Source organism: Amblyomma americanum, chromosome 3, assembly GCF_052857255.1.
Source record: "Amblyomma americanum isolate KBUSLIRL-KWMA chromosome 3, ASM5285725v1, whole genome shotgun sequence".
Taxonomy (NCBI): Eukaryota; Metazoa; Arthropoda; class Arachnida; order Ixodida; family Ixodidae; genus Amblyomma; species Amblyomma americanum.
This window is the reverse complement of record NC_135499.1, coordinates 110,572,865-110,644,953: the sequence shown is the minus strand read 5'-3', so window position 1 is coordinate 110,644,953 and position 72,089 is coordinate 110,572,865. Positions and strand designations below refer to the sequence as shown.

General features: G+C 46.2%; 1 protein-coding gene across 1 annotated transcript; it reads right to left on the bottom strand.

The window, feature by feature from the left end:
• Window positions 1-16,202: 16,202 nt before the first annotated feature.
• Window positions 16,203-43,711, bottom strand: LOC144124812 (carbohydrate sulfotransferase 5-like). The gene is made up of 4 exons (XM_077657710.1): window positions 43,624-43,711; window positions 24,508-24,608; window positions 19,343-19,884; window positions 16,203-17,019 (listed from the first exon to the last, which is right to left on the bottom strand). Exons 2-4 carry the CDS (start codon window positions 24,599-24,601, stop codon window positions 16,444-16,446), a joined length of 1,212 nt encoding a protein of 403 aa, XP_077513836.1. The 5' UTR covers window positions 24,602-24,608; window positions 43,624-43,711; the 3' UTR covers window positions 16,203-16,443.
• Window positions 43,712-72,089: the final 28,378 nt, after the last annotated feature.

The following is a 72,089-nucleotide window of genomic DNA, read 5'->3' as shown; positions in this document are numbered from 1 at the left end:
AGAGAGACTTTTTATTTCCTGTCAAGATGCTCTTTAGTTCCGTCTCATAATTTTTTTCTAATATTCCTGACAGTAAGTGAAAAAATTGGCGGTGGTTTAGCTCTGGTTAAACCTGGAGTGAAGCGATAGCTACAGCTGGCCGGGTGGAACTTGGTCACGTGACGAACCACGTGAAGAACCACGTGATCAGCCACGGCGCCACGCCGCCGGCAGCTGTTGCGCACCACGTGACCAACCACGTGACAGCGTGGCGGCACAGCCAGAGGGTTGCAAGAGTGGCAGATCGGGCTAGTTGGTAATTTTCCATAATGCGATACAGCGCGAATAAAGACGGGGACGAAGCGAGACGAAGCGAGCGCTGTGGTGTCTTGTCTCGCTTCGTCCCCGTCTTTATTCGCGCTGTATCGCATTATGAAAAGCCAGAGGGTTGCCGCGAGGCTACAGGGGGGGGTGGCGCCGCCACGCTGAAGGCTCAAAATGCTACCGTAATGTAGCTGTCGCTACAATATCTTCCCCAATGAAGTAACCAGAATTCTTTAGTTTGGAAAATTGTTTCAGAATGCTGAGCTTGTCTCAATAGTCAAGTAACGTCCTGATCACCGGCCTTGGTCTAGTTTTGATGTCTACACTCGGTCTACCTAAACAACGCAGTATTTCAATGTCTTCTGTGTTAATAGCAAATATATCCTCAAAGACTGTTTTTGTGAGCTAATAACGCAAAGTGTCTGCAGCCTCATCCTCCTTTCTCTTAACGCCATAAATGATTATAATAAAGTGACGGCTTCTGTTGCCAACTTCTGTTGAGGTGTTCAGTGAACCTAAAGCCAGTTATGCGCCTTTCTTTCCTCAAAACGAACTGTCACATATAATAGAGAGTTTGAAATAGAAGTATGAACGAAAGAGATTTGAAGAAGATGACGAGGATGGCGATAAGGATGACGTGTATAAACCGTAGAATAAAGAAGATGAAGAAGTATTCGGTGAGTGAGGAAGAGATGATTGGTGGAGAAGAGAAGAAGAAGAGGACGACGACAATGATGACGCGGACCAACGCCAAGGTAATAAAAGCGCGAGGGAGAGCGAGGCACGGGGGGATGAACCGAGAAGCGGAGGTTCCTGCAAGTCAGGAACACCTCGGATAGAAGAGAGCAACGCCGGCTACTGCTCCGGTGATCTCAAGTTCTCCGGCGTCGCACTGTGGACTTCCTGCCGTTCTTGAGCACGTTCAGGGGAGTACACGAATGACGAAACCACCTGCTACGGCCAGGGGTGCCTCCAGTGCTCTTGCCACCCATCAGCGTGGAGCCCCCAAACGCCAACTTCACCAGCATCACCTCCACGGGCGCTTGGACCGGGAGTTTGTACGACGCCGCCAACGACGCTGCCAGCGACGCCAGCCTGAGCCCTTCGAACGCCTCCTCGACGCCGGCTACTGGATACATGCTACGCTGTATCAGCACCGAACCGTGAGCACGAACGCCGAACGCTAGTAGTAGAATGCTAGTAGTAGACGATGGTAGCAGTGTTCCCGGGTCTTGTTTAATGGTAGTCTTTGTGTTTTGTGTTAGTTTTGCTAGTTACTTTTGTGTGGTAGTGTTTGTGGCATGTAGGGCGTATTAAATGTGCGTCTGTGTGGGTACATCTATCGCGTAGTCCATTCTTTCGACCCGAGTGTTCTTGGGCGTCCATGACCCCAACGGGCTCTAAGCCCTCTGTTGAATTTGAGAAAAAAAAAAGTCTCAGAACTGCCTCCGTTTGCAGCATGGTCACCAAAGCCATCTCACAGTGCGATCGAAGTGTCCACTGTCCCAGTGAGCCAGCTATGCGGCTTTTCTTTCCTCAAGAACAACGGAGGGTTTAGACTGCGAATAAGACAACACTGGAAACTAGACTATATGCTTCATGCAAGCGGGCCATGGATGTGTGCCGGGAACACGACCAAACCAAAGACCGCGAGCGGAAGAAAGCTGAGCATTGACGTCAGCGTGTAGACGCCAAATCGGGCCTGTGAGAGACCCAACCAGGCAGTGGCTTGTGAAACGGCAAAATGGGACTTTCATTCAGACCTGTCGGCCGCTTATGCCAATCAGCTTTCGTTGATCACTGCACAAAGACTTAAGCTTAAATCTAATAATATTTATGTCAAATGGCTCTGCATTTTCAGCACAAGAATTTGTTAGCTGTTCTTTCAGCATTTCAAAGAGAAACCTGAAACTACTTTATGAGAAACCCCTTCATAGCTTCACTTGCGTAACACGCTAGCCACCAACATGACCTCCTGAAATGAAGACGGAATTAATTGTCCACTGTATGTGTTAACACCGTCAGGGCGAAAAGATCTTAGTTGGCTCTTGTCTCCAGTAAAGGTGGATAAATGAACGAGTTAGCAGTATACATAAGCAAGTAGGAAATGTCACAACATGCACATTCTATGGCATGCTTGATTTGCGTCGTACGCCATCAATCACGTCGTTTTCTTACATGCCTAAAAGAACAAAACTCGAAAAAAATCAACCCATAACAATACGAAAGCTCTAGTGTAGCGAATTCTCTGTTGGCCACTAGAAGTTACATGAGTTTAAGGCATTAAAGAGAATATTGCTTGCTTCTCCTCATTTGAGGACACCGCTTTCTAAAGGACTATACGCAACATTTTTACAAAAATAGAGCACACAGGGTTTGCTTATGTGGCAACAAGCGTTGTTCCTTTTGCATGCCCAGCACTTCAAATCTCTGGAACCGGTGACTCTCGTCACCCATCCAAAGCTCAGGACTTCGAGGTATTCTAGAGAGTCCCGTCATGATCCTCAGAAGCCATATCGCATAGGACTGTACATTTTATGCAAAGAATGAACATATAACGCATAACAGAACCCTTGTGGTTTTCTTCATATTGCTATGTAATTCCTCTCTGGGTTAAACAGGAAACAAGTGTCGGATGTGGGCAAAATGGGCCACAAAAAAGAAAATTATAAAAAAGTCGCCCTTAATAAACGCTTCTCTTTGTTGATTTCTGCTGTGAAGAATGAAGGGCGGCCAAACATGGTACGCAGCTTTACGAGAAACGTGTCATCTGTTACGTAAGCCTGTACGTATGGCGTACTACTATTTGTCGATACTGAGACTCTCGCGCGAACAAAGCGAACTCTGCTACTACGGCATGATTTACTGGAATGATAATCAAACGCGATTAAGCTTCCGCATGATGTACTGCGGCATATTTTGGCCCACATTCTCTCTCCCGACCTTTGCTCTACAGGAACGACGCATAATCCGGTTCTATTCACGTTCGCGAATAATCCTGCACACTCCACTAACTCCAGAAAGAAATGTTATGACTGCCTACATGTTACAGAGCAACATTTTTTTTTCTAAACATGAAAAGTGTATTATCTACGTATGCATCATGGACTGCACAATGAAAATATCATTGCCAACCTGAGCGAAATGGAGCCTGGTGAACTTGAAAACTTGCGTTCGTGATCGAAGGCACAAGGAGGCCACTGACGAGGACAGAAGCAAGACTTTCCACCTTGGCAAACGTCGGCCAAAAATCGGTTACGCTTGTATTCGTGCCGTCTCTCCAGCCAGACCATATACAGAGGCACTTCCTGCATGCGGCACCTGACCAGCTTGTTTAGAAGTTGAAAGGCATCGGCTTGTCTGCCCCAGCGAAGGCGTCCGCTTTCCGAGAACAACTGCAGCGGCTCAAAGTGAAAAAATGTGGTAGGTCCTGAAGAAAGCAGCTCGCCGATGAACGTAGATCCAGACCTGTAGGAAGCTAAGACCAGCACTATTTTCACGTCTGCCGGGGGGACAATAGGGTTGACTTCGAGTGCTGACTTGAAGGCTTCCGGCAGATTCCCTTCGAGACATGCGTCAATTAGCTCGGTCTCAGACACATTAGGATTGTGAGAGAGCGGACCAACATTGCCCCCGTCCACCACATTGCTTATAGGTGATGTGTTATGAGCACCTGGAAAAAAAGGCGGAAACAAGATTACCACTGCTGTAAGAATGCACATCGAATGCGCGTATCATTATTCTGCGAGTAATCTTCACATATTTTTCACTACTGTACACGTGTCCACGCTTAACTCTTGACTCTCAGCTCTGGTTAGAAATTCCATTCGTCAAGGCTTCCAGGCAAGGATCGTTGAAATGAATTTGAGTATACCGTATTACTACTTTACCTTGTTGTGTTTGCCTTGAGTACGATCTCATGAGTTGGTCCTTCCGGGGTGCTTGCGTGAGCGATAATTTCCCTTTGTAGGTGATGTAGCAGAAGAAAAGGAGTGAAGAGGTTACCAGACAGAAGATGAGTTTCGGTGGTTTCATGAGAGCCCTGTAAGAACATCGTGATGAACGTGTTTCTGACAATCTTCAGTGCACTAAAAAGAACAATTCCACCTACTTGGGTCCTGAAAACAAAATCTTCCGGCTATATCTGGAATGTGTTATTTCTTTTTCTCGACCAGCATTGGGCACAGATGGCAGAGGTCGAGATATCGTCTCTCGTGCAGGCGTCAAAGAGCTCCTTTTGGCAAGTTGGTCTTCCGTCGTGTGAGACATCTTGAGTAGCGCGAAAACATACAGGCACAGGGGAGAACACAAAACACGTTCGTATGGGGGCTGTCGTTCCCCAGTGGCTGTGTCTTTTTACGATTTTCAAGATATTTGGAATGACGCGGGCAGGAGGCCCGCGCTCCGATTGCCGGCTTACCCGCGATTATCCAACGGTTGGCTTAAAACCTATTGTCGATGCAGTTGTACAACCAGACCTGGGCTGCGGCCTGACCTGACTGCGCCAGTGGCTGGAAAGCAACTAAAGAAAATGGCAGTTTTACAGGCGGCGGAGCTGGGAATGCAAGTGTCATTAGATTTGACCAGGCCGCCTTAGGGAGGTGAACCTAAAAACGGCATAGGCAAGAACGCTGTCAGCTGGTTTTTGTCTCACATTCTGTTGGATGAGCTATCATGCATTAAATATAGCTTAACAAACAGGAATTTGATTTGTTGGTATTGTCCATACATACTGTGGGCGCGAACGTGTAAAGACAGAGGGACAAATACGGTACAAGCGTTACTACTGAATACGAAGGAATAGTTCATTAAAAGAATTCATTCCAGTGTCATAAGGCTTAATAAGGTTAGGAAGACCTCTTAGGCATATACTGTGTTGAAGAGTGAACATGTATAGTGCTCTTTCAGTTTAATTGGCAGGCAAGGCTTAGACGTTGGATATTCGGTGAATAAAAGTATAGCGCCGAAGTGTGGGCGATATTTTAAAAGAAAAAGTAACATGAATAACCTGAAGGCTTTGACCCTTTTCTTAGAATTGTAACGAAAGGATAGCGATTTCAAGGAGGGGGGGGAAGTGTCATTTCCACGTGTAAATTTTTGTGCGGGCTCTGATTGAGGTATGTGTTTTTTCATATGAAAGTGTTCTGTGTAAGGCATATTACTTCATCGTAGCAAACACTTTCAGTTTGGTTATGTATCTTCGCGCTAGTAATTTTAGCAATTCATTTAACATGCTTTTCCAGGATTGTACAGAAACTTAATGCTGACTTTCTGCTCGATTTCGATTTAAATATGCTACAAGAATGTAGAATTTACAGTGGCCCTGGTACATTAGGCAGCTCTGCCCTATCTCTTAGTTTGCTAGCCTGGCAAGCACAAATGGTCTCCACAAGACAATACCGAGACACCGCTTTCTAACTTCACCTGCACACTTCTATTTTTTCATGCATAGTCCATTACCTATTCTTACCCTTGCATCAGCGATTTTGACAGGTTCAGTGCAACTGTTTTCGTTTTCTACCGTTATTAGTTTTCTCTCTTCAGAGTGCAGTGCTCTTCTTTGAGAAAGAAAATTACTTGCCCACCACGCAGAATCTGGATGCTTACTTTGTTGACTTTTTGCAGGCCAGTCGTTTACCTAGTGTTGGGCGCCTGTGGAAGTTCTCCACAAAGAATATACTTTCACTTATAAAGCGTCACATACTAATTAAAAAGTTTTCGAGATGTCCGAGGCGGTCAAAACCATTGTGCAGAAGAAAAATTAAGCAATTACTTAATATCAGGCCTTGTCTCAATCTCAAATATGGTAGATGGAAAGTCAGTTATTTGTTGGGCATGTTGCAGGCTCATAGGACGACAAATTGGGATCAAAATAAAATATGAGAGCCTTAGGTTTTACACGTCCCGAAGACAATAACTGAAGGTCAATCCAAATGAGATGCATGAATTTTTGAAGTACAACAGCAAAGATAAGTATCTCGTTTGACTCTTATATGATATGAATGTTTAATAAGCTGTATTACTAACTGCGTTGAAATGGCTAATAATATTATTATTAATAATTGGTTTTGGGGGAAAGGAAATGGCGCAGTATCTGTCTCATATATCGTTGGACACCTGAACCGCGCCGTAATGGAAGGGATAAAGGAGGGAGTGAAAGAAGAAACGAAGAGGTGCCGTAGTGGAGGGCTCCGGAATAATTTCGACCACCTGGGGTTCTTTAACGTGCACTGACGTCGCACAGCACACGGGCGCCTTAGCGTTTTTCCTCCATAAAGACGCAGCCGCCGCGGTCGGGTTCGAACCCGGGAACTCCGGATCAGTAGTCGAGCGCCCTAACCACTGAGCCACCGCGGCGGGGCAAATGGCTAACACGCTGAATAGCTTTTTCGAACTGCGTTTTCTATTTCAGCACCTTCAGCCAACCCAGACCAGGTGACCTACGATCCACAGCATTTTTGAAAATTTTAGACCCCAAAGTATTTTCTTCTGAGCCCCGTTGGGGGGCTGTCGTGAACGCCCTGAATATCTGAGTCGTTGGGAAGAGAGTTCCTCTCACATTCAAGAGATTTCAAATGATTCTGATGCGTAGCAAGCCAGACAGAATGGCGCAGAAACAAACTCTGTGAGCTCCAAAACATTTGACCAAATGCGGCACCTGCTTTTTCGCAGAGTTCTGCTAACTCCGACCGAGTGGCTAATTTTCTATCGCATTTGAAGCAAACTTCCGCCTTTGATCTGGATTTCATTCGATTTTCTGTTTTAAATGCCTGTGTGATTGGTATATCCCAGTTCCTTTTTATATTATTCAATAATTCTGTACAAACGGCTCATTTGCGCTTGTAATGAAAGAGGGCGATTGTTTTTCCGGTCCACAAACCTGGTCGTTGCCACTTTTTTTTTATAGACCTAGTTTACTTCAATTTCTCAGGAGCGAAACACTACACTGCATCGTTTCCTCCCAAAAATTCCTCGCTTTTAGGACAACAATTTTTTTCTTGATAGTTGAAACGGTTTCAAAGAAGGTTTTGCGTCACTAGGCTTCTAGAATTGTCACGAAATATTCTCCTGATATGACACTGGCATGGAAGATGAATCTGTTAGATTTTAAGCCAACTTTCAATATCAAACTGATTGTCCTGTTTTTTCCAGCTTTCAAAAATTGACCAACACTCCCCTCTCCGCGCTGTTTTAATAATAATTAACCGATTGCTCACAAAAATTTGAGTGAATTTCTCTGAATTTAGTGCATTTTCAGTAACAGCTGGTGTGCTTCGAGGTTCAAGTATGTGTCCACTGCTCATTTGGATGTAAATAAACGACATAGGTACCTGCATTACCAACAACTCAGAGACAAGAGTTTTGAGATGATGTTTGCGTACTATGCAGAAAAATGCATGCGGTTTAGCTTTTCTAAACGCGAAATATTGTGCGCAAGCACAATTTTTTTCAGGTGGACACCACCGCCACGTACCTAAAAGCGCGACTGAGGTGTCTACTGACCCAGCGTGTCATTTATGTACGTCTTCAAATTTTTCATCGTCAAAACCAATTTACGGAATGTGCGCCGTTGGCCTATGCTCCACTGCCGCATTTCTGCAGCAATTTTGTCAACGCCAACGCATTTTGCTCTAGTGTCGTGTTCCTCCGGCAACATTGGCGTCGCCGCGCACATCTCTCTGTCACTGCCGCCGCATACTTTAAAGCGCGAATATTAGTTTGACAGTAGTGTTAGTTGATGAAGAAAACGATGTGCAGCGCACAACACGAAAATGTGTTGCAGTTTAATTAAAGGCGTGTTCGGCTGCACAGAGAGCCAAGTGTTCTCGCACAGTGGCGCGCCGCCGCGGTTTCAAATCCCAGTCGTGGATATTTATTTCATTTTGTTTTATCTATTTATTTCACTTGGCACAAACCCACAAGCATCGCAAGATTTTGCTCGGGTTTTACCCACGTGAATAGTGCTATCGCGCTTATATACCCCCCCGCCCATGTCGTTGAGCTGCAAGCCGATATTCAGTGCGCGCGACTTCTCAGTACTCGATTGTGCTTGTGCCGGCTTATGTGCGACCCTGTTCTCGGCGGGCACCCCGTCTTCGTTTAGGGTGGCTCACCTGACTTTTTTCCGTCATCTGGCTGCCATTTTTTCATGGGCAGTGATTTTAATGCTCCTCGCCATGAGTGAATGCACTCTCTATCCTGTGCAGGTGGGCATCTCATCCTTGACGCCCTCACCTAGACCGAATTTTTCCCGCTTAGCAACGCATTCACGCCCACACGATGCAACGCCCACCCATACATGCCACCGTTTTCACTGCACCGGGCCTAATGGTGGCGCCACCAAATGGTCACCTGGCATCAAAAACCGGACTGTTGGGGAAGAGATCACCATCCCATTCAGAACGGCCCTGCCCCTCACACACTCCAAGGCCTTCTTAGCCTATGCAGGGTGATTACATGGGACACATTTCCTGCTTCGTTAGCAAGGCACGTGCTGAGTCGGGAAATCTCGTCCAGCGCCTAATCGTCGACTCCAACTTTGACCGCAGCATCACCAGGCAGAGATTTACACCAGTCGACATCCGGAATCTATACAGGCTCAGCCGCACCAGTCGTCAACTGAAGTCGGCAGAAAGACATGAAGAAATCTTTTTCTTGCGCTAACGCTGGTAGGTGTGGCGCTCTTCGATGGGTTCACTAAATAGTGCAGGCTCCATATGGAGAACTCTGCATGCAGCCGAAGGCAGTGAACGCTTCCATTACCGGGCTACGAGCGCGTGCCTCGTGTCAGGAATAGCCCCAGATGTCTTTGCGGTTGGCACGATGCAGGTACTATTTCCCAGCTGTGATACGCAACGACTAGTTGTCCCCACATCACACACGTTTACACGGAATGCAGGAGCACTGCCACCAGCTCATGTCATTTCTGGGATTCAGTCTCCGGTCACTTTGGTTGAACTTCTCGCTGCTATAGATGAAGCGAAACTGCGGACAGCCCCTTCTCCTGAAGGCGTCACCTACGAAGTGTTGAGAAACATAAGGGAAGCTACCCTTGAAGCTATTCACTGCTCATTAACTGCCTGACTGTCAGGAGGCGTACTTCAGCCTTTGCTGTGAGCAGCTATAATCGCCATTCCAAATCCCGGCACATTTCATGACAACATATCTGGTCTTCGTCCAATTTTTCTCACGTCTACTTTGTGGAAATTTTTGAAACGTATGGTAGCCACCCGTCTGCAATAGTGGCAAGACATACATCATTGGTGTCAGCTGCACAAGTTGGCTTTCGCACAAACCATAGTGTAGAGGATAGCTGAGATCACTTATCTTCCATAATTCTGGTTGGTGGCCGGCCGACCCTTGTCCCGATCGTTCGCGGCATCTATGTTCAAAAGGAATAATACTATATGTGATGCTGCCCACATTGAGGTGCTACACTGGATTCACATACCGGCCTACATCTGACCTTTATGCACACCTTTCTTACATTTCCTCGATTCGCCATCCACGTCAAAGAAAATGTGGATTTTTTTTTTCCGCCACATCGCGGGGTCAGTGCTAACCCCACTACTTTATAACATTAGCCTTGTACTCTTGTAATGGGTCCTGGGAGACACTGCTGACAGGCGCTAAATCTTTTATGCGAAAGATATTTCAGTCCATTCAGTCCATCCATCTCTCTATACTCAAGCCACAATTTTGCAGCTCGCTCTGACAATTACAGGTCAGCAGTGATCTGCAGGACTCCCGCTGTCGCCTCAAAATACGGCTGTACTTCCGATCGTGAACGCGCGTGGCTGCCATGCCTTTGAAAGCACATCTATTGGCCATTATTTACGCGAAACAGAATTGCAATTCCCGCCTTACTCCGACTCCTCGGCCTTGAACTGTCCGAGTCCGGCTCCGCAAGCCACTCGCTTCGCGCAGCACACCAGAAGGCGTCCGAAATGTTGCATCTCATCCACCGGATTTCTCACATCAGATGCCGCCAGTCACCACCGCCGGCCCCCTCATTCGTTCTGTGCTATAGCCAAGAATTATATTCCAAGCCCAATTCTATCGCCTGACACCAGCGAGGTGGAATCGCTTGGAATCCGTCCATAGAGCAGCAATGTGTGTTATTCCGTTAGCACTGACATCGCGGGGTCAGTGCTAACCCCACTACTTTATAACATTAGCCTTGTACTCTTGTAATGGGTCCTGGGAGACACTGCTGACAGGCGCTAAATCTTTTATGCGAAAGATATTTCAGTCCATTCAGTCCATCCATCTCTCTATACTCAAGCCACAATTTTGCAGCTCGCTCTGACAATTACAGGTCAGCAGTGATCTGCAGGACTCCCGCTGTCGCCTCAAAATACGGCTGTACTTCCGATCGTGAACGCGCGTGGCTGCCATGCCTTTGAAAGCACATCTATTGGCCATTATTTACGCGAAACAGAATTGCAATTCCCGCCTTACTCCGACTCCTCAGCCTTGAACTGTGCGAGTCCGGCTCCGCAAGCCACTCGCTTCGCGCAGCACACCAGAAGGCGTCCGAAATGTTGCATCTCATCCACCGGATTTCTCACATCAGATGCCGCCAGTCACCACCGCCGGCCCCCTCATTGGTTCTGTGCTATAGCCAAGAATTATATTCCAAGCCTAATTCTATCGCCTGACACCAGCAAGGTGGAATCGCTTGGAATCCGTCAATAGAGCAGCAATGTGTGTTATTCCGTGCCTCCCCTGACTTACTCCTGTCCGCGCCATTCAGGCCGAAGCCGAAATAAATACGCTTCATGAACTGATTCAGAAGCGTTGCCAAGATCAGTGCTTAAAATGTCGCACTATCATAGAAGCCGCTGCTCTTGAAAAATATTTGCAAGACAGCTCTCTGCCGCATATCGTTGCCTACCGGCCACCACCACCTTCTCTTAATCAGCAAGCACGAACAATCGGCGTATGACCCGTATACTCACACGATCCGTAAGCAGCCGGAGTGATTCTACTGTGTAGGCAGATGGCTCCTTATCTGCAGATTGAAACGCTCTCCGACGACACCTGGCTTGTGTCGACATTAGTGTGAGAGAAGATCACGTGACCACGGCTATCGGTTTTTTTAATGTTAACAGAAATAACAACCTGCTTATACACTTGCTCTTGTGCCTGGCCTTCCATATAGGTGGAGCTGTTGGCCATTCGGGACGATTTAAGCATCCTGTATCCACTCCTTTTGCCCTCTAGATGCTACCGTGAGATCCTCACATACTCCTCAGGTGGCATCCGTAGTCTGTTTCGTGACCTGAACTTCGACTTTTGATCAAGAAAATTCAGGACATAATTGAAAAATTCTCCTCATCGTATTTCCACCATGAATCCGTCCAAATGAACACTCCGCACAAGCTATGGAGGACAAAACAAATAAAGAGTCAACACCTCCCCATCCCCTCCAATTGGTCTGAGCCTCTCCAGGGACCAAACTTCTCCTGTAAAAAAAAGCCTAAGGCGCGCCACGCGATTACTCAAACCGTACGGTCCAACATTCCTGGCGGGCTTGGGCGCTCGGACAATGTCTTGCTTCGAAGGTTACCCTGTGCGTTTCCCTCACCCAACCGGTAACCTGGTCGTGGTCAGCCCAGTACAATGCCACCCACGGCGACTCCTGTACCTTATGTCCCGCTCCTCTCTGGGAGGAGGACAGTGGACACCTTCTCTGGACCTGCCCCTCTTTGCACGCCATCTAGCAGATATACCTGCTCCGTTAGGGCCGCTCCCAGGACGTCCACCAGATTTTGAAGTCAGCATATTTGTTGGCTATAAGAGCTAATAGAGCACACCTTAGCAATCTGCGATTCACTGATGACATTGTCTTCCTAAGGCTCTCAGGGGATGAAGTGCATTGTATGTTCAAAGACAGGCCGAGCAGAACGGTGGGGCTAAAAATTAACATCGTCACCATCATCAGCCTGACTACATCCACTGCAGGGCAAAGGCCTCTCCCATGTCTCTTCAATCGACCCTGTCTTTTGCCAGCTGCACCCACCCTATGCCTGCGAACTTCTTAATCTCATCCGCCCACCTAACTCTCTGCCGGCCCCTGCTACGTTTGCCTACTCTTCGAATCCACTCCGTTACCTTTAAGGACAAGCGGTTGTCTTGCCTTCCCACCATATGGAGTGCCCAAGCCCATTTCGTCCTCTTGATTTCGACTCGAATGTCAGTAACCCTCATTTGTTCCCTCACCCACTCTGCCCGCTTCCGGTCTCTTAACGTTACACCGATCATTTTTCTTTCCATTGCTTGCTGCATTGTCTTTAAGTTTCCGCCCCGTAGGTGAGTACCCGTGAGATACTGCTGTTGTACAATTTTCTCTTGAGGGATAATGGTAAACTGCAATTCATAACCTGAAAGAACCTGCCATATGCGCTCCACCCCAGTCTTATCCTTTTAGTTATTTCCCTCTCATGATCCGGATCAGCTGTCACTACCTTCCCTAAGTAGATATATTCCCTTTCCACTTCCAGTGCCTCGCTTCCAATTTTGAACTGCTGTTCCCTTGCTAGGGTGTTGAACATTACTTTGGTTTTCTGCATGTTAATTTTAGACCCACCGTTCTGCTCTGCCTCTCTAAACCATTGATAATGATTTCCAGTTCATATCCTGAGTGACTCAGCCAGGCAATGTCATCAGTGAATGGCAGATTATTTAGGCATTCTATATTAACTTAATACCCAACTGCTCTCAATTGAGGCCTTAGAAAACCTGTAAACAGTCGGTGAATAGCAATGGCGATATCGTATCTCCTTGCCTGACGCAATTGAATTTTATTACTGAATTTATGGAGGACTATGGTAGCTGCGCAGTTTGCTGTTGCTTTGCTGATCACACGTTGACCGGAGTAACACCTTTAGCAGGCTGCGAGGTCGTTCGAAACTGGGGCTTAGCCCGCGAGGGGCGTAGCGGGGTTTACGGAGCTTCTCCCAAGCGGACACCCCTAAAGAAAGCTGGGCGCCAGGCTGGGGGCCGCTTGTACCCATTTTTAACGGTGGGTGTCCGGCGGTGGGTTTCGAACCGACCACCTCCCGCAGCCGAGACGGGCGCCCAAGCCACTAGGCCACGGCTGCGGTATACGTCCAGTATACGTCTACTTAGGTAGTGAAAGCTGATCCGGATCATGAGAGGGAAATAACTAGGAGGATAAGAATGGGGTGGAGTGCATGGCAGGTTCTCTCAGATCATGAATAGCAGTTTAGCAATATCCCTCAAGAGAAAAGTGTGCAACAGCTGTATATTACCGGTCCTTACCTACGGGGCAGAAACGTGGAGGCTAAAGAAAATGGTGCAGCTTAAGTTAAGGACAACGCAGCGAGCCATGGAAAGGAATATGGTAGGCGTAACGTTAATAGACCGGAAGCGGGCAGAGTGGGTGAGGGAACAAGAGCGTGTTAATGACATTCTAGTCGAACTCAAGAGGAAGAAATGGGCTTGGGCAGAGCATATACTGAGAAGGCAAGATAACCGCTGGTGCTTAAGGTTAACGGAGTGGATTCCAAGTGAAGGCAAGCGTAGCAGGGGGCGGCAGAAGGTTAGGTGGGCGGATGAGATTAGGATGTTTGCATGTATGGGGTGGGCGCAGCTAGCAAAGGACAGGGTTAATTGGAGAGACATGGGAGAGGCCTTTGCCCTGCGCTGGGTGTAGTCAGGCTGATGATGATGATGACGATGATTTTGACATGTCTCTTCTGCACCCTGATCCTGCGATGTCTGCATGACTGCTGAGATTTCCACTCAGTCGAATGCCTTCTCGTAATCAATGAACGCTATATACAGGGGTTGGTTATATTCTGCGCATTTCTCTATCACCTGATTGATAGTGTGAATATGACCTATTGTGAAATATCTTTTACGAAAGACTACCTGATCGTTTGGTTGATCTAAGTCCAAGGTTGCCCTAAATCTATTAGCGATTACCTTAGTAAGCACATTGCAGGAAACGGACAGTAAGCTGATCGGTCTGTAATTTTTCAAGTCCTTGGCGTCTCCTTTATTGTGAAGATAATAGTTTCGTTCTGCCAAGCTTCTGGTAAGGTCGAGGTTATAAAGCATTGTGTATACAGGATGGATAGTTTTTCTAGCAGAATTTCCCCTCCGTCCTTCAACATGTCTGCTGTTACCTGATCCTCACCAGCTGTTTTCCCCTTTGCATTGCTCCTAAGCCCTTCTTTACTTCCTCTTTCGTTACTGGCGCGATTGCGGATTGCTGTGCGCTACTGCCTCTTTCATTAACCATCTGATTACATTAGCTACTGTATAACATGTCGAAAAGCAAAGTAATGTTCATCAGTCTCTCAAAGAAAGAACAGTTTACAATTTGTAGCGAGCCGCAGAAAGTGGTTTGACAGAACGCCTATTTATTAGAGATAGTGTCTGCAGATTAGGGTAATAACTAGAAAACCAAGAATGGGGTGGAGCCCATTTGGCCGGTTCTCACAGATCATGAATAGCGGTTTCGCAATATCATTCAAGAGGAAAGTATATAGCAGCTCTATCTTACCGGCACTCATCTATAGAGTAGGGCTTAAAACGCGGATCTGAGGAAAACGGTTCAACTTGACTTGAGAATTACGCAGCGAGCTATGGAAAGGAAAATGGTAAGTTTAAAGTTATATGGGACACGAAGAGTGCAGAGTGGGTCAGAGAAAAAACGCGGGTTGATGATAACATAGCCGAAATTAGGAAATGTGCTTTCGCAGGGCATGCAATGCGAATGCAAGATAAACTATGGTCGTTATGGGTAACGGACTGGGTTCCAAGCAAAGGAAAGCGTAGCTGAGGGCGTATGATAGGTGTAGCGATGCGATAAACAAGTTTGCGGGGATAAGGTGGCCGCAGCTACACATGGCAGGGTTAATTGGAGAGGTATGAAAGAGTCATTTGTTCTGCAGCGGACGAAGTGAGGCTGATGATGATGATAAACCCTATGAAGAACATTTTGAATAATCTGCTGTACAATGATGTCGCGCAACAGACCGGAGAAAAAGGAGGTAACGCGAGAGGAAGAATGTAATATCTAACCTCCTCTTCTGTTCTCCAAGCAGTCGTTATCTATTGGTTACTATTAATTCTACAACATTTATTGCGTGGTCATTGAGTGCTGCATATGTAGACCAAAATAGACTAATATTTTAAAAGGGTGGTGCCAAATTTCGCCTGGCCATAGTGTTCAGTCCGCGTTAAATGAAGGCAGTCCGACTGTTACAGTGCTGCACTGTCCGTATTCGGATCTCATCCACGTTCACACATCCGAAAATGACACTTGATTTGCGTTGTTAGGCCAAATCGGAATTAGGTGCGCTACAAATCAGATTCTCGCAAACCGGTAGGCTGATAGGCAGCCTGCCACAGAGCACGTTTCAAATAAACAAGCAAACAAAAGCACCTAAATGCGGGGAATGGCCGCTCTGAGTGCTGGCCAACTTAGTCACGATTGTTATTCGCTAGCCCAGTTTTCCATCCAAGCATTACCCGTTTTCTTCCAAGACTCCTTTGGCCCTCGTGAGCGTTCTGTGGGGAAAAGTACTTCAAGCTGATGATGGGGATAAATTCGGGAGACAAAATGAGTCTTCGGATTAATGACGAAGATTTTGGAAGAAATGGCAATAACATTGTTATAGATGCACACATTAGCTTTATTAGAGATGACAAGGAGTTTACTACCAATGCTTTCACTTCAATGGCTGATGTGGCTAACGTTGGCAGATCGCTTCGCTGCTCTCCTTGTCCATCATAGTCTTACTCTTATGCGCGCATACCGGTCTCATTCAGCAGGCCCAGCTACTTTGCCTTCTCTACCGCTAGTTTTCCTCGCAGCTGCAACGCGATTCTACACCCTGCACGCTCCAATAAACACTCCAATCCGAAAGACAAATTTATTTCTGAGCTTTCTTCACAATACAACCCCAGCGGTTTCGAGTGCTCTGTACACTTGCACTAAAACACTATACTTAAAACTTGCCCTTTGAATCACTCTTCGACTGGCTATTTCTCTTTGCCGCCATTTCAATGGTTTAATTTCGAATACCCAGTGTATTCAAAATTAGTTTAATAAACGACGGGAAACACACCAACATGTTTTTTTCTTCGTTATGGAAGATTTCTTCAATTTGTTTTCTTTTCTGCTCCAGAAATCCGGACTTGTTGTGATACGGCTGGCTTTTTGAGTTCCCTTTCTGCGCCACTATGTACCAAGAACTCGTAACCAAGTGTCCGCATCACGTCAATGCACGTTTCTTCAATCGCGCCAACTGTGGTTCGCGACAGTTTTTTTTTCCACATACCAGGGACGTCACGAGTGTTTCTCTTTGTGCCGTGTGCGTTCTTCATGTCTTGGCGAGTCGCCGTCGTGTGGTTTTTCAGGTATTCTGCCACGGAACTCGTATAATCCAGACCAAGGCGTGCATACAGACGCTTCGTCTCATTCACTGGGTCCAAGGCAAGATCTTCGAAGCGGAGCGTGTGTGTTCTATTAGGTGGTAGTAGGCGCGTCAGCTCGCGGAATTCTTCGAGGTCCGCGCGCATCTGCATGCACAAGGCACTAGCTTTGTCGCACTCAGCATTTTGCATGCACCATTTCAGACCTCGGCGAGAGTGGTAGATGCCACGAGGGTCTCGAACGAGGTGCAGCACTCGAACTAAGCGCGCAATTTCCGAATTCCGCTGGAGCCACGCTGCCACCTGCACAGCAATAAACACGTTCCTCAGAGTCATCTCCCACATTTAAACATTATTTGGAGTATGATGAATTTCAAAACGTGTCAGCACCTGCTCAAGTAAGGCACCATCACTTTGGCGTGATTTTCGCCTTTACGACGATTTAAATGTTGACTCTTTCTCCCACTGTTAGATTTTTAACAATTTTGCCTAATTGGCATGTACCGCAGACACATGCGAGCTCATTGTCAGATTTGCGATGTGGTTCTACCATGTTTAATCACTTAGGACAAGGCTGGGAACAAGGCACTCGTGGAAACTCGTTACTCCGTGCCGCCTGAAGAAGCCTGAACTAGATTTAAACCTCACGGATATATTTTACAGCGAAGCGAATCGTGAATTTTCGAAAAAAAAATCTTCTGAAAATCGCTTTTTGTAGTCAACGTTACTTTCTGCGCAGCTTTTTATGCACAGAGCACCGAGTACATAACGTACTTCTGCTACTTCTTCGATTATTCATGCCTTTTTTTTCTCGTTGCAGCGTGGCGACTGTGACATTTTATTGTAGAGAGCATCTGCAGCATTCTGAGCACCGATAGCACATGTATGACGGGCAAATTCGTTGACACGTAGTCACAGCCATGCCACTTTCTTGTCTACAGGGGTTCTGCTTTGTTTTCCTAAACCTCTTTTTGCTCCAAAACGTTGAAAGCTGTGTGTTTGGTTGCATTTTAGCCCTATTAAGGGCCTGTGGCCAAATACGGGGAATGCCTGTTGCGAGTTGTAACAAACGTATTGTCACATGGTTTATTGTAAACGCCGACCAATGAACGAAAGACATGAGGAAACACTTACACCTTCTGAGCTTAATTGAATGTGACATTGAGGGAAAAACTAAATCCATACGGCTATAGTACGCTCCTTAGACTTCGGATTCAGGTTTCATCACTGAGCTTTTTTCAAACGTTTATAATATTACTCCTTCGACCTGGAAGAACGATATAAATATATTTTGCTGCCCTCTAAGCTGAGAGATCTCTAATAAAGAGCGAATTATAAAATCGTCATACAGCAGGTAATGTTTAGAGCTTCAAGTTTTGAAATATCTATTTATCTCTGGTTAAAAGTGCATTACAAACTGTTGAAATATGCGTAAATTCGCTTGATTTCGTTCATATTGACACCGTAAAAGGCACTCACGCAAAGTCCTACTTTCTTTAACGCTCCTCAAGAGGAGGAAATCGATAAGCCTTTGATCATGCTCACTAAATACAAGAGGTTTTAAAGTTAGCTGTGATAACTTTGTACATGCAGCTGAGCCTGCATGCCTCTCTGCCGCGCCTGCGATTGCTTCATATAATACAATGAAGTATTTTTCCTTAGCAGGGTGTCTCGCTAACATATATTGGTTCTAAAATATAATCTATTTCGTTTTTGAATTTCCTCTCTTCAGTAACTGACTAAAGCGGCGCCACCGAAAGTCTAGCGATAGCCGCTGCGCGGCGTCTCCTCAGCAAACCAAGCGCGACGGGAAATACCTTGACGGAATAACGAGCTTATAATTTACCGAGCCACAGTGCTGTTCCTTGGCGGCAAATGAGGGAATGATACAAGTTTCAACAGTTAATAATAAGAACACAAGCACTTCGCCATTTCTAATCACGTAGGCCATGAAACGCGTCCGTCCCCACATTCCGCCACCTATGTCATTACAACTTTCACGCCAATTCATCTAAACAAAGATCATTCTCGCTTTAGCTCGCTAGTTTTATTTTTGGTTTCAACCAAGCGACTTGGTGCTAAAAAAGGCATTCCGACACCTTTTGCGGCTTACCCACGCATGTGTACGGTACAGTATACGAAATACGGCACACGGTAAAGCATTGCAGCTTTAAAAACCTTTAATATTCTGAACTTATAGCTTAATACGGCGCAGACGGATAACAGCTTATAATACAGGGTGCAAGAGCTGTTTCGCAGATACCTCTGCAAGATAGATAAATCACCTTTTTATCACTGAGTGTTACATAAGAAACCGTTATGGGACGCCTCTGGTGTTGTGCAACCACTCTCATGCGTGCACGTACACCATGGTCAGTAAGCGTTTGTCCGGTTTCTTTGAGGGTTCATGTGTCTAATGGGTAGCATCTTTCGTTTTCTTTGTGGAATATTCATTTTCGGGATAAGTGACATTTATTCAAACAAAAAGGTTGTTGTGAACTAGCGATTCTATCCTGCGCATTTCTCCTGCCTTAGAGCGCCGTATATACTAATTATTTAAAAACTGCATAAAACATCCCCCTAATTACGACATATTAATCACTTGCAGCCGAAACATCGCTCTCACCTGACTAACGTGCAGCCGGGTGAATTTGAACACTTGAGCCCTGGCCCTCAAGCAGACTGCCGACATGTGGCTGGGGGACGTGCACGAGTGCCCTTCTTTGCATATCTCGGCGAGGAAGCGGTTGAACTTGTAATAAGGGTGGTTCTCGAGCCACGCCGTGTACAAAGGGATGCTCTCCATGCGGCACCGGAGCAGCTGCTCGATGAGCTGGAAAGCGTGGCGCTCTCTGCCGGAGCGGATGCGGCCGCTCACAGTGAACAACATGAGTGGCTCGAAGTGGAAGTACGTCCGGGGTCCTGAAGATACCAGTTCGCCGAGGAAAGTCGAGCCGGCCCGGTAGTATGTGACAATGAACACAATTTTGACGTCGGCCAGGGGAACGATGGAGTAGTTCTTGAGGGCGGCTTGGAACGCAGCGGGAAGTTGCCCTTCAATGGTAGAGTCGGTGAATTTGGCTTCCAAACCACCTTCGGCAACGAGCTTGGTTCCGGTACTGGCCTCAGCACTCCCATTTCTTCCAGGCCCACTTTGTTCGGCTTGTCCTCAAAATAGGAACGAGAAAAGAAAGTCCGAAAGATGCGCACTGGTCAAGCAGTCGGTTCCATACTGCAATTTATATTTCTTACCCAGTGAACCACGACTGCGACCTGTCTCCCTAACTCCGACGGAATATCTAAAGAGGTGATGCCTTACGCAAGAGGCGATACACAAAAGGTGATGCCTCGTTTCTCGAAGAGAGCATAACTGGGTGCTACATATCCTTGAAGGGAACAGCAGGAAGTTTAACAGTCGTTCCTACAGCTTGGTTCGCAACGTGCCCAGCATGGCCGCCTTTCGCTGGCCCGTACCCAAAAAGTTCGGGGCGTTGAGGAGCTTCTGCGATTCCATTTGTATCTCCTCAGCTGTGTTAAGCCGGTGCTCTTTACGCCTCAATTTCATTATCAGGAACAAGGAAAAGTCACAGGGGGTACGGTCAGCCAAATAGGACACGGTGCGGAAGCACTGTGGTGTTTTTGAAAGTCACACATTGTCCAACAACGTGTGATGTGTGAGCAGGTGCCTTGTCATGGTGGAGGAGACAGTTGTTCTTCCAGTTTTCTGGCCGTAAAATTTAATTGACTTCGTAAATCTGTTGCCTGCGGTCTGGAAGAATAGCCTCACGTTCTCATGCCATTTTTTTATGTTATCTTTGTTGGTGGTCATCGCGTTGACAGTTCTTTGGCCAATTTTGAAGCGTTTGTACCATAAACAAGTCTTGCTTTTAATCATGTAATTAGCTACAAATGCTTTTTGTAACATATAATTGGTTTATGCTATAGTTTTGTTAAATTTCAAATTGAATTTGATGCATTCTCTTTGCAGCTTAAAATCCGTCATTTCGAAAGAAAATAAATGCGCCGAATCACTGAAACGTACCCTTTCAAAACCGAACATAAAAAAGGAATGCATCCACTTAGCGGCAGGGCTGTTGGCACGCTGATACATAAGGCTTACTGCTCACCACGTCTAGCGGGGCGATTGCGTAATATGCACAGTTCGCGCACACCGGTAAAACCCCCAAAATTTTGGGTGGAACCTTCTGAGGCTAAGCCGCTGGGACAAGCCTAACACCATATATGCTGGAGGAATTACAACAGAATACTCGCTGGGACATGATGGTTGTTTGTTTCCATATGTTTTGTCTGCCGCGACGTGTTCTACAGAACAAAAAGGCTCGCTCTTTGAACGGCAGGAAAGTACCTTTAGTGCGGTGTGAAATTGCACCAAACTGCAGTCTGGTGCAGTTTCAGGCCCCCCGAATACGAGAAAAAACGTGTATATGACAAATTTTCATTCTTAAGAAAATTTGGTCAGTATTCTCGGTTTATACCCACGCTTTCTAATTAACGCTTGAGATCAGCCTTCTCTGATTTATACATTCAGTTGTGCTTCACTCTCGTCAACAGCTTAAGTAGAATTTTTACAAGGAAAACGAAATTAATTTTCCACCCACGGAACACTTCTGACCTCATGTAGTAACAAAGCGCCGGAACTATAATAAACATTCGCTAGCTACCATTCCTTAGTAGAGTCCTTATTGAAAAATGCAGTGAAATCCTAAGTGGTAGGAGCGATCTGTAGCCAAGTAGTACCACATTTTGATTTCTTCGTTATGATAGCAATCACTGCCAACTTCCTTTTCGATTAGAAATATGAATTTGCCTATCTGTCGCAATCGGAGCAGATCACTGATTACCAGCATGCCAGCAAATAAAAATTAACTAAACACTAGAGGGCATTCTTTCGATTGCCTCTCAATGTCCAGGCGGCATGGCCCGTTGCTCCTAATGTTGAACATGTTGAACTTCTCATGTTCAGCTGCTCAACATTACTTTGGTATTCTGCATTTCAAGCGTTCTGCTCTGCCAGTCTCATTCATCATGCCGGTCATCTGAATGACTTAGCAAGGCAATGTCACGAGCGAATTCCATATTAGGCGTTCTCTATTAACTCTTACCCCCCACAGTTCCCAGATTCAGGTCTCGGTTTACCTCCTGCATACAGGCAGTATTCCGAGGCTTGAATTGTGAATACCTCCTGCAAGCAGGCGGTGAATAGCATTGGCGAGATCGTGTCTCCCTGCCTGATACCCTTCTTTATTGGTATTTTATAGCTGACAATATGGACGACTAGTCCAGCTGTGCAGTCGTTATAGATATCTTCCAGTATTTCCGCATAAGGCTCATCTACTCCCTGATCCTCCAATGCCAGCATGACTACTGAGGTTTCCACACAGTCGAATTCTTTCTCGTAATCGATGAGGGCTATATGTAGGGATTGGAAATATTCTGCGTATTTCTCTATCACCTGATTGATAGTGTGAATATGATACATTATGAAATATCCATTACGAAAGCCTGCCTGATGATTTGGCTAATTGAGGTCTAATGTTGGCCTGCCTCTATTAGCGATTACCTTAGCAAACACCTTATGGGCATCGGACAATAAGCTGATCGGTCTGCATTTTTTCAAGTCCGCGGCAGCTCCTTTCTTAGGAATTAACGTAATGTTAGCGTTCTTCCACGCTTCTGGTACGCTCGAGGTCATAAGACATTGTTTATACAGGGTGGCCAGTTTTTCTGGCACAATCTCAGCTCTGTCCTTCAACACATGTGATGTTACCTGATCCTCACCAGCGGCTTTTACCCTTTTCATTACTTCAAGGGCTTTCCTTATTCTTTCTTTCATTAGTGACCGGATGACGCTCTGCTGTGCGCTACTGTCTCTCTTATTAACGTTCTGATTGCGTTCGCTACTGCATAGAGTTGTGTAGAACTCTGCGGCTACTTTAGATAGCTTATTCATATTGCTAATAATATTGCCCTCTTTGTGTTTAAACACAAACATTCTGGTTTTTACCTATGCCTAGTTTCTTCTTCGCCCATTTTAAGGCACTTTCGTTCTTTAGTGAATGATCAATTCTCTCCATATTCACCTTCCTTAAGTCGGCTACCTTACGCTTGTTTAATAACTTTGATAGCTCTGCCAGTTTTATTCTATCTGTAGGGTTAGCCGCTTTCATGCTTTGGTGTTTTTTAATCAGATCTTTCGTTTCCTGAGATATCTTGCCAGTATTCTGTCCAATCATTCTACCGCTTACTTCTAGCGTGCACGCTGCAATGATTGCTGTAATTTTATCGTTCATTGTCTGAACATTAAAATCGTCTTCCTCAGTTAAACCCGAATATCTGTTCTTCAGCGATATACTGCCTTCCTCTACTTTCCCTCTTACCGTTAACTGATTGATGGGCTTCCGCTTCACTAGTTTCTCCTTTTCGCTCTTCATGTGTAAGATAATTCGAGACCTTACCATTCTATGCTAGCTATAACGCACCTTTCCGACGACCTCCACATTCTGCACGATGCTAGGGTGAGCGCCCAGTATGAAGCCTATTTCATTTTTGGTGTCTCAATGGGACTATTCCACGTCCACTTCCTGTTCTCTCGTTTGCGAAAGAAGGTATTCAGGAACTGTAAATTATTTCTCTCTGCGAACTCTACTAATAACTCCCCTGTTATTCCTCAAGCCTATGCTATAGTCGCGTACCGCATGTTTTCCGGTCATGTAAGCCTAGTGCCTTTGTAAATTTAATAGTAGACAAAGGTTGCCGGAATACCCAACTTCCGCGCAGTTTCACCGCAAACAATCTAGCAGTTGAGGCGGGAAAGTTTTTAAAATTTTTGTTACAAAGATGCGCTTTACAATGTGTCCTGCACTTAAATGGTTCACTCTTAAAGGGGCTCTGAAACTCCTACTGAGGAGAGCACACGAACTCGCTCATTCACTGCATTGTGATGCCACGAACACCTGAGCCAAACACAGCACTTCACCACGCATCACCGAAACCGACAATCACGCGCGAAAACTGGCGAGCCCTTTCCGGCGACTTTTCAGAGCGTTAGCTCTTACTCATCACGTTTCGACATTTCGTGGGGTCTGCTACCCCTCTTGATTACAGCGCCATCTGTGGCAGCAACTATTCATCACGTTTCGAGATTTCGTACTCTCCTACCATCCTGACATCAAGCCACCTGTGGCTGCAACTAGAAAACAGCGCATCTCGCATTGAGACTTGTAGCGCCATCTACAATAGCACTGTAGAAACAAACACCTGCCACGTGTCAGTGATGAAGTGATGATTCAATATGGTGGATATAGGTGGAACTATGCGAGTATGACGTCAGGGGACGAAATGGCGGCATGGTTTCGGTTTCTCGAGTACAAGATTGCGGCCATTAAAATTGGTAGTCCCCTCTCATTCCTTTTGCCCCCCTGAAAATTAGTACCATAGCCACTTAAGTACTCTCCAAGGTCGGTATTTCGAAAAATAAAATGTTAAACCAACTGTCTTCTTCGTTTATAGGTGGTTCCATTATTTTCTAGAAGCTCCGTACTGGTGTCTTCAGCACATAGCGGTGAAACGCGGAAGAAGTGCTGTATTGAAAAGGTGCGATCTTAAAACACAGAAACTGTAAGAGAAAGCACTCAAGGGCTGCCTTAGGCGGCTTCTGCATAACTTCTTTTTGTATATCATGTTTTCTCAATTTGTAAAGCGTTCTGAAATGGTGCGTTTCCTTATCTACCATTGCGCGCTTAAACTGCTGCGACCCATGCATGCGCTCACCTTTCATAGTCTTGTCGTATAGCACCCGCATACAAGTCAAGTAAAGTACGAGCAGGCACGCCGCAAAAAGAACACATCGTCTCCTCCTCACCATAGGATGTCTGAAAAGCCATACACACATATGTATGCTCATAAAGCATATATTGAACTTAGTTTGCCTAACATTTCTTCTCCGTGCAAGCACTTGACCACGCCCAGTGTTGATTTCTTTTCAGATATGCTCTAATCAACAAAGCTGCGGCACTATGACAATCAAATTTCAATTCCGTTCCATCGACTTCGCCTGGTGGCCTACCGTGTTGCAGGCATTTTGAAGCATTTTGAAGGACAATGAATGTTTTTTACAGAGCTCACTATCTACCTGCACTTGTTGTTGGGTTTGGCCCCACCGCTTTGGTCAATACTAACTCTCCGAAGGCTTCTAGGCAAGAAGAATTATTATTCCAGAGCGCCCCGTGAACAGACAGCTCAGAAAGGTATCAAGCTTCTAAGCACATGAAACGGGAGTACAATACTTGCAATCGTTATTAGCTCTTGGAAGAAAACAATGTTCTCGCTACTACCCTCGAACATGCTATGATTAGAGCCGGCTGTCAACAGATGATGAGTAGACGAAGAACTTTTTTTCAGATATCACTGCGTCAGAGCTTTGTTTCTTTCCTGCATTCCGGTTCTCTTCATTGATAAATTTCCCGTAAGGATTTCCTATTTTCTCTGTGCTTATGATGCAACACAAAGAACACGAATACCGAAATATTATCTGCGAAAATAATCTGCAAAGTGGGAAAACAGGAGGTCCTTGGTGTGCATTCGTCTTTAAACACCGAGCGTCAAAATGTCGAAGACCGCGCAGATAGCACATGGTTTACACTTGTTTGCTTGAGATAAACGTACACTTAGCGCTCTTCTCCTGCATAAATATGCATTGTAACGTGCCAGACTGTTTTAAATCTCATGAAGACTTAAGCATTTGCTCAAAATTAGAAGTAGGGAAAGGAGGTCTCACTGCTTAGTTGTAGTGTTAATCACAAAAGCTATTAACCTGCCGCATTATTAGGTACACCAAGCGAAATTTTGGGACACATCATCTAGGCTGATATCTTCACGTGCATGGAACAAACCTCCGCCTTCACAAGTAACTGATTGTGTCACGTGCAGCTCTTGTCATTCAGTGATCATTTATGTGCAACTATAGGTAGGCCACCTTTTATTATCTGCAAGTTGATTCTTTTTGTCCAAGGTTACGACATCCTCTGTCTTAAGAGTAAACTAATGCTTCTAAAACGTGATTACTGCTTTTTGCCTACTCGTGGTTTTTATTACTGCTTACAAGCCTAACACTCTAGATGCAGTAGCATCGCCTGCGTACGGCAGACATTCCTAATCGCGCCCTCTCTATTTCTTATTTACAAGATTGATTTAGAAATACCTAGCCCTGATTTTAAAGTTTGAGTTGTATTTCTCGATATATAAAGACATTCAAAAAATTCTATTTATTGCTTTATCGCATACGGATAAAACTTGCGTTGCACTCTGTTCTGCTGACGACATATTTTATTCCCACCCACATTAATAAGAGCCAAAATCAAAGTACCTGCACGTAATTTAATTTATTTATTGTAGCACCCAGAGCACCACAAGTGGCATTACAGGGGAGTGGGAGGAATAAAACATCATGCAAACGAAAAAAGCTAACATCGGATTGTAAAACATTTATTGCGTCGAGAGCAAGTTGCAGGAGACACATACTAGATGGCCGTTAGCCCACGGCTGTCGGCGACCTCACTGGCCCGCTCGATAGGCCGCACTTGAATCTTAGGGTCCGAACTGACCAGCATGGCCTTCCACTGCTCGGGAGAAGGGAGCTGTATCAACTCCGCCGGAGGCGGATCATTTGCGCAGGTCTACATAATGTGGTCGTATGTGGCCCTTTCACCACATTTACGACAGTTTGGGTCGTGCTGGCCAGCGTACATGATGGGAAGCACTGCCGGATTCAGAACGGAGCGTATTTGCAGTCGGCGCCAGGTAACTTCCTGCGTGTTGTTAACGGTTTGTGGGGAGGGGGATATGCGCGCCTCTCCAGCCTAAAGTGATAGGTGATGTAATAAAATGAGATCAACCCGTCCCTCGTGAAATTCGGGTCGTAGGGCGCGCCCACTGCATGGTCGACGAAACTTCGGCCTGCGCGTGAGCCGCCTCGTTCCCTGGATTTGACGAGTGGGCCGGGACCCAGATCAATATCAACCTATTGCTACACATACAATGCAGCCACGAACGCCACATCATTACAGCCCAACAACAGCAATCAAACTGATGAAGAGAATAAATAACATGTAATTAATACTGCCTCTTCAGAGAGCCTCTTCCATTCTCTAAAGACCTTGGCAATAAAGCATAATTGTACATTTCTAATTTACATTTAATTTCCTTCACTTTTAATGGATGGTCACGGCGTAGCGAAACATAGTTTGGTGCGTGGATATGCAGGTCACGGTATTATCTTAGGCGCTTTTTTTTAATAACCTATCACGCAAAGCTGTACTGATTATTCAGTAAACAACGAAAACAGCGCAACAGGCGCTGCAAAGTGAAGGAGGAGGGAGGGAGAAGAAGGAAAGGCAGGGAGGTTAACCGGAAGAATATCCGGTTTGCTACCCTGCACGGGGGGAAAGGAGGAAGGAATAAAAAGATGAAGGAGAAAAGAGAGTAGCAGGGAATTGAAGTCACTATGCAAAGTCAGCAAGCGTTCAGTAAACTCACAGCCTATCGTGCAGGCCAGGAGTTCTCAAGAAGCGGAGCAGTGCCTTGGAGGCCTTCACCGCCGATTATCGCCGCGACCAGTGGCCGAGAATCTTCATTTCCGTCAGTGGGCGTAAATCTAGACGCTCCAGCGCACAGCAGAGAGACTGCCTTTCGGCGCTGTAGGCAGGGCATTCGCATATCTTGTGGGATATCGTCTCGTTACATCCGCAGATGACATATGCGGGGCTATCAACTATACTATACAAAAAAAGAGTAATGGTTGGTGAAAGCTACACTAAGCCACAGGCAACACATTAAAGTTGCTTCACGCCGTGGTAGGCCAGATGAAAGACGAGCTTCAGATCTGCGTCCAAGAAGTTTAAACGCGAATTCGAAAACTGGCCTGAATTCCACGCGGAAAGCGTGATGTCCCGCGCCAGTGGCCGAAGCCTCCCTGCTGCTTTGGCTCTCGAGATTGGAATGGATACAAAATCGCCCTCGTGGTGAGCAGTTCGCGAGGCATCGTCTGCGCGGTGATTGCCTGCGATGCCGCTGTGTCCTGGCCGCCACTGGTAAACAATATCCTGCCTATTGTTCATGGAGGCGCGGTGGAGCTCTCAGATTTCCGCGACCCATGACCTATGGCGAAGAGCAGATTGTAAGGCTTTGAGGGCTCCTTTTGAATTACTGAAAACAGGCCATTTCTGGGGTGTTTCTTCACTGATATGCTAATTGTGACACGGACAACGGTAAGTTCTGCCCGTTCGATGAAGTATCGTGTGATGTTTTCACTTTCTTAACTATGGTCCTTACGGGGATGACCACGGAGACCGAGGAACCGAAAGGGGTCACTGAGTCATCAGTGTATGCGTGCAGTCGGTGCTCGTGCTTCTCATGCAAATATTGAAAAGGGGTCTGTTTTAATGCCGTCGGTGATAAATCAGTCTTCTTTTTGATGTCTGGTATGGAAAGAAGCACACGAGGACGATGCAGGCTGCATAATTCAAAGTACAGCCTACAGGCTGCTATTGGTATGGTATGGTAGAATTGGGATGGTAGAAAGTTGCCACTGGCATCATTAATTTACGCAAAGTATGTTCGCGGCAGGTTAGCAGGAAGACTTGCAAGATGGTGTGTGGGAATCCGAGAGAGGTGATGAATATGCCTTCTCAAGGGTTTCATTGTTACATAGGGTGTCTTTGCATTCTCCTGGGCTATGAGTACTGTTGCGGCTGTAGATGCGCATTTTGGCAGTCCTAGGCACGTCCCGAGAGCTTGAGCTTCAACACTTTGTAGACACCATATGTGCATTCTCCTCAAGTGTCCTAGTGCAGGTAGACTGTACCAAAGGAATCCCATGAATAATGCGGTGCACAGTTGGAGCATCGACTGCACTGATGCTCCCCACGACTTCCCTCTTAGAAAGGAGAGAACGTGAACTATCGATGTCAGTCGCCTTTTCATTTATGAGACATGAGGGCTCCATGTTATACTACGATCGATGACTTCTCCAAGGAGGCGATGGCTTCTTTCGCAGGGTATTGTTGAGCCAGGCGAAGCAAAGCAGTTCATAAGCATCTAGTAGGCTGTAGCTGCTACTTTAAACACGTGCCTTAAATGCAAGGTAATTGAAGCTCCGTCTGTCTAATAATTGATTAAAACAGTCATATACGCCCAATATCTTTTCCTTTATATTTATACTGTGAAGAAGAAGAAGCAGGGCACAATCCTATCCGCACTGCCATTGCTCAGAGCCAGAGCCTGCTGACCTGGACAGATTAGAGACTGTCGCCGACATGGTTTCGCCGCCGTCTGAGCACTCACCTAAGTCCCGGTTACATTTCGTGGAGGTTCGGTTTTCCATCCCCGTACCGCCATGCATCTCCGCAGACGCACCCTAACGACACCCGCTATGCCAGCTGTGCCCGAAGCCGCCAGCCACCAAGCCGTGCAGGTCGGCTCCCCAGTCCTCTGTTCCGGCTCCCTGCGGCAGCGGGATCCCGCCCTCTTCAGCTGTACTTACGAGCATTACGCTGATGACTGGCTCACATCATACGAGCGGATGAGCACATATAACAAGTGGGACACTACCACCAGATTGAACAACTTCATTTTTTATTTGACCGGCGTTGCAAACCTGTGGTTTTGAAACCACGAAGCAGACTTCTCCACGTGGACTACTTTCAAAGCGAACCTCACTGAAGTTTTCGGACTCCTGCTGTGCACAATCTGCACGCCAAACACCGCTTGCGCAAGCGCTCTCAGCAGTCACGTGAGACGTTCACAAGACACATTGAAGATGTGGTAAACCTTTACTCGCGCGTCAACGCCCAGATGTCTGAGGCTGAGAAGATCAAGCATATGATTAAAGGCATCGAGGATGACGCTTTTCAGGCGCAACTGTCACGAGTTCTCCGCTCCGATGCTGAAGCCGTCAGTCTCTGCCAGTGCTACGACGAGCTGCGCAAGCAAACGCTTATCACTCGCCAGCACGCAGCGCCTGTCCAGTCGCTTGCCGGCCTGTCGGCTGCACCCGACCACTCGAAACTGTTGGCTCACATCAAAGATTTCGTGCGCGAGGAAGTTGCACGTCAGCTATCGCTTCTGCCATCCCACTCTGTGCAATCTTCGTACCTGGCGCCCGACCTTCGCACTGTCATCAGCGAACAAGTGGCTGAGGCCCTTTTACCGGCCCCTCCTTCCGCACCAGCATAGCCGCCCACACCTGTCGCTGCACCCCTGGCCTAAGCTGCCGCCGTCGCACGGCCGCGCCCGCCTAACTACCGCCCAATATACGCTCCACCTCAAGCGTCTGAGCCTCAGGTGCCTCACGCTCCGACGCCTTTTTTTTCGACCGCTTCGACATTTCAGCAATCCCCGGCGTACTAGTGACAATCCGCCTATTTTTTACTCTTGCGGATTTGTTACTCTTGCGGATTGCCTGGTGGGGCAAAACGCTCAGGGGCCGGTGTGCTGTGCGATGTCAGTGCGCGTTAAAGATCCCCAGGTGGTCGAAATTATTGCCGGGCACTCCACTACGGGACCTCTTTCTTCCTTTCTTCTTTCACTCCCTCCTTTATCCCTTCCCTTAGGGCGCGGTTCAGGTGTCCAACGATGTATGAGACAGATACTGTGCCATTTCCTTTCCCCAAAAATTATTATTATTATTATTAATATTATTGCCTGCTCATGTGGCCCGGCTTTGCCGTCCTCGTGTGCCAATCTCTCAAGTTGCCAGTAGCTGGCCTCCTCCTAGTGACTACTCACCGCCAGCCGAGCCGCCACAACGTCGCCTTCTAGCTTTCACCTGATACCAGATACCACTACCTTCTCCACGCGGCACTCACCTTCTCCTCGTCGCCGCTCCCTTTCTCCCATGCGTCGGCGCCCAGATCTTTCCCAAGAGGAAAACTAGATGCCGCAGTTCCTGAGGCGGGAACTGCGGCTCCAGCGAAACCTCCAAGGCCCTACTTATCTCCTACAAATCTGATCGCCGTTTCCGTAGAGGGTGTTTCTGCTCTGGCGCTGGTCGACACCGGTGCTGCTGTTTCTGCCATGGCAGCATGGCAGATACATTTTGCCGCTCCTTGCGAAAAGTGGTGACCCCACTTTCTGGATTCTCGCTGCTAACCGCAAACGCGCATGCTATTGCGCCGTTAGCGACGTGCATGGCTCGCGTCGTTATTCAGGAGATCCTCTATTTGATTGAATTCATCATTTTGCCAACCTGTTCTCGTGAAATCATTTTGAGTAGGGACTTCCTGTCGCGCCATAACGCAGTCGTCGATTGTGCTCGTGCTGAACTGGAGTTCTTTGCGCTCAGGGGTTCCTGGTCGCCCGATGTCCCTTCTGCTGCTTCTGCCAAAGCCGTCGTTGCCGTAGAAACTAAACTGCCTGTTATTCTGTTTTCGTGCCCATCACGTCTGACTTTGTTCGCGACGGCAACGTACATTCGTAGCGATAGCTACATTACGGTAGCATTTCAAGCCTTCGGCGTGGTGGCGCCGCCATCTTGTAGCTGCGCTGCCACCCCGTGGTGCACCATGGCGGCGCATCGACGGAGTTTCACACGGCCAGCTGTGGCTATCGCGTCACTCCAGGTTTAACCAGAGCTAAACCACCGTCAATTTTTCACACCCTCACCCCTCTTTCTGTGCCGCAAGTACCTGCCCATAGCTTACGCCGTCATCAGCCTGTCAGCTGGCCTTAGCGCCCTGTTCATGACCTGTCCGTTTACATATACTTCCGCTGTGCGTCGCGGTGAGTGCCTCGGTACTGTCCAGATCATTGATTTCATTCTCTCTTGCTATGAGACTGACGATTCGCCGTCCCTCGACGTCGATGCCCTCAGCCCGCCGGTTTCTGCACTCGACACTTCGCGTCCGGACGTTTTCCTTCCCTCCATCGACGCCTCTCTCTGTGCACCTCAACGCATTCAACTTCTTGTGCTGCTTCATATATTTCGTTCCTTCTTCGATTCACACCAACCAGCTTTGACCCACACGTCAACTGTCGCCCACCATATCAACACCGGTGACCACGATCCTCTGCATCAGCGCCCATATCGTGTCTCCGCCAGTGAGCGCCAAGTTATTCAAGTTCAAGTTGACACAATGCTTCAGAGCGGCGTGATTCAGGCCTAACACAGTCCCTGGGCTTCGACCGCGGTACTCGTGAAGAAGAAAGATTGCTCTATTCGTTTCTGCGTCGATTACCGTCGCCTGATTAAGATCACGCATAAGGGTGCTCACCCTCTTCCACGCATAGATGATGCTCTCGACTGTCTTCAAGGAGCGGAACTATTCTAGTCTCTCAATTTACGCTCTGGGTACTGGCAGGTCCCCATGGCAGCCGACGATCGCCAAAAAGCACATTTGTGACACCTGATGGCCTGTATGGATTCAACGTCATGCCTTTTAGGCTCTGTAATGCTCCGGCTACTTTCGAGCGCATGATGGCCACCATTCTGCGCAGCCTGAAATGGAAGTCATGCCTTTGTTATCTCGACGACATCGTTATCTTTTCTCATCTGTCCCGGCTGAATCACGTCTTAACCTGCCTTACGGACGCCAGCCTTCAGCTGAACGTAAAAAAGTATCGTTTTGCAGCTCGTGGAGTGACAATTTCAGGACACGTTGTGTCAAAAGAGGACGTTCGCCCCGACACCGCCTAACTTCGTTCTGTGTCTGCGTTTCCTAAAACTACTTGCATTAAGGAACTATCCAGCTTCATAGGCCTCCGTTCCAATTTTCGGCGTTTCATTCACAACTTTGCGGCCATTGTTGCCCCTTTAACTCATCTTCTCGGCAGCAACGTGGATTTTTAGAGTTGGTCGCCTGCCTGCTGGGACGCATACAACTGCTTGTGCAGTCTCGTCACCGCACCCCCTATTTTGCGTCACTTCGACCCGCAAGCCCCAACCGAAGCCCTCATGGACGCCAGTGGCATTGGCCTAGGGGTTGTGCTCGCCCAACACAAGTCTAGATTAAAGGAATATGGGGTTGATTACGCCAGTCGCACCCACAGGAAATCCGAATACAACTTCTCCATGACGGAAAAAAAGTGTTTGGCCATTGTGTGGGCCCTTGGAAATTTTCGGCCTTATCTCTATGGCCGTCCGTCTGACGGGGACACCAACCACCATGCCCTATGCTGGCTTTCTTCGCTCAAAGATCCCTCCGGTCGCCTGGCTCGATGGGCTCTCCGTATACAAGAATATCACATACGTGTCGTATATTGGTCGGGCTGCAAGCATCAGGATGCTGATGCCCTAAAATGCTCCCCGATACCGGCCGAGCTTGCCAGCGTATCCGTCCTCGGATCCGCTGCGACTTCGCTCACCACTTGAGACATGTCTTCTGAGCAGCGTAAAGATCAATGGATGGCCTTTCTTCTTGAATTTCTTTCCGACTCACCTACGGCTGCAGCGTCCCACGCCCTTTGTCGCCAAGCTTCACATTCTGCAATCCTTGATGATCTGCTTTATACGCGCAACTATAGCTCTGATGGACAGAAATGGCTTCTTATCATTCCCCGACTTCTCCGGTCTAAAATCTGCACCTGTTTCCACGGTGACCCGCAATGCGGTCACGCGGGAGTCTACAAGACGTACACTAACTTCCGTCTCGGGTACTAATGGCGCGGCATGTATAACCTTATCTTGAAGAACGTCCGCTCCTGTCCGTCCTGCCAACGCCGTAAGCAATTGCTCGTCACTCTGCTGGAGAGTTGCAGCCACTAAATTGTTCGCCTGGCCCCTTCGACAATATTGGCATAGATTTATACGCCCCCCGCCCCCCTTCCGTACACCGCTGCTGCCAACCGCTGGGTCATTGTTGCCATTGACCACCTGACCGGTGTGCAGAAACCACCGCGCTCCCGGCGGCTACAGCTAGTGAAGTGGCGTCCGTCATTTTGCAGCGCTTTAAACATCGCCACGATGTTCCTCGTGAACTCCTTAGTGACAGTGGACGCGTCTTCTTGTCTCACGTCGTTAAAGTTCTACTGGTTGAGTGCAATATAACTCGTCGGACTTGTACAGCCTACCGTCCGGAAGCAAATGGCTCAACTGAACAAGTTATTGGCACTCTTGGTGACATGCTTGCTATACACGTTGCTGCCAACCAGACGAACTAGGGCCTCCTTCTACCCTAGATTACGTACACCAACAACACTGCTACCCAGTCCACTACCGGTTTCTCCCCATTTTTTCTGCTCTACGGCCGGTATCCATCCGCTCCCATCGACACAGTTCTCCCATATCGCCCTGCCTTATCTGAGTGTACAACTGTTTCTGAAGCTGCCCAGCACGCAGAAGACTTCCGCCAGATTGCACGGTCGATCAGGTGAGACACTCAGTGGCGCCAAAAACACCGCCATGATGAAGGTCAGCTTGATCTGAATTTCTCACCCGGTTCACTCATCTGGCTCCGGATCTCTTGCACTGCTTCCAGCCTCTCAAATAAGCTTCTTTCAAAATACCATGGCTCCTACCGCATCTTGGAACGCGCATTCTCTGTCAACTACATTATTCAGCCCCTCACAACGTCTTCCGATGTCCGCCGACGTGGTCGCGAGACTGTGCATGTCCAACGACTCTAGCCGTACTACGACCCCTTTTTGCTGTCGGCACCATAAGTCACCAGGATGGCTCCTTTTCTCCCCGGGGCCATTGTGAAGAAGAAGAAGGGCACGATCCTAGCCGCACTGCCATGGCTCAGAGCAAGAGCCTGCTCACCTGGACAAAGACTCTGTCAGCGACGTGATTTCGCCGCCGCCTTAGTGCTGACCTAAGCCTCCGCTACAATATTTTCTCTAATTGTTTTTATAAAAATGCTGTGAGTGAATGAAATAGACCACTACTCAGCCGAGTGCTTCCACCTTTAATTTCTCGCTTTTGCTTGATTAAACGTAGCCAGGCAATGCTGAAAGATTTTTTAGGCAGCAATGATGTCCTCTCGTGAGGAAGTCACGCACAAATACCTGCCTTGCTCTGTTTTCGCCTTTAATTATTCGTTGCCAAAATCAGCCCTGATTTCGAGCGGACCCGCCGCGGTGGCTCAGTGGTTAGGGCGCTCGGCTACTGATCCGGAGTTCCCGGGTTCGAACCCGACCGCGGCGGCTGCGTTTTTATGGAGGCAAAACGCTAAGGCGCCCGTGTGCTGTGCGATGTCAGTGCACGTTAAAGATCCCCAGGTGGTCGAAATTATTCCGGAGCCCTCCACTACAGCACGTCTTTCTTCTTTCACTCCCTCCTTTATCCCTTCCCTTACGGCGCGGTTCAGGTGTCCAACGATATATGAGACAGATATTGCGCCGTTTCCTTTCCCCAAAAACCAATTATTATTATTATTATTCGAGCGGCTTTCCGACTACTTCAATAACCGGTATTGCCTTGTTAAGGTTTGCGAATTTTACAAATAAATACACCGTGCTGGTGCATACCCTACTTCAGAATATTTACTCACACTTGTCAACAGCCCTTTGGCCTTCAGCGTATATAACTAACGACAACAGTTTTTCTCAGCTTCTGTAATACGAAGTTCTTTTCATAGTTTTGCGCGAGAAATTTCGTCCGAACAGCAGCTTCATTTTTCATTTCAAGTTAATGATCTGTTTCTGGACAGTCGGCGGTGTGCAAACATTTAGAAATGCTCCGTTCACGGCCAAGCCTTATTTCTCGGATAACTGTTCTTTGCCTCGATCGAAACTGCATAATATATATTCATGGCGGAGCATTGCCAAGGCTTGGTGCTGGCCGAAACAAGACATCGAATTCGTGCTCTCAGTCAGGCCGAACGAACACTGGGTACATGGCTGAGGAAACTGGGCAGGTATGTAAGAATATTGAAAGAGATTAGTTATTTTTAAGAACCTTTATTGAAAATTGCACGTCGTAGGTTTATTATGTCAAAGTCGAAATCAAGAGGATGAAATGGGCACAGACAGGGCATATGGTGCGAAGGCTAGATAACCGATGGTCGTTGAGGGCAACGGACTGGATACCATGAGAAGGCAAGCGTGCGGATGAGATAAAGCAGTTTGTGGGGGAAATGTGGCTTCCACTAGCACAGGAAAGGGTTTATTGGAGAGGCATGAGAGAGGCCTTTTTCCGGCAGTGGACATAGTCAGGCAGATAATAATGATAATTTAAAAGTGAAAGGAACGCAAAAACATTTTATGATAACAAGAAAACTTGTTGAAGTAATATGACTGGACACTCAGGCACACATTCGCTTCTGCGTAGGACCTCTGATGTTCGGACAAGGAAGGATAACTGCAACAGAAATAGTGAGTCCTAATGAAGCGAGCGGTATCTCCGAATAACTTCCTCTCTTAGCAGCAAACCAATAGCAGGGACGGAATAGGGGGACAGTAAACGAGGGATATCTCTTTATCGCAGGCTTTACAAACGTCGACATATAGACACCCTGAAGAGCATAACGACCTGGTCATTTAACTCTGCAACTCAACAGCGTCACGATACTTCGCTGAATCGACGAACACTCAATAGGAGTGGAGTAAAGTAGGATAATTAGATTTGTACAAGCCACCATCTCTTTCTCTTCCTTCTTTCAAACGAACTCTACGTAGTTGGCAGTTGCTCCTTTGAAACGAAATGTGAAAAAAAAATTGATCTGCTCCAAAAATGGAACTGTAAACGCTCGGGTCTTAGAAAGTTGTAGATACCTATTATGTATGTGCAAGTGTTTAACATCGCATTGCGGACGTGACGCTGAATTGCACTTCATACCATCTAGGTGTCATCAGTGCGGGAAGTGCTGGTCCTCGAAACGGACGGACCTGAACTCTATTGCAGCTCTGGACTGAAACAGTTTGTGAGTAATGTACCAGCCCATTCTTTGTCAAATTTAGGAAAAACGCTGCTCTACGCTCTGTGGGGCTATCATAAAGGGTGGATCGCTAATTTATGGAGTGTTACCTTAAGAAATATTTCTGCAGAAAGGCTGAGCCAATGACCGTTCCTAAGCTGCCGCGCACAAGTGCGAATAGCCTATCGCGATTTCACCTTACTACGCTACATGGGCAGCTTTGGCGACATGCCATCATCAGCAGGAGGAGGAGGGAGATTTTAGTGAAACAGGAGAGGTCTGCCTGGTTGTTGACCTGGCATGCTACTCCAGGTGAGGCTGAAAGAAGATAATATTAGAAAAGGGGATAATGAAAAAGAGAGGAAAAGGTAAAAACAGAGGGTGAAGGTGAAATCAAGCACACTCACGCATTCACACACACACACACACACACACACACACACACACACACACACACACACACACACACACACACACACACACACACACACACACACACACACACACACACACACACACACACACGCACACGCACACGCACACGCACACGCACACGCACACGCACACACGCACACACACACACACACACACACACACACACACACACACACACACACACACACACACACACACATGCTTTCAAAAAATGTCCACCAAACCCGTGTCTCTAAGAAACACTAAAAATTCTTTGTCCCGCGCGTACCGGAAGCCGTATCCCTTCAGGTTACAAGAACTTGCTCCAGGTGCACGGGGTTGTCCTGTCGGAGTCCTAAAGAACTTGAACTGTCTTGCGAGGATTGTTGCAGAGTTCGCAGTGGCAGATAAAATGTGGAGTATGCTCGGGCACAGCACATGTAGGACACAGAAGTCTATTTGATGCACCAATTTTATGTAGATAGGATTTAATGAAAGCAACATCCAGGCGAATTCGGCGGAGGCAATTTCCATTACGTCTATCTATATTGCGTGGCATGCGGAAGTCGCGAGTAGGGTCAGTTCAAGGAATGGGTCTATAATGACGCTGCGCATCACACCACAAAACGTTTTGCGTCTGCCAGGATTTCGTAGCTAAAGTCTCGCGCCATCACTGCGAGAAAACGGTATAGGCAGGAGCAAGGAGGTGTCGCCATGCGCCGACCTCGTGTGTACCGTTAGCGGGATTGTTGCCTGCAAGGCCACAGTGAGCGGTTAACCACTGCATCACAACGCGGTGACCTAGATCACGAGCCTCAGAGTGGAATCTGTTCAAGTCATTGACGATTGGCTCCTGAATGCTTCCTGATGACATTATAGATTGTAGTGCAGCACGAGAGTGACTGATGATAGCCCACGATGTTGGTGGTTGTTGTAGGATGTATATAAATGCTGCTCGCAGATAAGCCAGCTCGATAGCAGTAGTCGAGGTGCGGTGGCTGAGTTCCGCTGAAATTGGGGTGCACGTTGACGGAACCCAGACGCCAGTCACTGATGAGACGGATTTGAGAGAGCCATCAGTATATATGTGACGGTGCGCATTGCGGCATCCACTAATGTTTTCAAGAGCAAAATAAGTGCAGCACCGGGGGTGCTTGTTTTTCTTTTGATGCCAGGAACTGCTGTCTTGATTTGTCATGCTGTGTACCTAAAAAGTGGGGAGGAGGTCGTGACAGCGCGCTGGTAGTGTGGTGGCAGAAGGTAGGGAACTTCCTGTATGCAGTACGCGGCGAGTGGATGCTTATCTGCAAGAGCCATGAACCGCACCTGGGCAAAAAGCAGCTCCTGGGTTAGCAGTACAGATACAGATAGACGTCTGCTATCTGCTAGAGTATCCACTGCGGAGGTGTTCGTCGGAAGGCCGAGGCAGATTCTCAACACCTTAGCTTGCTTAGCTTCAAGAAGTTTATTATTTGTTTGTGAGATACCCTGAAGAGCTGGGAAACTGCAGCGTAGAGGTCGTTCACAGAGCGCACCGTACAGCCGTAGCAAGGAAGGTGTATAGCAGCCTCTTCTAGTGGTGGAGAGCGCACGAAAGATAGAGGCGTAAGAGCAGAGCTTGATTTTAAACTGCTGTACATGTAGGGACTATGACAATGACCTGTCAAATGCCACCCCAAGGAATTTATGGCTTCTGACGTATGGTATAGGGGTGCCAGCAACTTTCATCACTTTCGCGCGAAAGATCGAGCCTCTAAAATGTAATTGCTGAGCTTTTATCTGGCGACATGACGAGACCGCGCTTACTTTAAAGTGATTCGATGCAGTCTATTGCCCTCTATAGTCGGGCATGCACAATGCGCCTGTGGCGTCCGCAACCCCATATACAAATGTCATCGGCGTAAAGGGTGGTTTCAACTGTAGGAGGCAAGCATTTTTTCAAGCTATAAAGTGAGATATTGAAAAGGGTGAGACTTAAAATTCACCCCCCCCCCCCACCACCCCGGCAATGGGCAACCTCATTGTTATCTGCCGCGGCACTCGAATCGTGCTCGTCGATGAATCCAGCCTAGTCTTCGCTTAAAAAATATGCTCACACGTTGATGGCTTCTTGAGTGAATAGGTGTGGACATGCAGCATCAAAACTTACGGACAAGCAGCCTGGTAGGAATAGAATAAACGAGCTCCAATAGGTGATTGTGAACCCAACGCTTCTAAATGCGCTTCTGTTTTTGGACTCGCTTGTTCACGATTACTTAAAATCAGGGAGCCGAACCGAAGTTTTTCGGGTTCAGTACCGGCTCGACTTCGCGCCTGCCGCGTTCAGTTCCGAGATCGGGTCCAGAGCGACATTCCGTTGCGGTTCGAAGCGCTCTGAACCGGTTCAAACGGGCTCAAACGAGTTGAGAACCACAAAAATACGGCACGTAGAAGGGCTTTTATTCACCTTTGTTATGTTGTTCTTTTTTTCTGTGACTCTGGTTCATAATAGAGTGTGCAAAATTTGTTTATGCTAGATGTTCTCCCTTCCTCCATTCAAATTTATTGTGCATGGCAAGAAGTATTCGAATCTATGTGAAGAGCCACAAAATGAAATTGACTCAAAATAATCCAAACCCTTTATGTGTACGCAAGAATCCATCTGATGGGGAACATAAAACGGAAGCCTAGGAGATTTCGCATTTGCAAAACCGTCCAGCTTCAGCAGTTCCGGAGACCCGTAGCACGAGCAAAATGTTTCCACTGAATTGTGTCAGTAGGGAAGCTCTCCTACGCAGAGTACTTGCGCAGACGCCATGAAGGGGCCGCTTACGCCCTCTACTTTATCGCGCTATACTCAGAGAGGAAGCCGTCTTGTATAGGCACCTACAGGCAGATATACACCTTTCCGTTGCCACAAAACCTACCTCCCAGCCACCCATCCGGCACAACGCCAGCATGTATTTTTCGCGCAGGCCCTCCCGACGCTGCAACAGATGGTATGAGAATGTGCGAGCCGCCCCTAACCGGACATCCCCCACCCAACATGTGCCTCGTGGGAACATTGCCTCTCAATAAAACCAAGACCTCACTAAACGTTTTCTTTAAGACGCCTCTTCGCCATCGTCCTTGTAATTCGCTTGATACGTTAGAGCCTCTATTGCTCAGCATCTTCAAAAACAGCTAGTTGTAACTTCTCACTGCAGTCAGATACAGTTTTAGAACACACCGGCGGTTTCCCGTCAAAAGATTTCCTTCCAGCCATTGGCGTCGGCAGATTCTATTGGTCCTGCTAGTGTGATAAATCAGGGAGTCCTGTCTTCATTTAGCCGCCGCTCCATGCATTGTCGCGCTAGCAGGCGCATGTGCATCGGCCGATGCCATTAGTTGAAAGAGGATCCTTAGACTGGGAGAAAGCTCTGCGTTCTTGAGTTGTATCCGACTATAGAACACTGTGAAATTAAAATTTTAGTCTATGCACTTCAATCGCCTGTTTTTGTTGTGATAAAATATTATACAAAAAACAGGCTAGGTTTGGAGCAGGCTTGGAGCACTTCGCGTCATCACGGGCATAAATTGGCGACATCTTCGTTTCGACGTTGCGTTGCTATATTCTTGGAAGGGCGGCTTTGTGCGACCAAGAAGGTACATGCACTGCATAGAACACTTGTGGCAATTCAAGGCGTTCTGAAAGGAAGTCTATGCGTCGACACAAATTTTTGCTCCATTGATACGGTGTGGAGAATATGTCGTCAGCTTTTTGCCCAAGAACTAGTTTCAGGGTTCAACTCGTCAAGCCCAGAAGCCACCCCTTGATGGTATCTGTGCTTAATAAGCGACTAAGTGCTTTTCTGCGCTTTCTAGACAAAGCCGTCAGACATATTTGTATCGATACAATCGCTTTCCTCACTTTTCGCTTTTCGTTAGAATACCTGCACAGCCTCAGCAGAAGGCAGATGGCAAAAGTTCTGATCGGTCATAACTTCCTCTACCGCTACCAAGCCTTACCTAGCTTTTGTTTACACCAGTCGAATAAAGCGAGTTCAGCAGATGTTGATTCAATCGTCCACGAAAACATTCTCAGACTCCACACGTGCCTTATGCGTTGAAACGTGTCTGGGCCGCTGCATGGATGGATGGATGGATGGATGGATGGATGGATGGATGGATGGATGGATGGATGGATGGATGGATGGATGGATGGATGGATGGATGGATGGATGGATGGATGGACGGACGGACGGACGGACGGACGGACGGACGGACGGACGGACGGACGGACGGACGGACGGACGGACGGACGGACGGATGGATGGATGGATGGATGGATGGATGGATGGATGGATGGATGGATGGATGGATGGATGGATGGATGGATGGATGGATGGATGGATGGATGGATGGATGGATGGATGGATGGATGGATGGATGGATGGATGGATGGATGGATGGATGGATGGATGGATGGATGGATGGATGGATGCACGGACGGGCGGATGGATGGGAGCCTTTTAGATCAGGCGGCGGCTCGCGCCACCTAGCCGAGACTCACACTTGGTGCTTTAATTTGAGACGAGGAACGCTCTTCCCTGTCTGCGCGAGGCATTTCCTACGTCCTTCAAAGTGATGATGAAATTTTACTCTTGCCTTGAACTAAGCTTCTCTGTTCGTGTCACCACTGGTTGGAATCCCACTACGGATTACAGCATCCTAGTTTTTTTTTACTGCGTCAGCAGTATAACCAAAATCCATAATGTGTGCGCGCGCGCGCGCGCGCGTGTGTGTGTGTGTGTGTGTGTGTGTGTGTGTGTGTGTGTGTGTGTGTGTGTGTGTGTGTGTGTGTGTGTGTGTGTGTGTGTGTGTGTGTGTGTGTGTGTGTGTGTGTGTGTGTGTGTGTGTGTGTGTGTGTGTGTGTGTGTGTGTGTGTGTGTGTGTGTGTGTGTGTGTGTGTGTGTGTGTGTGTGTGTGTGTGTGTGTGTGTGTGTGTGTGTGTGTAAAGTATTTCGCTCTGCGAACCGCACTGATAGCTACCCTGTTTTGTTCCTAGAACCTATGCCATAGTCACCCACTACCTGGTCTCCAGCCTGCTTTTTGCCTACTTTGGCATTAAGATCGGTCATATGTATAGTATATATTGTATTTACTTCATGTATTGCCGACTTCTAGTCTTCATAGAAGCTTTCTTACATATTGTTATCATGGCTGGATACAGACGCGTAGGCCCATACCACATTCAATTGGTACTTATTAAGCTTACCATATCTGTCATCCTACCGTTATTGCTACAGAAATCCTCTACGTTGCCAGCTCTCCTTATTGACGAGAATGTCACACCTAGTTTCAGTATATCCGCTCAGCAATAGTAGTATAATAAGTGTCCGCTCTTTAGAACTGTATATGCTTTATCTGTTCTCCCAACCTCACTGAACCGTATGACATCCCATTTTATACCCGCTAGTTTTCCTAACAGCACTGCTAGACTAGCCTCACTTAATAGGGTTCTGGCGTTAACCGTCACAGTTTCAGATTTCAATGAAGGCGAGCCTGGAGCCAGAAATTCTTAGCACACTCCGCTGCGTCACAGGTCTGACCGCCGCCTTAGTTGCTCCGAGGCCGCTGGGGAGTGAGGTCCGGATGTCAGTTGCTGTGTGCATATAGGAGCAGTGGCAGCTAACTACTACACCAGGGTGACCAAATCCTGTTCTGTTGAGGGAGTGGGTTGTCGGCTGTAGTCCATGACGCACCGCAGGCCTGGTTATGCAGTTCCACCAACACACTGATATTCCATTTTTATCCAATGGAGAATTGCGTGGCGCCGAGATTAAAACTGCGGTCCTTTGTACGAGAGGCGTATGCTCTACCTGTACTCCATATATGTATCGGTACTCAGAGCTTCTTTTGGGTTCTCAGAACACTTCGTAAATATGACCTCTTGGACGTTCCAGAGAGGCAGAAAGATTTTTGCCTCAGCGACATGCTTCATACGCACACTTATTGTCACGACACTATTAAATTGAGTATCACTATGAAACATCAGGAACAATTCCGTTCATACTTCTTTCGAGACCTTCAAGTAATTTATAAAGCGTTAAACGTGTATGTGAGAGGTGTTGCCCAGTTGCAGCTGCCAACTGCTTTCTATTCGAGGTGTGACTACACACATCTATTATCATTTGCTGTCCAACACAACAGGAATTTATAAAACTGTCTCTTGTGCGATAAATCACTACCTGTCGTGAAACTCAGTCATATTTTAAAAACAGTTGTAATGAAGAGAGCAACTAGTCATTATTATGCACCTGACCGAGTGATGCAGCTATCAAGAAAACGTATACGGCTTTCTGAGCAGCTTCGCCATTGAAGGAAAACTCGTGCTGGCGCGCCGATCGAACCTCGGACCGTCGCCTGCCTCTGGCATTCGATCTGCGAACTAAATTGACCGCGGTAACAACGAGTTGTCAAGGCGGTGCGGAATTCATCAATTCATCAGCTGAAATTTCCCTCGGCGGGTTGCCTAGATACATTGCAATAGCCTGCGGCAACGTAGACAGACGGCTGGCACATTACATAGTAATAATCATAGTGAACAACTTCGTAAAGGAAGACATGCATAATTGCACACTTTTACGAGGCGCAGGTCACTCACGTTTTGTGCGAAAAATAAAGGCGGAATGAATTGTGGACGGCGCCGATGCTTAATTCCTTGTGACGAGCGGCGCTCAAGCAGAGCACTTGCAAGTGGGCTTTCGCACAGAATGATCAGCGGTACGAAAATGTCATGACCTTTCTTTCCTAACAACATTTGTGTCTGCGCATCAGGATTGCTTTCATTAGAATGCCACGCCGACGAAGACGACCTGTCATCGTCAGCTTTATATTTTATGGCAGCATGATCTATATTCGCCTGCAGATATTTTTTAAGTGTGCTTCTGAAGAGACTAGATATTAGACGGTGCCGGCACGTCTGGCCCAAAAGCACAGCCGTAATATTATCTGAGCAGCTAGATACGCGATTCCATCGGTGCTTACTTGTTCCATTGGGTTATTACTAGACAGTAGAATCCTTTAGGCCATCTACATTATCGATAATATTTGACATTTGTAAAGATTCTACAGGAAACTTATTCTATACCTTGAGCTTGGTGCATGATGGCTTTAGCTGCCTATATGCCATAACACCCAACACAACACCACACACGACTTGTTTCACTGCAGGAGCTGACCTACGAGCTTCGAAAAGTGTATCAAAATTGCATGCAAGCGGCTTAACACTTTACAACTTTTTTTGTGGAGAAATAATCATCCACCTAAATGCAGAGAAGTGAATGATTTACGCTCATGATCAGTTATCGCAGCAACTGTATTGGCTATCTTCGTACTGAAAATCATGGTGTCTAAGAAACTTTACGGGTTAGATTCCGGCTCCGATGACAGCTTTCTGTTCGGCCCAGACATAGCTTCTTAGCAACCGTCCGCTCCAGTTCCAACTACATCGATCCGGTTCAGATGGTTTCGGATCAAAAGGAATATTTAAAGCGCAGAGTGGTTCACGGATCCATTTGGTTTATGCTTACTTTTCTTTTGCGGGGCTATCTCGGTACGCGACATGAAATAGAAGCAATATATTTTGTGGGAAACATTTTTACTCCCTCCGCCAGTATTTGCAGCTAACAGCAGAGACACTTAGAATAAGTGACTGGCAACAAGAACCATAATTAAAGCCAGAAAAGTATCGCTGCTCTTCTGTGGTTTTCGAATAGTTTAAATATTACCAGCAGTTTTTTTAGTTTATTTCTAAGTTTATTTGTTTCCTTCGAGGCAGATGACGGACTTCAAAAATACATGGGTCACAATGACTCTTCTGTACGGCTAACATTAATAGCGCACAATGAGGATTATCCGCTTGAACGAAAAAAAATTCGCGATATCCACGAGAAAAAGAGGATTATGTTTTTTTTTTTCAAGGAACCAATAACGGATAATTTTACCCCCCAGCAAGGAACGGCATTTTGCATGTAATCCCTAGTGAGTGTTTTACCATTCCTTCTATCCGTATAAGAAGATAGAAATAGTTCGAAACAACCATTTTAATGGTTTCAAACATGAATAAAAAGTTTAAACAGTTTCAACATCCCGAGAAAAGAATGGAAATTTCCAGAACCGATCAATAATCAACTCACATTCACTCGGTTTTTCGCTCGAGGGTAATTACAATTATATCAGAAGCTAGTAATTCCTGGATGCGCAGAATAATTAGGCAATTTCAGGGTCTCCGTCGCGCGTATATTAGCTTTCGCTCTCAGGGTGGGTTTTTTGGTGCGATTAATTCAACTTGTACGGAAGATGCGAAAAGGTATCTTATGCATTCGAGGGAGAAGTGTAGGAGGAAAACTTATCTTAGAGACCCAGAGCTTCTTAGCTGTCAATAGTTGCTTTCTATGCAGCTGGGAATAACGTGTCCAGGCAACCAACTAGAGGTGTAAAAATTGGAGCTTTCCGCGAATGTAAACGGAAAGACAACATCGACAGAAAAACTGGCCACCCTGTACATGAAATGCTTCATGGCCTCAAGTTTGCAGATAACAAGTGAGAATGGTAACATCGCATAAGTCCATACGCGAGAAAATGTTAAAGGCGCGAGGAAAATGAAATTGTCCTTACAACCGTTGTAGCGAAGAGTGAAAAAAACTGTGACATTGGGCAATTAGTTCGTAATAAATCGTACTAAGTTCGTACTAAGTCTTCGCTTCGGTTTTGGTTTAGGTTAGAGGCTGAGTTTAAGAGGGCAATGCGATAGCGGTGTATACTAAATCCAATGCGAACGGATGCAAGCGGATGAATGCGATGACATTCAATCCACAGCGTGAAATGTCATTAAGCTGAGGTCATCATCATCATCATCATCATCATCATCATCGTCAGCGGACCGATGCTACTATTCACTTTGACAACGCCATCCCAAGAAGTGCCAAGAATTTGCCTGTAAAGTTTTTAAATGGGCTATTTAATAAAATATTAGATGCACAAATTTCCAACACATACGTAACAAACTAAAACGCAGCTATTGGCATTTATTCCAGGGCTCTATATTAGATTTATTTTTTCATGCGCCTGATTATACGCCTATATTCGTCGCCGAATTTCTAACGATCTAGTTGGATTTACAAAAGGTCCCCTACAACGTTTATCAGGACATTGTACTTGCTGACAGATTTTCAGTCCTGACTGCACTCGAATGCTTAAGGGACGCTCTTCTGGCCCGTTCCTTAAGATTTTTCCTTCATAACATTCCAAAGAAGTGCAATCTCTCTGGATACGTGGACACTGTGGCATTGATGCTTATGCCATGGCGGATTTTTTAGCGAAATCTGCGCTTTGCGGACCCTTGATATCATTTATTCCAAACACCGTGCATTTTACAACAGCCTACGGTCAACGGCTCCTGCAGCTGCTTTCCCTGATTGATTAGCGTCTCCTTGCGACAGCGGTTTTTTAGCATTTGGCATTCCTATGGAGTGTGAACAATGCGAGGTGTCAATGACCTTCTTACGTAGCAGAATACTGCGGCTTAATCCTTGCTTGTGTCGATCGGTGTTCTCTCTCTCGAACTCATGTGCAGCATGTGGTGAAATCAAAGCGCTAGATCACTTTCTCCTACCCTGTCGACGGTTTGCTTCTCAAGAAAAAACTTATTTGCAGATTACCTTAGCTACATTAGGGCTTCCTCTTTCTATTCTTGTTCTGCTCCCGTTTGGGGCAAGCGCCAGAGGATATGTCTTAAAACAAGTGTGCTATCATCTGCATGATTTAATATTGCATCAGAGATACCCCTTGGTTAGTTAATATTTTGAAAACTATTTTTTAACAGAAAATTCTGCCTTTACTACCTTAAATGAACCAATGTTTCGACACTGTTTAACTGTGCAAGGCACCCTGACCAATCCCCCACTGCGGTTATGTGCCACTCAAACAGAGAACCACAAAAACGACTGGCGCCCATAACGACTGGTAGTAAACACGCGGAATGTTCAGTTGCGTCGATTACGTAGTGGTTTAATGCAGTTGCCAGCAAAGCTTAACTATTCGCGCCGCAGGTTTGAAACTGTCTTGCGGCCTGTCTTGCCATAAAAGGTTTTGCACACTTGGCAATGAAACCTGCTGGCAGGTTGCCTTCAAAACCGCAGGCAGGTTGCGAACTGCTCACCGGGGCAGGGCCCACGTGCCAGAGGCTTCGGACAGGCACACATCGGCGAAATCTAAGAATGTGGGTTTTAGAGCTCGTGCACTAAAGGAACGTGAAAAGGCAAACGGACGAAGAAAGTAAACAATGACAAGCGCTAGCTTTCCAGCTGACCGCCTTTCCTTCCAACTGACCGTGCGATCTTTATTTGAGGCCAAACCAGTCGACCAACTAACTGTTAAATATAACCATGCTTTTTAACCGTGCATTATAACCAATTTTTCCAACTTCCTCCCTTTGAAGTGTGGCTTTGTTAAAGGAAGATCTTTTGTGTCTTGTGGTGTATCACGCGGCCTACTATGCCTGCTCATGTACGTACGTTCGTAACTGTGACTAATGACAATTAGGTACCACTTAGGAAAGAAGGTAGCAAATAACAAATAACGCTGTCAAGTCATTCCCTTAAGGTAGACCTTACCTGCTTGCCCTTAATTGTTTTGCAGAGAATTTTGTTTAGTAAGGCATGTTGCCGGGCTAGTTGTTTTAGCATTTTGAAACTAGAAAAACAACCTGTTGTATGTACTGTTAAGAATGCCAGCTCCAAATGCGAGCTTGTGTCTTCGCAAGTTACTTCCAGGACATTGTATAAGCTGTGGGGTGTCAAACAAAGTACATTTTTCAGGACTAGGTGCTTTCGCCCGCATACTCGGTTTAGCTACGTCAAAACCCTACCATTTTTCCTTTATTCAGCTGCCAAATGAAAACTCGTGTCAGTTCCAGAAAATAGCAGATACCCCATTGTAGACACCATGACAGCAGCAGCAGTGCGCTCCATACGGGCAGCAATCGAGATTACATCATCTGTGAACCCAAGCGCAACATTTGCGCCGTCAAATATTGCGCTAAGTCACATTTCTTTTAAAGCCTTTTTTTATGAAATGACGGACAGCCTGATTTGTCCTGCAGTGGTCAGTCTTTCATTTTCTCTTTGGCTGCATCTGTGCGTCTGCACTGGCGCTAGGTGTCTTTGGGATGTCTGTCAGCCAGTCCCTCGCTGCCCTAACATGCGGTAAATGAAGCGCTTCCCTTTGGAACTAGTACTGTATTTTAGACTGAAAAATCGAATTGATGCAGCTTCACTTCATATCTTTGATGCAGTGCTTTTTGATCTGGGGAAGAAATGAGAATGACTTGAGGGGTTTTCTGGTGGCCGAGTTGGTGCTTGTCGTTCATGATTAAACTGCGCTAAAGATACAGGGACAGAGGCAAGAAGCACGTACACACTCTGTGTGTGTACGTCTGTGTGTACGTACTGCGCTCTGTGTGTGCATGTGTTTCTTGTCTCTGTCCCTGTTTCTTTCGCTCAGTTTAATCATGAATGACTTGAGCTTTAGCCAATTTAAAAAAGTCCTTTGATTACTGTGGCCAAAGCTTCTTTAGTGCCCTTCTTTGCTTGCCTTGCTTCATGCATACCCTGTATGCAGCCCAGACCCTTTCGGCACTTTCGCTTGTGAATTTAGTTTTCCTAGGCACAATACATTGCGAGAGGTGCCTGCAGAAGAACGCTTTTCCGGGCACTTATCAGGTTTCAGGCGCAGGTACCGTCAGGTTTCACAAAACGCTGGCCTTCCTCTACCCACTCAGAAAACTGGGACTAGCGTTAGCTAGAATAAAAAGCGGGAAATGAAAGAACGAGGGCTTTTTCTTGAGAAGAAAATCGTAAATTTTGGCCAATATTTTGTTTTATGAAGATGCAGCAGCACTGATTAGCAATAAGGTATTATGTTGACTAGAGACAGACACCATCACCAGAAGAATCAGAAGGCGCTGGTGTCGCCCATTCAGAGCTGGAATATGCCTGCCAGCGTCTGCAGCAAGAATGGATAGATTTTGTACCCACCCCTATAACAGATGCTCCAGTTTTTCTCTTTTAACTTTCAATACACTCAAGACGCTGTCCGCTTGAAACGAAAAAGAAAGAGACGAAGGCTTAAAATCAGACACACTTGATATGGGGAGAGGCGGGAAACGTGACGGGGTTAAAAGAAGGGAAGATAATGCGGCCATGGATATGCATGACAACATGCAGCACGCGCAAAAGAAACCGCGTTCACGCGTCGTCCTCCTAGAGGGGCCTTATTCTCGTATCCGGATGGCGGCAGAAGGGCCGTGAAAAAACACTGACATTAGCTATGTGTGCTTTGAAATATTCTCAGGCCTGGGTTTCAGGCAAAGCAGTTTGTCAGAGCTTTGCAATATTTAGCCAGAACGGAGCAGGCAGTCCAGTGAGAGAAATATTGTGGAAAGCATTCAGTGCCGTGTGTGACACGCTGAGAGCAAAAAGCGGTCAGTGATTGCGCTTTAAAAGGCTGTAAACTAAACATTTTGACAGATTTGCCTGTATGGTTGGGTTTGAAGACTTCTAATAAACTGTACATCTCCAAGCAAAAATTTTAACTTTAACCCAACGTTTTGTATCCGACTCGGCTCCTTCATCAGGGGTGACTGAGGGCAGTAGCTAGCGTCTTTTGAGTATTGAGCGGAGGAGGGGGTCAAAGGAACGACAGCTGTGATGCGAAAGACGTAGGGGACGGGGAGGGGGGGTTTAGGCTGATAGTCACACTGGCGCACTGCAAGGAGGTGGTGAATGGCGACTTTTTTTCGTTGAGTTGAAGAGCGAAGTCCTTGCGCATATACTGGGGGCAGGTTTCCTTTTGTGCGGTTGATGTTGTTCGGGGTGGTTTGGATGTGCCAAGATTCCAGAAGGAGCCTTTTGTGGTAATTTGTTGCGGTTCCGAGGATGCGGGTTTCTTCGAAGTTGATTCTATGGTCGGAGTCCTAGGAATGTTCAGCTACTGGATTGCGCTCTCTTGCGAATTTGCGGACGTCGTTTTTATGTTGCCGAATTCTTTCTTTGAAATTTTTGGTTTCGCAGATGTAGCTTGCGTCGCAGTCGGCTCACAGAACTTTGTAGACAATGCCTTGGGTTCTTGCTCTCCGCGGCCGGTCTTTGGGAACAGGTAGGCAAAGCGCAATAGTGTTTGCGGGCTTGTGCGCAACCTGGAGACCCGCTTTTTTCAGGATTCGGGCGGTGGTTTCGCTGACACCTCCGACATAAGGTAAGGTGACGTATTTTGGTGGTGGCGTTGGTCTTTGTGCGTTGATTTCTTGGCGAATGTTGTGTTTTTTACGTCGAATGGTTTTCTGAATAAATCTTTTGGGTAGCCGTTCATGATGAGTTCTTTGAATATCGTGTGTTGTTCTTTTTTTCTGTCAAGATCTTTGCTGCAGTGTGTCTCAACTCTTCTGAACAGCATCTTCATCACTGATGCTTTGTGGACTGTCGGGTGGTTCGAAGAGAAGTGGAGATACCGGCCTGAGTGAGTTGGTTTGCGGTATACGAAGAATTGAAGGGTACTGTGGCTTCGGGACACGAGGACGTCCAAAAACGGCAGGCAGCTTTTTGTTCCACCTCTAGCGTGGACTGAATGTCAGGTTCTATGAGGTTTAAATGAAAAAGGAAATTTTGAATATCAGATCTTTTGATGACGGCGAAGCAGTTGTCGACATACCTGAGGAAAACCTTTGGTTTCGGGTGGAGATGTTACATCAGCTGGATGTAACATCTATCGCTGTGTATAACAGTGGAAACCGTGTCTTCGAAAAAAAACTGAATAAGAGAAATAGCTGAGATAAGATGGCAGGCGGCCAGCCTACGGAGTGGGCAAGGACGCAACCAAAGGATGCGGACACGGTTTACTTGGTTCGTCTTTTTTTTGCGCAGGTTTTTGCTGCAGGCAATCAAACGCTACATATACAAGATGTGTCACTTGCCAATAGTGCTATATTGCGGAATGAAAGCAATGCCTAGAATTTCGGACAAATTTCCTTTCCTGCAAAGGCTCATAGGAGCAACGTCGCCATAATCTGCGCCGACCGGCACCGCCCCCCAGTTGATATGATTTTGTGTAAGCTACTGGTCGGGCTAGCCTTGCAATTGTAATACCTGGAGTTTCTCATTAACAGAGCGCAGGAATTTGGCCACAGGTCGATGCCCTGGTAAAGCTACTCTGCGGAGCGCACAAACATGCACAACAATCATCAGCTGCTGCTGTCAAAATTTGGAGTCAAGATAAGTGTCTGGAAGAAACTGTAGAGGAAGGCCGGAAGCGAGCCTTTTTCCCGAACGACCAAGTTCCGTGGGGGTAAACAATGTCGTGATGTGTATTGTGCGGCACCCCTACGCTCTAGCGGGAAAGCGAGTAGGACAGGCCTCTTCGCGTTGTAATCTAGGCAGCACAAACCGTGATATTCTAGATCACCGCACACACCATATGATGTACACATTCGTGACTAGGCTAGACCATCATTATTTATCCGCGTTAGGGTACGAACAGAACTCGTGCAATTGCGTTGCAGCAGGGTGGCTTGAGGTGTCTTTAGTCCCTCGGTGACACAGGAGTGGTTGGTTGGAAAGGCTCCATGCGGATCTGAAATTTCTATCTGAAAACACTGTTTTCATGCTGAATCTCTGCATTTTGAGGCACCTTTCTCTTGTCCGCTGTCCACCACCTAGTAGTCCAAGGCACATGTGTGAGGACACCTACTCGAAACGTGTACAGAAGCCACTGGCGTGCAGTTTCTGTACCAAGTGCTGAGAACTAAAGGTCAACCTTGCAGAGAGATAACCCGCACTCTAGCACTCTAGTTTCAGCTGTAGCTAAGGGCAACTCGAGTGGAATGGCCGCCCTCGAAACATTTTCCGCAATAGCGTTATGTGTCCCCTTCATCGAAAATCAGGCATCGGTGGCGTTGGCATGCCGAGAAAAGCAGGTGGCTCGCCTGCCAAAAACGTGACGTGGCCGTGTGACGTCATCACAAATTATCCACCAGATGTAACCAGCCCATCGGATTTTTATTAAACTGCCCACCATGGCAAGAGCTAGTTAAATTGCCGATTGGTCGAGAGACCTCACGTGACCTAGCGACGACGTCACTACCTGACCACCGTGGAAGGCGTCAACCTGCCCATCGAGTTGTGAGATACTTGCTACCGTGGCACGCGAAGTTTGATTTAGCCGGGCATTCGAATTTGATATCGATTGGGCAACCATGAATGCGACGCGCACGAATGTTAGGCACTCCGATCTTCTTAAGAGCGTTGCATTTTCATGTGATATCACTCATGTTGTTACCACCCGATCAAGGACCACTGCTACAGGTAGCCATATTCTTGATTTTTTCTTCACAATTTCAACTACGAGACGTATCTTTTGTTGCCATATCTCGGGAGTGATCACAAGTTCTTATTTGGCACGTTTCCTTACAAACGTGTTCTGGAAAAAGTAAGTTTGACTTTAATCCCAAAGATTTCAAATGGGCGGATCAGGAGACCGTCCCAAACTACTTAGAAATGAATTTTTATTGCTTTAGTGCTGATAAAAATGTTAATAGTTTTTGATGTAAATTCAAGAAAATTTGTCATCATCGTATTTCCATATGGTAAAGAAAAATAAACACAATCCGTAGGTTACGAGACAGATAATTCCCCTGAAACCCAAGTTTAAGCAAATGACATGCTGAAATCTACCTCGAGATGTGGTCATTAACTCGCTAAGCACCGGGCTGAAAATTGAAAATCCCGCTTCGATCAGCATCGCAGGCCGGTGATTTAGAGCATTGGGTCATCGGCGCAGCCTCTGATCGCACGTGGTAAACTGCCAAGATATCGCTCATTGCTCACACCACAACCACAAGCTTGCGCAGCTGCGCACAAAGGGCCCCACATATCAATGGCACACACGTTAGTTTGGGTCTCGAATGTGTCCAGAATGTTCCGCAAGCAGTGGCGCTAGTGATCCTTTATGTGGTGTGGCAGTTTGATTTGTGGAGGCATGGATCGAGAATCATCAGATACCAGATGCAAAGCGACACCAAAAGAAACTACACAGAAGCAAAGCGCGATAAAGCTAATAAGCTTTCATCTGAGCTTGCGAATTGTATCACCGAATAATTTAATTGTTTGTTACAGCCAGCTCAAAGCCCAGAGTAAATTGAGAACAGTTCTACTAGAATTGTCGCATTGCGTCCACCACAACATTTTCAAGCGTGTGTGAACGCTTCGCTTATTCAGTTTTTCGGCGAATGATCATCTAAATCTACAGCCTATTCAGTCAGGCAACAACTGCAGAACCATAGATGGGTACATGTAGCTGAGAAGTAGTGGTACTTAAGATTTATTGACACTGTGGACACTCGGATGGACATAATGCGGGAAGAATATGTTGACATTTGTTTGATAATATTTTATGATCGGTGTATACATTTTCACCTTAAAACAAGTGCGGATATTGGTTCTTTTCATTCAGTACACTCAAGGCTAAGATGAGAGTTTTATTTGCTATAATTTATTGATTTGTTTAAGGTTTAATAAATTAATTGAACGACGCCAATAAAGCTTCATGGTTAAGGCCCGAGTGACCTGTGGTAGGAATGGTAGAAATAGAAACGCGGGTACCGAATGTGATTTTTTCCTGTTTTTATCGTAGGCCCCGCCGCGGTGGCTCAGTGGTTAGGGCGCTCGACTATTGATCCGGAGTTCCCGGGTTCGAACCCGACCGCGGCGGCTGCGTTTTTATGGAGGAAAAACGCTATGGCGCCAGTGTGCTGTGCGATGTCAGTGCACGTTAAAGATCCCCAGGTGGTCGAAATTATTCCGGAGCCCTCCACTACGGCACCTATTCTTCCTTTCTTCTTTCACTCCCTCCTTTATCCCTTCCCTTACGGCGCGGTTCAAGTTTCCAAAGATATATGAGACAGATACTGCGCCATTTCCTTTCCCCAAAAAAACCAATTATTATTATTATTATTATTATTATTATTATTATTATTATTATTATTATTATTATTATTATTTTATCGTAGAACAATGAAATTTGAAGTGGTTTTTGGAAAATCCACTGAATGCATAAATACAAAAATTCACTGAACATTCTTAAGTAATTTGGACATACCAAATGTTTAAATTTTTGTTACTATAAGAAACTTTCAAAAAGTGTGGCGTGATAATAAAGCATGGCAGAGGCCTGCAGCAGTCACTCTTACGTTTTACTGAAAGGAATCGTTGGCATTGGCATTCTCCGAACTATTTTAGCAGCCTGATTTTCTTTTTACACAGAATGTTATATCCACCCTTGAGTAATGCAATCATTATTTTTATCTCAAATCAGCGACTGAGTAAAAAAATGAAAAATTAATTCAGAAATACGAAAATCCGCTGCATCAACAATTTTTCTAGGAATAAAATTCAACAAACCGCATGACAATCTGTGAAGTCATTGTTATGCTATGATTTCTGCAATCTGGGCATTCAGGTCAAAAAGCACTTGCAAAATCCATGCAGAGTTCAGGCCGTTTTTGTTACTTGCGGTAACAAAATCAATTTTTTTAAAGTCCCATCTGGGCAGTTTTCGAGGAACATTTTTCAGCATTTAGTTAAATTGATGTTATCGATACCAAATGACGTGCTTTCTAGAACCCAATGTTTTTCTAGATTTTCGCAATTTGACCCTCGCATCCTCCCTGAAGCGTCCGCCTGGATAACGTGAACGATCTCTAAACGTACCGCCTTTGTCAAAAGAAACTAGGCTGGCGTCAACGGCCCGGGAGTGGGCGCGTGGTCGGGAAGTGGCTTTACTTTCTCGGGCGCTTGCTACGTAGCAGTGTAAGAATATGCACTGCGCGATTCCATGTATGGAATCTATGCACGCAGAGATTCTAGGAGCTTGTTCAGATATCCGAACACTTACGAAGTCAACGACACTACATGGAAGCCAAGTGATATGATAGCAACTTCAGACACATCAGGATTCTGCCTTGCCCCACGGGTGTGTTCTGCCAGATCCCACCTTCATGCGGACAGGTGTACGGCTGGCATACTGGCCGCTGCTGGCGCGCTAGGCTAGAATGGCGCCAATATTACTTAGATCTATTCGATCAATTTCGACCGTACAAAAGATAACCGTCATGTTTCGAAGCAATTTTAGTCATGCTTAGTCATTGGCGCCAAAGGACGAGGCAGATAGAGAAGGCCTCTCAAATTAAACAAGAAAGTTCATGTGTCAATGAGCCGTCCGTTTGTTTCTGGACGTTGAGATCACATATATTAGCCGCTCACCTGGCAAAGATAATGTCCGCACGTCCTTCGGTGTGTGAGGTTTTGTTTTATGTTCACCAGCGTACCTCATGATCGTTATGGTAAGGAAATTTATGTATGTATTGCTTCTTTCTATTAAACCTTTCAATGTACAGTCAGCGCTCCTTAGGCATCTTACTTCACCTGTATCGCTAAGGAATAGATTAATTTTCTCGCGCTGTTCCAGTTCATAATGTGAACGATATTTGCGACGATGTCGGTACCCGGCAAGCCTGCCGAAGCAAAAGTGTTATTCTACTCAAGGGAAAATGACCCTTGATATTCCATTGTTATAATAAGATGCCTTCCTACTGAACGCGCACGCGGGCTGGCGTGGCAGGCGACAGCATCTTGCAGAAGGAAAGAACAAACGAACATGGCCGACGATGTTCGTGGCTTTTAATGCAGCCGGCGTTGCCTACGGAAATGCATTCGACATATGCCTTTGTATCTAAACCTGATATGCCTTCAGGCCTGTTCTTTTTTTCACTTAGCGATGCCGGAATGCTGGTATCTCGTTCCCGCTAACTCAATTTCGCCGCGTGCATATTTATTATATTCCAGCGCTGTAATGCAGCTGTCGCCTATGTTGCCGCGTGTACAGGTTGCGGGGAAATGGTAGTAGCTTTGTTACAGTACCGCAGTAGCGAAGCGCAGCCGCCAAAAGCTGCAAAAAAAAACACAGAGGTATTACCGGCGTGCTTAGCAGAAAGAAGCTCTTGCTCAGCGCAGAATTTTGCCCAACCATAATCCTGGCAGGCTACTCCAGATGACAACAATTAACTATAGAGACGTTCACCTGTGCACAATGGTCACGCAAGGATACATTCATGCGCTCACTTAAGGGTATTGACAAAGACTGATGTCTAGGTTTAGCGAAACATCAAAAGCGTCTTTATTTAGCACAACACAAATGATTGAGCAGCTGAGCTAGATCAGCGGATTTCTGGGCATCCTGTAGAGAACATGAAATGGCTTGGCTCGATATGCCAATATTCCGATGTTGAAGTGTCCTAAATGAACTAAAGATACTAAACGAGGTGGAGGCATGGGCGCTGCAAATATCTCCCTGCCAGGGGGTATTTATGGTTTTTTGATAGTCAATTGCATGCAACATATAGAGATTTCTAAGTCCTGGCACGTTGAAAAATTGTCCTTACAGGATTCTCCTAATGCGCGAAGTAAACGCCGTTGTGCATCGTTGAGCGTTTGTGTCCTTCTAAAGTTGTTATTGCTGAGACCGGAATTCGCAGTGAAGTTTGGCGGTTGGCCTTCTACTCCGGCTCTTCAAAAAAGAGAAATAGCGATAGCTTAAACGTTGGCGCTCTTCATAACGTTTAAAATGCATGAAAACATTTGTACAGATGGCTTCACCAGAAATGTCCGTCTTTTTTCCCGGTCACAGCAAAAGTCTTTTCGAATTAATGAGTAACTTGTTGCGGGACATTGGGAGAAATCCCAGCGGCATCCAACTCTCAGCAGCCGGCATCAGTTCCGGGGCTTATAAACAGCTCTTCAAGCAGCGCCAGCTTGCGCTGACGTGCTACCGTCTACCATCTGCTACCACTGGCATCCACGCTTCTGAACCCACAGCAGCTGCTTGCACATCAAAGCCCTACGCGAGCGCTACTCACGGGACGACGAACGCCACCGGTCCTTGTGAACCCTTTATTTTTTTACCTGTTGAGACATTGAACATCAAATGAATGTATGGTGCGCGCAAGTACACGTAGCCTCTTTGTGTTGTGTGATTGTCTTTGTATTTCGCAGTGTATTTCTTATGGTCGTACATATTTCTCATGAGCATAGAGTATGCGTATTGATTTTTACTCTTATGCAGCCGGTCTCTATATTTTTCATGAAGTGGCATAGCCTGAGCGTGAGGCGCATAGGTGTCGATACGGTCAGGTATAAGTATATTTGGAATATCTTTTAAGTATACCAATAGCTTTAGAGCTGTTTTTGTGTACTGACGTGAATATCGCTTAAGCATACATGTTCTGCTTGAGATTAAGAAAACGGCTCTACCCAACAAACTATGAATCATTACTTTACGACTATAGTTACGACTCCTGTGCCTATTTAGCGTTGTATAAGCGTTCGTCGTCCTTTCTTAGTACTTGTTTCGTCGTCTTGTATGCTTTTTCTTCTTTCAAGTTAAAAGTGTTTTCCTTCAGTGTTTTCTACTCTGCCTCTCCTGCTTGGATAGTATTTGGTCCGCAGTATGTGATAAATAAAAAAAATAATCACAGAGTCCACTATACAAACTGCATGTAAAGCAATTGGGCAGGTTGCAGTCAATCTCCTCTGGCCAGTAAAACAGCTCGACGAGAAACGCCATAACCTGGAAGACTGAATATACCAAAGTAGTACGATGCCCTGAACTATTGGAAAAGTGCTTTTTTAAATTAAAAATTGTTTGTGAACCAAAGTTTTATTTTATATTTCGTAAGATTCCGCGATAACAGTCAATATACGCGCGGATCTCCTCTCGGCAGACTTTTTTTTTGTTATGAATTTTTTGCTATGATGAGGAACTGTCCCCATTGGCTTTCTATTGCTCAAAAAAGTTCCCCGATAGTTTTATGTGGCCGTATATACTCGACGCCAGCGATGGACAAACTTTGAAAGAAGGATTTTGCTGCTAATTTGAATGAAAATTATGGGAGCACTTTGCCAATCTAAAGTGCGGCAAGGCGAAAGCCTTTGGCCTTGCCGACTACGATTCTAACTTCGCATGTTCCCATACCAGTGGCATTTACAAAGGCTTCTACACCTTGCCACACTTTCGATCTAGACGACGTAGTTGGTGCCTTGCGGTTGTTGTTGTTGCCTTCGTGACATGGCACATACCTACGACGGAAGATTGGCCAGGGTTCAGTGGGGAAACCCCATAAAATAGGGTAAACTGGTGCCAAGCTAATGATTGTGCCTTGGGTGAAATTTCAGAGTAATTAAAAAGAAATAAAAAGAAAATATCAGGAGAAAATATCTGAATAATAAATGTATGAAAGTACCCAAACGGTCTTTTAAATGCTCAAATTTTGTAAACAATTAGAAAGGGAACTTGCCGGTAGCTGTTATATAATAGTGGAGGTACTCGCAAACTTGATGCAATGCTAAACCCCTGGCGATCGCGCCGGAAGAGAGGAGGAGGGGAACCGACAAAGTGAGACCAAACTTTGTAATGGGAATTTCCAAGTGTGCTCTCCTCTGATTTGCAAACCTCCGGCAAGAGAGTAGGAAATGCTCCAATGTTTCGACCTCACCACAAGCCGCACAATGGTTTGTGGGACTGAACCCGCATCTACATAATTAAAGATTTAAATGGGGAATCCTGCACCGCATGAGTGTCATGGCTACCTCACACTGCCGGGTTTTACACGCACGAGCTTTCTATGGGTACATGAGATGTTGGTAGTCAACAGCAGAGAGTAAGAGATCGTTGCACGCGGCGGTTATAAACTGAAAACGCTGAAATCCACTCATTCCGAAAAGAACAAGATTAGGGACGCTACAGGCAAGAGTTGAATTTAGACCTGATTTCGCCAAAAAATCTGCGTCTTCATTTTCTAAAATACCGCAGTGACCTGGTATCCAAACGAAGCGCACCTCTTTCACTCATTTAGGAATAAAGAACTTTAGTGAGCGTCTCAAAAAAGCGTTTTGTGTGGACTCCAGCGCCAAGAAAGCAGAGAGACAATCTGAGAAAGATATCACCTCATAAACAGTTGTGAGAATTTTCAAAGCGGCCAGCCCAAGAACCATAAACTCTGCTAGAAATATGGTTGTGTAATCAGGGACTCTAACCAAAAAGCTCCACGAGACTCCGAAAAAATACCAACCGCTGCCTTCCGGCCGCCCCCAGACGCATATGTAGCATTCACAGTATTGTGCTGGAAATGGGCAAGGTGATCAAAGAGGAGTGCAGTTAATGTCCTTGCAGGCAGATGCATCGCCTTAGGCGAAAAAATGTAATCAAAAGTAATATCCACAGCGGACTCTGCCAACCAACTCTGCATACAAAGTTGAGATCCACACCAATGTTCGATAAAAGGTTTTGAGTAAAACAACTTGAGGGAGGCGGAACCTTGGCCAATGAAGAGCAAGAAAGAGGGCTGGGCGCGAAACTAAAATAGGAGTAGCCACACCAGGATCCGACTCAAATGTCCGCAAAAAAGTCCTGACAGTTAAACGGTGAAAACGGGAGTTAAGGTCGGGAATACGAGCATCCAGGTACAGAACTGCGGTGGAAACTGATTGAGGGAGACCTAGGCAGAGGCGGAGTGCGCGCCTTTCTAACGGCAGCAACGGATGAAGCTTATATTTAGTGGAGCTAGAAAAGAGTATGTAGCCAAATTCCAAAATGGGTCTCACATAGGCTTTGTGAAGAAGTACAAGAGTGTCCCGGAGCATGCCGAATTTTCTATTACTTATTTGTAGCAGCCTAACTAGTGCATGCTGACCTTTCTCAACGTTAGTCTTAATGTGAGGCCACCAATTCATACTGGCATCATAAATAACGCCTAGATTCCACAAATAATCCAGCTGAGGTATGCTGTCCGAGCGATAGTGTAGCGATATATATAAAGGCATGTTGGCTTTCAACACTAGCACACTGCTTTTCTGCACATTTAATACCAAATTTATTGTAATCAGCCACACCTCGAGCGTATTTAGGTAATCCTGGAGAGAACAATATAGGGCATGAATGTCTGCTGCAGAAGCAAAGAAGGCTATGTCACCTGCCTAAACATATACTATAACATCAGGTACTACTGGAATGTTGCACATCAGCAGATTGAATAGAAGTGGACAAAGTACAGAACCTTGTGGCACGCCTCTGGTCTGGGCATTGTTGTCTGAGGTGAAAGAACCGTCAGTGCAAAAGACTGCCGTCCTGTTAAAAATTCGCGGATTCATACATAATTGTTGTACGGCGGGTGTAGTAATGGCAGCTTACAGAGAAGGATTGAATATTCAACACTGTGGTAGGCTTTTGCAATGTCAAGTGTCACTAATGCTGATACTTCACTCTTTCGAACAGCAAGGCGGACTCTGCTCTCTAAATCAACATGGGCAGACCATATGGAGCATCCGCGGCGAAAGCTAATCTCGGCAGAGCTTAATGCATTGACTTCTGAAACATGCGCTGATAGGCTGCTGTGCACATTTCTTTTTATCAGCCTTACAAAATTGCATGTTGGAGCTATGGCCGAAAGTTATCAATATGGAAGCCTTTCTTTGTATCTTTTAAGAGCAATATTATTTTCGCGACCTTCCAGGAGTACGGCAACCATGCAGTTTCAAATGATGTATGACCAGGTCGAAGAGGTCCTCAGAATCGAGGAGGTCCTGAGAATTTCATCACCACACGTCATTTACTGACATACATGCCCATAACATATGTCCATGTAAATCAGTATAGGATCCCCAGACGACGTCATGTGAGTTGAAGTCTCCTGCAATGATTACCCTGCTAGAGTTTGCAAGTAAGCTGTCTAGGTAGTCTGTTCTGCATACTCCAGTTAGAAAATAGACGTTTGCGACTGCGACAGTAGCGCAGTGCGGCAAAGTAAGATCTATAGCTAGAATCTCGCAATCAGAATCTATTATTTTTTTAGTTATAATTCCCGGTGACACAATTTTGAAGAAATAAGGGTCACCAACCCACCGCCCCTACCATTTATGTGGTCCGCTCGGAAAACGTGAAACCTCTTTAAAGAAAATGACTTTACAGCGGAGAGTCAAGTTTCTTCCAAGGGCACAATATCTGAATTATAATAAGATAGAAGAATTTTTAAATCGAAGGAAAGATGCAATAGAGTGGCAATTGCATTGAAGTACCTTTACACCCGCGCCACGATGCCTATTCGAGAATAGAGGCTGAAACAGCATATTGTAGCATATCCGACTTGAAAGACACTCTAGAAGGCCTTTTTTTGTCTTGCCCTGGGGAACGGAAGACTTAGAAGGAGAGGTGTAAGCACGACGCTTCTGCGTAGGGCAAGCCATTTCTACATCATTAGTGCGAACAGTGTTGCGAGAAAGACTTAAAGGGATGGAGTCGAGAGGCGGCACGTGAGACGGCACCTTGGGTCATGACGTAGCAACGAAACTTTGAGCACAGGCTTGCTGTGATGCTGATGCTGGTGGAACTACAGGCTGAGGTTGAGAAATAGCCTGATTTGCAAAAATATCAGACAACACCGGCGTGAAGCTGCTGAGCGCGTGCTCGACCACAACTGAGAGTGCTTTTTTGACGGTTTACCATTTTGAGGCAGACAATGTGGCCTCGAGGTCACGAGTAGAGGAACGTACAAGGCTGGCGTATGAATGTTTTTTGCGGTTAAGGAGTGCATAAGCGTCGGCTCGTGAGCAGCGATTCTGCTCAATTAATTCCAATGAACTTTCCTCCTGTGACCGACTTTCACATGTGACATCATCGGCGCTGTGACTGTTACTGCATAGACAAGAGCTTGGTTGTTCAGCGGTGCAGCTGTCGCGAGAGGCCTTCACCACACACCCGGCATCTGGTCGCCGACTTACAGGCTCTACCACTATGTCCAAATCTCCAGCAGTTGGTGCATTGCAGGGGTCAAAGATGCAGCGGGTCCACGCGGTAGACAATTGGCCAAATTTTCAACTCAGAGAAGTATGTGCGACCAGCAATAGTTATGACTGACTCCGTTGCAACACGCACTCAAGCCATCTCGCGAGAGCAGTGGTATACAGAAATAATTTTTCCCCTCCCCCCCCCGGCACCCTGGAACGCCTCCAAAATTTCTTGAATAGAAGATGACGGGTCCACTCCACGTACAATGCCCTTAGTGCACGCAAGCTGCTCAGGAATGAAGCCTTTATCCGGCAGAGAAGTGAAGGTATTACACCGGAGCACATCCGACACACACTCAATGTTTGCTGACTTACAATGCCACGCCTCCCGAAAGGTCGCATTTCAGAGATGCCGAGATAGTGACTGGTTAGACTTTTCAGTTTTTGGTGTATTGTTTTCGGATTCTTCATTTTCAGAATTCCATCTCCTATTAGTACAAGCGCCACGGGAATCGAATCGACGCCATTCTTTTGAAATGAATTCAAAGGCAAGCTTTCGACCCGCAGGCTGGCGTACCAGGCTGCCGAGCCTCCTGTAGGGGGGGGGGGGGGGTTGAAAGACATACCTACACGCAGCGCGCCGACAACCTTGCATCACCCGAGTCAGCAGAGCTACCCTGAACCCTGGCCAAAACCCCACGAACGTAAAACGGCCTCATCAAAAGAAACGGCCGGCACCACCAAGAAACAAAGCAGGCACGCGGTGACAAAGACTGAACGAGGACGCTGTTCAACTGGTGCAAGAGTGCGTTGGGAACCATCCCGTGCCTTCAGCTTCTACAGCTTCCATCCTTGCGGTTGCTGTGGTTGTTGCCTCAAATGCGATGGCACATACCCACGGTGGGGGATTGACCAGGGTTTGGTGCAGATTCAAACAAGGAAAATCTCATCCAGGTTTATCTCAAGCGGCTCATAAATTGAGAGGACTCTGAGTGAAAAAGGAAATCACGAATTTTGAGAGAGCTTGAGGAAATCGGAATGAAAATCAAGGAAACAAAGCGGTGCGAGTAGAATAACTAAATTTTAAGAATTAATCAGAAAGAAAATAATTTTGAGAGGAAAGAAAAGGCACCGAGAAGTTAACACAAAAATCTCCCGGTTTCAATGATATACATGTGAAGAAGCTGACACACCAGCCAAATGGCATGCCCTTTGATGGTTGCACCGAAGGAGAGGAGGACGGGAAGAGTAAACGGCAGCACTAACTGAGTGAGAGGATTTTCCGAAAACAGAATTCTCTGCCGTGCATACCGCCGGCAGTAGAGGATGGAATGATCTATCGTGTCAACGTCCCCGCATGACGCACATAGATTCGACGGCGTGAACCCAGAACGGCATAAATATAGATTAAGGCGAGGAATCCTACAGCGCAACAGCGTCATGGAAACCTCACATTGTCTTGAAGCGCAATAACGTATGTTCCATGCGAATTTCAAATGTTCGAAATAAGCTGTACCAAGTATGGGCTCATGGCTCAGGTAATGGTATATTTGGTAACGCTCATAACGGGACGTGGTCAGAAGGGTGAGGTTTGGAACGACAAGGGCAACAGGGTCATTGATGGTTGATTTCGCTAGGAAATCGGCCATCGAATTTGAAGTAAAGCCACAATGCCCTGGGATCCACTGAAAGCGCACCTCTAGGACATAACGTGGCCCAAAGTACATTAGGGATCGGTACAGGAGAGTAGTGTGCGAACTTCTAGTGCAGCCAAGACTGAGAGGCAGTCCGAGAGAATGATAACTTGAGAAATATTGCTGGGAACTTTTTGAAGGGCCAAACCAATAGCGAGAAATTCAGCAGCGAAAATCGGTGTATAATCAGGAACACGGAGAGAATAACTCCAATCTAGTGTTTGGGAATAAACAGCTACTGCTGCCTTTTCGCCTTGTTGAGAGGCATATGTGAAAATTGCAGCATGGCTCGGATACTGAAACCGATATTCCTCCAGGAGACCGTTTAGCACGTTGGCAGATAAGTGCTTTGCATATAGCGGCAGCATATGGTCGAATCGAACAGCTTGTGCAGCCTGCAATCTGTTGACGCATTACACACCTAAGCAATACTTCAATTCTAGACAAAAGGCGCTCAGTAAACACAAATTGAGGAAGTTTGTAAAGCGGCCAATGTTTATCTAGAAAAAAAGCTGGGTTAGTCAAAAAAATGGAAGGAGCCACTCCAGACATTGGCTCAAGTCCCCGTAAGAAGGTGCGTACTGTGAGAAGCTGGAAGCGAGAGTTCAAGTCCTCTATGCGAGCTTCCAGAAAGAGGACACAATTCGCCACTGATTTCGCCACCCAGGCAAAGCCGTAGAGCGCGCCTCTCCAAAAGAACCAGAGGTTGAATTTTGTATCTAGGGCAACCGGAGAACAGAACGCAACCGAACTTCAAAATTGGTCGTACGTATTTCTTATAGAAAAATAAGAGAGTGCCTCTGCGCATACCGAATTTCTTATTGCTGATTCGCATAAGGCGACTGAGAGCTCGCTCACCTTTTAAGACTATACTTCTGATATGAGGTCACCAGTCTAGATGAGGGTCGTAAATTACACCTAGGTACTTTAAGGACTCAACTTGCGGGATTTGGGCGCCACAATACTGTAGACATATATAACGAGGGAACTCTGGAGGAAAAATGAGAACGGGATGTGTTCACGTTGAGAATTAAACGTAACTTGCGCAGCCATGCTTCCAGTGCATTGAGGTAGGCCTTTAAAAGTTGGTAAAGTGAGTGAATGTCTCTAGCAGAAGCAAAAAAGGCGATGTTGTCCGCATACACATACACTTTAACGTCACCCTGAATTGGTATGTCTCGCACAAGTATATTAAAAAGTAACGGAGACAGTACCGAACCCTGAGGCACACCCCTAGTCTGTCAAAAAGTCTCGGAAGTAAAGGAACCGTCAGAACAGAAGAAACGCCTATCTTTTAGGAATTCCTGAACCCATGCAAGAATGTAAAAAGGCAGCCAAATTTCGTTAAGCTTGTTCAATATTATTGAATGCTCTACGCTGTCATATGCTTTAGCGGTATCCAAAGTGACTAAAGCCGGGACCTCTTCTAATTGCATTCCTAATTCTGCTTTCCAAATATAAATGTGCGGTCCAAATCGAGCACCCCCGACGAAACCCTATCTGAGAAGCAGTTGAAGCTTGTATTGCAAGAACGTGATCTGTAAGACGGCTGTGAACAATGCGTTCAATAAGTTTAACTAAATTAGACAAGACAGAAATCGGCCAAATGTTATCAATTACAAAACCCTTTTTTAGTTCTTTGAGAATTAAGATTGTTTTCGCAATTTTCCATTCAGGAGAGAGCCAAGCTCTCTCCAAGCAGACATTAACCATATGCAATACATCCGAGGTAAATTTTTCCACAAGAGACTTCAACATGCCGATAGAGATCCCATCGCATCCGGTAGCTGCAGGTTGAGGCAAGCAACAATGGAAAATAATTCAGAGGGTGTAACCGCAGTGAAGTCTGCACGCGGAGCGGATAGTACGAATGGAACCACCAACCGCACGAAAGCGCAGAGGAAGGGCTTGTGCTATCTGGTCAAGTTGTTTTTTTTTGCATTCTTGGGTGTTAACACCACTGACTGTGTAGCATGAGAGGACAGCGTTTTATGGTTGCGTTCCATGAATCGGTACAAAGCTTTGCGGTTATTAGGGCTTGATAGATAACTGTTCAATTTCGCATTGTACTCCTCCTTCGCCTTACCAATGGTCCTTTTAAATGAAGCCCCCAAAAATTTGTAATTTATCTAATTCCGCGTTCAGTGGTTATGAGAGAGGGTTTTCCAGGCAGCTTTTCTAAGTCGATATGCTCTCTCACAGTCATCATTCCACCACAGGGAGGACTGTTTGTTCTTGACCGTAGGCTGCACCGTGAACACGGAACGCTCAGAGGCTCCTAACACGGAACAGAGAACTTGGTTACCGCGATCTAAGTTATCAGATGATGCAATGAAGGAGATAGAGGACTGCACAAGTTTTTTAAAAGAGTGTGGTTTACAAATTTTTGTGAAGAAGCAGTCGCCCTTAGGGGAGAAGCTGTTATGGTGAAAGTGATCACTGAAAGTACCACAATCCACTGTAGACCACGAAGAAACCTGTGCCCCGTTCACAGCCAATGTTAAGTCAATGAGAGACCGAGAGTCGGAACGCAAGAAAGTGACTCCTGGACTGTGAGAGCAACGCACGTTCCTTGCCGACATCCATGACCAAAGAAGCTGCCCACATGCATCAGTACGAAAATCCCAAATTACGTGATGGGAATTGAAATCACCAGCAATCAACACTCTATTGTTACACCGCAAAAGAACATTTAAATGATCTGTGCGTTGGACACCTGAAGGAAAGTAAACATTAGCAACGGTAAGGGGAGCACACTGTGGAATTGCGATATCAACAGCCAACAGTTCGCAGTCAGGCATTTGAATTTGGTGTAATACATGCGCCCGATGAACAAACTTAGAAGAAATTAATGTTAACAAGCCACCACCCCGGGCGCAATTTCGATCGGCTCGGAATATCCGGATATTTTTTAGAGAGAATGACCTAATAGAAGTAAGCCAAGTTTACTGAAGTAAAATATTGTCTGGGTCGAATTGTGAGACAAGGTGCCGTAAATCGTGAAAAGAATGTACAACTGAACGGCAATTCCACTGTAGTGCTTTTAACCCCGCCATTGTTACTGTAAAAGCAGAGAGGCTGTTACAGCCTCCTTTAACACATCAGATTTATGCGGAATACTGGGGGAACCTTTCTTGCTTTTGTTGCTTGGGATGGCAGACTTCGAAGGAAAGGAAGCAGCACGACGCTTCTGGGAAGGATTCCCCATCTCGACGTCCGTAGTGCAAACGGTAGAAATGCTGGTATCCTCGGCACCATGTGCAGGCACAGACGAGGACGCAGAAGGGATAAGAACCAGGGGAGAGACACCAGAGAGGCTATGAGAAGGACTAGTTGATAGAACGGGAAGACCAACAGTTGAATGAGCGACCTGACTTGAAATGACCTGGGACAGAGCTTCACTGAATGTAGTCAGCATACGGTCCACAACACTTCAAAGCGCCTTCTCGACAGCTGACACCACAGACTTTGTCATCAACGCCTCTGCCTCAGAACCAGGTGATCTTGCAATGACCGCATAAGACTGCTTCTTGCGGTCTAATTGTGCATAAGCATCAGCACCTTCTCTGCTTAATGATGTCCAGAACATTCTGCTCTTCTGAAGGTTTGAGACAGCCAGCATCATCAGCCGGATGAATGCCGCCACAGAGACTGCAAATGGGACCTTCAGATGTGCAAAGGTGTGCGGAATAATTCTCCCCGCATAGTCGGCAACGCGTCACAGATTTGCAAGCTTTGCTGCTATGACCGAAGCGCCAGCAATTCCTGCATTGCAACGGACGAGGATGTAGTGGGTTGACTCGGTACACTATGGGCCAAACATTTAGCTCAGACGGGCATGAAGATCCTGCAAATGTAGCAATCACAGACGTGTGTCGGCACACGTGAGCCATTAGCATCTCTGGTGCAGCGCTAAACTAATAACACGCCAACACCGGCGTCCTGAAAGTCGTCAAGTAGTTCCTGAGGAGAAGCTGATGGGTCCACGCCACGAATGATTCCTTTTGAACATGCAAGTTGCTCTGGAATTAAAAGTTTTACTGGAAATGATGCGAAGTATGTGCAGTGCAGCAACTCTGACACGCACTGCACATCCGAGGAACGGCACAGCTGCCCCTAAGGCCGAAAGGGTGCACTTCAGAGATTTCTAGCTGGCGGCTGGTAACAGCTTTCAGCTGCTCCTGGATCCTGGAACAGGTGGCACCACCAGCGCGCGCACCGTTACCATGACGATTTCGGGTGTGACGTCACCTTCTCCCGTCGCTATATCGACGCCCGCGCTATATCGACGCATATGGTTGTTTTTTTTTCGTGGTTACTGGCTATAATTGTCTGACTAATCACTCTACTGTCAACAAACTTGGCGTGGGGGTTACATTTTGTCCCTCTATCTGATGCAACCATTCATTTCCTGTTATCCTGATTAGTCGCCGCGTTATTCGTGGAAGTCAGCGTTACACAGGACGCGCGAGAATGAGCCATTAAAGGTTTTCACCTTAATAGACCATTACATGCAATATTTTCAAAACAATGCCTTCCAATAATCCACAGTTGCCTCATAGTTAAAATTGATGTCTAGAAATCCTGGTCTTGAGAACTATCAGAACTACCAAAGTCAATCAACAAATGGAAAGTAGGCGAGGGAGTAAGAATAATGTTAGAGCCTCTGACAAGTGCTAAACCATTTAAGGCGCCAATGCAGCAAGCAGAAAAGTAGTTATAGGGATATATCAAAAATTACGAAAATTCTCAAATTGGGTGCAACTGTTTAGTAACACAAATATTCTATTGGCACTTTCACAGCAGGTAAACAAGCTCTCACGCTAAGAGCGCCATGAGGCAAGTGTCAGAGTTACAGGTGCCTAACTAGAGAGGCATACGGAATGGCTTACAAAAAAATGCAGAAGGGAGCAGGGGCCTGTGGCGTTTCGAAAACTGCATATGTATTGACGGAATACGGGCATTCTGGTTTAGAATATCTAAGCACTTTGCACTCGTGTCTCCTAGCCTCAATGGTAAGAAGTAATCGAAAATGCTGGCATAACATACATCTGTATGAAACGTGAAATAAATGGCTTGACTGATTAGAAACTTTTAGGTTTTATATTCTCTGCCAACAAGGTATTTACAAAGCTAATCACAGATGGAATCAAAGCGGTGCAAGTGTTCAGTGAAGACAGGGAACTTGCTGGGTTTCTGCAGAGGTTGTTCAGAATATATAGCAATCGCACCACAAATCAGGTTGCAGAGAAAGTCACAAAATTCAAACCCCGCAATATATAGCTTTGAAATGGTATGACATGATACTCCGACGCAGTCCAAATTTCAGCATTCATTCAGTCATTGTGTTAATAAGGCAGGGACGAGGCACATTTATGTGCAAGAAAATGTATCTAGAGAATGCGCAGAAAAATCTGATCCGGTATAATCGACCAGAGCAGTGCTAGGATGCTCTAGTTCGTAGTCAGCGTGATAGAATCGATCCGCCGCTGTGTAGAGCATGTCTACAAAACGTATTCAGAGAACTGTCTTGGGACGAATGAAGAAGTGAGAGCTAATGCAAAACACTTATTCCGGTTCTCTAGTGGAGTTGCCAAGCTAAGTAACTCATAGGACGAATCTAAGTGCATTAGTGACAGTCTAAATTAGGTTCACTGTAGGGAGGGTAACGCTATTCGATGGTGTTACGGACTAGAAGACGACAAATTGGTCAGTGGTACGGCACGGTGTGCTCGTGCTACGCCCGCCGCCATTAAATTATTCCATTCTCATTCATCATGTAGTTCTGTCTGCATCGACTTGTCGTAACTTAAAAATATTAGAGCTGGTGAGGTTGTGCATAAACGTTAGGCATGTAGCGGCAGCAGCTCTGTACTATGAGAAGAATACCGAGGAAATTTTGAATGGGGCAGATGTATTTCAGCAGGCATTATTATGCTATGGTTAGCGGTAGTAAGAAAGCCTTAATTAGAAAGTATATAAGAATTTTCTCTGGCCAGTTCCTACTTATGAGATTCAACCTTGGAGGCTAGAGAATGGGGGAGATGAATTTCGGCGGGCATTATCATGCTATGCTTAGCACCAGTGAGAACGCTTTAAGGAGAAAGTTTAGTTTAGTTTAGTTTAGCTTAGTTTATGGGAGTTCAACGTCCCAAAGCGACTCAGGCTATGTGAGACACCGTAGTGAAGAGCTTCGGAAATTTCGACCACCCGGGGTTCTTTAACGTGCACTGACATCGCACAGTACACGGGCCTCTAGAATTTCGCCTATATCGAAATTCGACCGCCGCGGCCGGGATCGAACCCGCGCCTTTCGGGTCAGCAGCCGAGTGCCATAACCACTGAGCGACCACGGCGGCTGAATGGGTTAAAATTAAATTGTGCAACGCACAACAAGAAATGGAAAGGAAAATGATGTCGATATGTTTGGGAGACAGCACAAGCGCAGCGTTGGTCCAGGAACAATCTCGCGATAATAATATTCTAGCTTAAATGAAGAAGAAATGGAAATGGAAGTGCGTGAAATAATTACTTAAAATAACACACATCCGGTGATGTCTTATGGTACTGGAGCGGATTTCAGATAGAAAAAACAGTGCAGCAGACAATAGATTCGCACGGGGAGATGAAATATGAGAATTTTAGGCAGTGCTACCTCAGCTGGGCGCATGACGAGGCTTTTTTGTTCAGAGATTATAGAAGCCTTTACCCTGTAGTGGAATCAACTGAGCTACAGATGGGTGTGATGATCGAGGCTACTGATTTAGAGGGTAAGCGCTGCAGTCAGGGCGTAAAGTGCTCTGTCTCTGGATGTATGATCATATTGTTACGACTCAAACCTGCCTTTTTTAACGAAGGGTATGATATTTTGTTGCTAACAGAGTTGTCAGAACTGAACATAATAATTTAATTCTGTTATCAGAGCAACATTTCTGTGTATAGGCTTCGATGAATCAACAAAGCATGAATAGACGCAAGAGCACCACCCCATGCAACTGCAAGTAACGGTTAATGCTTTCAGGGACCTCTTGTTACCTCGGTTCCAGGAAAACTTTTCCGCCTAAATATTGTATTCGGGTGGCATTAATGGCAAGTTTTAAGTTTTTCAGCGAATACATGGTTCGGAAATTTTTACAGCCATGTACTAAATATCGCGCAAATTACCACAATGGTTGGAAACTGCAGCTTAAGAACACATAAACCGCGCAATAAACGCCAGAGAGATCGCGGAATTATTTTTATCTCGAGTATGGCGATGACTCTTCAAATTCTTCGAAAAACCGCTGGTATAATTTGTCGCGGCATCATATGTCAGCATAGACATGGCGATGGAAGCGGTGCCAAACTTCAGAAATATTATTTAGAGCATACGCTAGTTAGGAAGAAGTTCATAGCATTGGCTATGTGAAGTATGCTAAGCTTCCTGAAATAAAGAAATAACTCCAATTTGTTGAACAGTCGCAAAAAAACTGCTGCGAGTTCGCTACGCAAACAGTTGTGAGCCTAACGCCTTAAACCATGAAGACGCACCGTGGCTCCCAAAAAGCGGAGGCACTTAACTAATAAAGTTACGCGGTTGAAAAAAAAAGCCTCACCTGATCGACGTAAAGGCTGGCGAACATGAACACTTGATTGCTTGATCTGGAACCGAGCGCGGACATAAGACTGGGTGATGTGCACGAGTGTCCGTCGCATACCACTGAGAGGATGCAGCGGAGAAGTCGATGCTCTCCAGCTACGCCATGTATAAAGGGACGTTCACCATTCGGCACCTAACCAGTTCATCGATCAACCGCAAGACGTGCTGCCCTCTTCCGAACATTCCTAGGAGTTCGAAGTGTAAGAATGCCCTGGGTTCCGCGGACAGCAGCTCATTCAGTATTGCAGCTCCACTTTGATAGCACGGTACCACAAACACTATTTTCACATCAGTCACATTCACGACGGGGTTAGTTCCTGAGCGCGGCTTGGAAAGCAGCTGGTATATTTCGTACAGTGGTAGAGTCGAGGAAGCCGCCCCTACGAGCGGAGGTGCAGGGTCGGCTGATGGCCGCTCTGCTATTGAACTCCCTTAGGCTTTGTCTCCCATTGTAGACTCGGCTCAAAATGGAAAACAAAAAAACGCAGATTTTAAAAGCAGCGATTTTTTGTTGCATCGAGTCAACATGGTGGCCTCTTTACAAAGCTGTTGTGCTTAAGGCGCCCACATACTCATCAAGCCACACCCGTAATTACGTTATTTTTGCGAGCGCGGGTACTTATAAGCTGCTTTGCACTGCTCATTCAAAAATTTGGTCTCCACTAACGGTCAGGTAAATACGGTATGTCATCCCATGACCCCTTTACCATCACAACTACTACTTTATTCTTAAAATACTTGACACAGTAAATACATTACTTGACACAGTAAATACATTTGTTTTATTTAAACGAAAAAAATTACGGAAGGCGCTTAAGGCAACTTACGTGCTGTGAATGCTATGCACGTA

Excerpts from the sequence above, each read along its gene's own strand:
- LOC144124812 (XM_077657710.1), bottom strand. The coding sequence starts at position 24,601 with ATGGTGAGGAGGAGACGATGTGTTCTTTTTGCGGCGTGCCTGCTCGTA. Across the intron at positions 19,885-24,507 it reads ATACGACAAGACTATGAAAG|GACAAGCCGAACAAAGTGGG; the intron begins GTGAGCGCATGC and ends TCCTATTTTGAG. Across the intron at positions 17,020-19,342 it reads CCCGGCTGCACGTTAGTCAG|GTGGCAGCGTGGCTCCAGCG; the intron begins GTGAGAGCGATG and ends ATTGCTGTGCAG.